The 70,620-nt window shown below is 49.0% G+C and overlaps 2 long non-coding RNA genes across 2 annotated transcripts; one reads left to right on the top strand and one right to left on the bottom strand.

The window, feature by feature from the left end:
- The first annotated feature begins 35,681 nt into the window (after positions 1-35,681).
- LOC148217695 (uncharacterized) lies at positions 35,682-42,769 on the top strand. The gene is made up of 2 exons (XR_015800844.1): positions 35,682-35,780; positions 36,564-42,769. It is a non-coding gene; the product is annotated as an uncharacterized LOC148217695 (long non-coding RNA).
- A 9,141-nt stretch (positions 42,770-51,910) lies between these two features.
- On the bottom strand, positions 51,911-68,302 carry LOC148217694 (uncharacterized). The gene is made up of 5 exons (XR_015800845.1): positions 68,208-68,302; positions 63,868-64,096; positions 61,419-61,537; positions 60,685-60,875; positions 51,911-52,195 (listed from the first exon to the last, which is right to left on the bottom strand). It is a non-coding gene; the product is annotated as an uncharacterized LOC148217694 (long non-coding RNA).
- Positions 68,303-70,620: the final 2,318 nt, after the last annotated feature.

The following is a 70,620-nucleotide window of genomic DNA, read 5'->3' as shown; positions in this document are numbered from 1 at the left end:
CCTTGACCTTTTCCTGTTTGGAGATGCCATCCAGGTAACCTTCAGGAATAGGTAAGGAGCTGTGGTGAGTTGGGGAGGTAGGGTGGAGTAGTGTGGGCGCACTCAAGTTTGAGCAATGTCGCATCACCTTGTCCCCCCCTCAGCCACGCATACCCTGTGATGACGGCGTCAGGCTCTGCGTGTGGCCGAAGCGTGTGGCCCGAGGGTGCGGGCATTGTCAGGAGATGGTGAGCATCAAAATTGTCGTGTTTAGGCCGATGGTGCTGCTGAGATCATGCATTGATTTCCTTTATTGCAACTGCCATCCATGACAGCAGCGCTTTGAGAGCGCAGAATTGCCAGAGGACGAGGCAGCCTACCTTCGCACCTGCTGTGGGTTCGCATCCCCACACGTCCGAGAGATAAGTGAAGGGCTTCCACGCACTGGGAGGATGGAAGTTGGATATGGGGTCAAGACCCTGCGGGAGGGATTTTTGAGTCATGTTTGGAGCCGAGGACGTCCAGGCTGTGTCCCCTTGGACCATTTCAGGTGTCGGTTTGAGGATGCCGAGGTGCACAGGGCAGAGCGGTCCTGGTGTTTGTTGTGTCACTTGTCTATCGTGCTCTGTGTATCTTTAGTGTGTCTCGTGTGGCATGTCTTTTCCCTTTGCCCTTCAAGGTTCTTTCTGGAAACTCTGGCGTCATTCTTGCCATCTCTGATTGCTTCCTTCCTCAGCCTGGCACCGGTACCCTCAAACCTTTGATTCAGGAGCTTGGACAGGCATCGTTATCTGATTGGATGCGTCTCAAGAGAGATGAGATGTCTTTTTTAAGGTCTTGTTCTCTGCGCTGCAGAGATCGATTTTCAGTGGAGTCGGACTTGCAGGAGTGTGAAGATAGGTAGAGGATTCTGAGCGTAGGGTTCTCGTGCATCCATCTTTGCGGTTCTTGGAATGAATCGTCCTGTTAGCGTCTTGTTCCTGCCGGCTTCTCTGAGCTTCATCAGGTCAGCGTCGCTCTCATCTCGACCGTGTCCTTCCTCGTTCTCTCCGTGCTTGCAGTCGCTCTTCTGAATGAGTTTTCTCTTGCTGTTGCGTCCCCTTGTTTGTCATCCCCTGTGTCAGAGGCGTTTGCGTGTCTGGCCTGGGATCGTTCTGCCCTGCTGCGCAGTGTGAGAGTGGGGGTAAAAGCATAAATGCTGGGGACTTGAAATTTGTAATGCAGAGTATATTTGGATTCTGGATGGTTTTCCTAGGTAGAAACAAGGCCTCTGGAGCTGTGCAGGGCTTTAACCTTTGTCATAACTTCCTTTCAGATGCAGATGGTTTAAATCAGAAGCAGAGCGCCCCATTGTGGGTGAGGGGGTTGCCCCAAGCAGGTCGGTGACTGTTTGTCCTCGCCGGGGAAGCATAAGTGGTGGCTGTGTTACAGCACTGTTCTTTCTCTTTATTTTTAGGAAGTGATGCTGGATATCAGCTGTCAGGTGGAAGTGGGCAAGGTGAGCAGTGACAGAAGCAGTTATTTGTGGTAAAGGTCTCAATTTCTGGTGCAAGTCTAAGCGTCCGTTACTGTTGGTGTGTTTTAGGCATTGCACTTTTATTAAGGTGAGACCCCTCCTCGCTAAGAAAAGTGGTTTTGCACTGTCCTGAGAACTCGGGAAGTATTCCAGGAGCCTGTGATGAAGCCTTGACCTTTTCCTGTTTGGAGATGCCATCCAGGTAACCTTCAGGAATAGGTAAGGAGCTGTGGTGAGTTGGGGAGGTAGGGTGGAGTAGTGTGGGCGCACTCAAGTTTGAGCAATGTCGCATCACCTTGTCCCCCCCTCAGCCACGCATACCCTGTGATGACGGCGTCAGGCTCTGCGTGTGGCCGAAGCGTGTGGCCCGAGGGTGCGGGCATTGTCAGGAGATGGTGAGCATCAAAATTGTCGTGTTTAGGCCGATGGTGCTGCTGAGATCATGCATTGATTTCCTTTATTGCAACTGCCATCCATGACAGCAGCGCTTTGAGAGCGCAGAATTGCCAGAGGACGAGGCAGCCTACCTTCGCACCTGCTGTGGGTTCGCATCCCCACACGTCCGAGAGATAAGTGAAGGGCTTCCACGCACTGGGAGGATGGAAGTTGGATATGGGGTCAAGACCCTGCGGGAGGGATTTTTGAGTCATGTTTGGAGCCGAGGACGTCCAGGCTGTGTCCCCTTGGACCATTTCAGGTGTCGGTTTGAGGATGCCGAGGTGCACAGGGCAGAGCGGTCCTGGTGTTTGTTGTGTCACTTGTCTATCGTGCTCTGTGTATCTTTAGTGTGTCTCGTGTGGCATGTCTTTTCCCTTTGCCCTTCAAGGTTCTTTCTGGAAACTCTGGCGTCATTCTTGCCATCTCTGATTGCTTCCTTCCTCAGCCTGGCACCGGTACCCTCAAACCTTTGATTCAGGAGCTTGGACAGGCATCGTTATCTGATTGGATGCGTCTCAAGAGAGATGAGATGTCTTTTTTAAGGTCTTGTTCTCTGCGCTGCAGAGATCGATTTTCAGTGGAGTCGGACTTGCAGGAGTGTGAAGATAGGTAGAGGATTCTGAGCGTAGGGTTCTCGTGCATCCATCTTTGCGGTTCTTGGAATGAATCGTCCTGTTAGCGTCTTGTTCCTGCCGGCTTCTCTGAGCCTCATCAGGTCAGCGTCGCTCTCATCTCGACCGTGTCCTTCCTCGTTCTCTCCGTGCTTGCAGTCGCTCTTCTGAATGAGTTTTCTCTTGCTGTTGCGTCCCCTTGTTTGTCATCCCCTGTGTCAGAGGCGTTTGCGTGTCTGGCCTGGGATCGTTCTGCCCTGCTGCGCAGTGTGAGAGTGGGGGTAAAAGCATAAATGCTGGGGACTTGAAATTTGTAATGCAGAGTATATTTGGATTCTGGATGGTTTTCCTAGGTAGAAACAAGGCCTCTGGAGCTGTGCAGGGCTTTAACCTTTGTCATAACTTCCTTTCAGATGCAGATGGTTTAAATCGGAAGCAGAGCGCCCCATTGTGGGTGAGGGGGTTGCCCCAAGCAGGTCGGTGACTGTTTGTCCTCGCCGGGGAAGCATAAGTGGTGGCTGTGTTACAGCACTGTTCTTTCTCTTTATTTTTAGGAAGTGATGCTGGATATCAGCTGTCAGGTGGAAGTGGGCAAGGTGAGCAGTGACAGAAGCAGTTATTTGTGGTAAAGGTCTCAATTGCTGGTGCAAGTCTAAGCGTCCGTTACTGTTGGTGTGTTTTAGGCATTGCACTTTTATTAAGGTGAGACCCCTCCTCGCTAAGAAAAGTGGTTTTGCACTGTCCTGAGAACTCGGGAAGTATTCCAGGAGCCTGTGATGAAGCCTTGACCTTTTCCTGTTTGGAGATGCCATCCAGGTAACCTTCAGGAATAGGTAAGGAGCTGTGGTGAGTTGGGGAGGTAGGGTGGAGTAGTGTGGGCGCACTCAAGTTTGAGCAATGTCGCATCACCTTGTCCCCCCCTCAGCCACGCATACCCTGTGATGACGGCGTCAGGCTCTGCGTGTGGCCGAAGCGTGCGGCCCTCCAGTGTTGTCAGGAGATGGTGAGCGGCAGAATTGTCATGTTTTGGCCGATGGTGCTGCTCAGATCATACACTGATGGTTGATTTCATTTATAGCGGCTGACATGAGTGACAGCAGCCTGGTGAGAACATGAAATTGCAGAGGATGAGGTGGCCTCCCTTTACAACTGCCGTGGGTTCGCCTCTTCGGCGTCGGAGAGATAAGTCAAGGGCTTCCGCCCACAGGGAGGATGAAAGCGGGATGTGGATTCGGGACTCTGCGGGAGGGATTTTTGAGCCAGCTTTGGAGATGGGGGTGTCCAAGATGTGTGCCCTTTGGCCATATAAAGGGTAAGTCCTGTAATGCTGACGTGCGCAGGGCAGAGCGGCCCTGGTGTCTGTCGTGTCATTTGTCTATCGTGCAGTGTGTGTCTTTAGTGTGTCTTGTGTGGCATGTCTTTTGCCTTTGTCCTTCGAGGGGCTTATTGGGACCTCTAGCATCATTCTTAGCATCTGTATTCCCACCTTTCCTGTCCCTGCGCCGGTGCCATCAAACCTTTGAGTCGGGAGCTAGGACAGGCATCAGAATCTCATCTCTCTTTAGAAGCATCCAATCAGAAGTGTTTTACTGTCTTATTCTGAGCTGCCATTGACAGCTGTGCACTGCTGAGATCCATTTTTAGTGGAGTAGGACTTGCAGGAGTGTGAAGATAGGTAGTGGATTCTGAGCGTAGGGTTCTCGTGCATCCATCTTTGCGGTTCTTGGAATGAATCGTCCTGTTAGCGTCTTGTTCCTGCCGGCTTCTCTGAGCCTCATCAGGTCAGCGTCGCTCTCATCTCGACCGTGTCCTTCCTCGTTCTCTCGGTTCTTGCAGTCGCTCTTCTGAATGAGTTTTCTCTTGCTGTTGCGTCCCCTTGTTTGTCATCCCCTGTGTCAGAGGCGTTTGCGTGTCTGGCCTGGGATCGTTCTGCCCTGCTGCGCAGTGTGAGAGTGGGGGTAAAAGCATAAATGCTGGGGACTTGAAATTTGTAACGCAGAGTATATTTGGATTCTGGATGGTTTTCCTAGGTAGAAACAAGGCCTCTGGAGCTGTGCAGGGCTTTAACCTTTGTCATAACTTCCTTTCAGATGCAGATGGTTTAAATCAGAAGCAGAGCGCCCCATTGTGGGTGAGGGGGTTGCCCCAAGCAGGTCGGTGACTGTTTGTCCTCGCCGGGGAAGCATAAGTGGTGGCTGTGTTACAGCACTGTTCTTTCTCTTTATTTTTAGGAAGTGATGCTGGATATCAGGTGTCAGGTGGAAGTGGGCAAGGTGAGCAGTGACAGAAGCAGTTATTTGTGGTAAAGGTCTCAATTTCTGGTGCAAGTCTAAGCGTCCGTTACTGTTGGTGTGTTTTAGGCATTGCACTTTTATTAAGGTGAGACCCCTCCTCGCTAAGAAAAGTGGTTTTGCACTGTCCTGAGAACTCGGGAAGTATTCCAGGAGCCTGTGATGAAGCCTTGACCTTTTCCTGTTTGGAGATGCCATCCAGGTAACCTTCAGGAATAGGTAAGGAGCTGTGGTGAGTTGGGGAGGTAGGGTGGAGTAGTGTGGGCGCACTCAAGTTTGAGCAATGTCGCATCACCTTGTCCCCCCCTCAGCCACGCATACCCTGTGATGACGGCGTCAGGCTCTGCGTGTGGCCGAAGCGTGTGGCCCGAGGGTGCGGGCATTGTCAGGAGATGGTGAGCATCAAAATTGTCGTGTTTAGGCCGATGGTGCTGCTGAGATCATGCATTGATTTCCTTTATTGCAACTGCCATCCATGACAGCAGCGCTTTGAGAGCGCAGAATTGCCAGAGGACGAGGCAGCCTACCTTCGCACCTGCTGTGGGTTCGCATCCCCACACGTCCGAGAGATAAGTGAAGGGCTTCCACGCACTGGGAGGATGGAAGTTGGATATGGGGTCAAGACCCTGCGGGAGGGATTTTTGAGTCATGTTTGGAGCCGAGGACGTCCAGGCTGTGTCCCCTTGGACCATTTCAGGTGTCGGTTTGAGGATGCCGAGGTGCACAGGGCAGAGCGGTCCTGGTGTTTGTTGTGTCACTTGTCTATCGTGCTCTGTGTATCTTTAGTGTGTCTCGTGTGGCATGTCTTTTCCCTTTGCCCTTCAAGGTTCTTTCTGGAAACTCTGGCGTCATTCTTGCCATCTCTGATTGCTTCCTTCCTCAGCCTGGCACCGGTACCCTCAAACCTTTGATTCAGGAGCTTGGACAGGCATCGTTATCTGATTGGATGCGTCTCAAGAGAGATGAGATGTCTTTTTTAAGGTCTTGTTCTCTGCGCTGCAGAGATCGATTTTCAGTGGAGTCGGACTTGCAGGAGTGTGAAGATAGGTAGAGGATTCTGAGCGTAGGGTTCTCGTGCATCCATCTTTGCGGTTCTTGGAATGAATCGTCCTGTTAGCGTCTTGTTCCTGCCGGCTTCTCTGAGCCTCATCAGGTCAGCGTCGCTCTCATCTCGACCGTGTCCTTCCTCGTTCTCTCCGTGCTTGCAGTCGCTCTTCTGAATGAGTTTTCTCTTGCTGTTGCGTCCCCTTGTTTGTCATCCCCTGTGTCAGAGGCGTTTGCGTGTCTGGCCTGGGATCGTTCTGCCCTGCTGCGCAGTGTGAGAGTGGGGGTAAAAGCATAAATGCTGGGGACTTGAAATTTGTAACGCAGAGTATATTTGGATTCTGGATGGTTTTCCTAGGTAGAAACAAGGCCTCTGGAGCTGTGCAGGGCTTTAACCTTTGTCATAACTTCCTTTCAGATGCAGATGGTTTAAATCGGAAGCAGAGCGCCCCATTGTGGGTGAGGGGGTTGCCCCAAGCAGGTCGGTGACTGTTTGTCCTCGCCGGGGAAGCATAAGTGGTGGCTGTGTTACAGCACTGTTCTTTCTCTTTATTTTTAGGAAGTGATGCTGGATATCAGCTGTCAGGTGGAAGTGGGCAAGGTGAGCAGTGACAGAAGCAGTTATTTGTGGTAAAGGTCTCAATTGCTGGTGCAAGTCTAAGCGTCCGTTACTGTTGGTGTGTTTTAGGCATTGCACTTTTATTAAGGTGAGACCCCTCCTCGCTAAGAAAAGTGGTTTTGCACTGTCCTGAGAACTCGGGAAGTATTCCAGGAGCCTGTGATGAAGCCTTGACCTTTTCCTGTTTGGAGATGCCATCCAGGTAACCTTCAGGAATAGGTAAGGAGCTGTGGTGAGTTGGGGAGGTAGGGTGGAGTAGTGTGGGCGCACTCAAGTTTGAGCAATGTCGCATCACCTTGTCCCCCCCTCAGCCACGCATACCCTGTGATGACGGCGTCAGGCTCTGCGTGTGGCCGAAGCGTGCGGCCCTCCAGTGTTGTCAGGAGATGGTGAGCGGCAGAATTGTCATGTTTTGGCCGATGGTGCTGCTCAGATCATACACTGATGGTTGATTTCATTTATAGCGGCTGACATGAGTGACAGCAGCCTGGTGAGAACATGAAATTGCAGAGGATGAGGTGGCCTCCCTTTACAACTGCCGTGGGTTCGCCTCTTCGGCGTCGGAGAGATAAGTCAAGGGCTTCCGCCCACAGGGAGGATGAAAGCGGGATGTGGATTCGGGACTCTGCGGGAGGGATTTTTGAGCCAGCTTTGGAGATGGGGGTGTCCAAGATGTGTGCCCTTTGGCCATATAAAGGGTAAGTCCTGTAATGCTGACGTGCGCAGGGCAGAGCGGCCCTGGTGTCTGTCGTGTCATTTGTCTATCGTGCAGTGTGTGTCTTTAGTGTGTCTTGTGTGGCATGTCTTTTGCCTTTGTCCTTCGAGGGGCTTATTGGGACCTCTAGCATCATTCTTAGCATCTGTATTCCCACCTTTCCTGTCCCTGCGCCGGTGCCATCAAACCTTTGAGTCGGGAGCTAGGACAGGCATCAGAATCTCATCTCTCTTTAGAAGCATCCAATCAGAAGTGTTTTACTGTCTTATTCTGAGCTGCCATTGACAGCTGTGCACTGCTGAGATCCATTTTTAGTGGAGTAGGACTTGCAGGAGTGTGAAGATAGGTAGTGGATTCTGAGCGTAGGGTTCTCGTGCATCCATCTTTGCGGTTCTTGGAATGAATCGTCCTGTTAGCGTCTTGTTCCTGCCGGCTTCTCTGAGCCTCATCAGGTCAGCGTCGCTCTCATCTCGACCGTGTCCTTCCTCGTTCTCTCGGTTCTTGCAGTCGCTCTTCTGAATGAGTTTTCTCTTGCTGTTGCGTCCCCTTGTTTGTCATCCCCTGTGTCAGAGGCGTTTGCGTGTCTGGCCTGGGATCGTTCTGCCCTGCTGCGCAGTGTGAGAGTGGGGGTAAAAGCATAAATGCTGGGGACTTGAAATTTGTAACGCAGAGTATATTTGGATTCTGGATGGTTTTCCTAGGTAGAAACAAGGCCTCTGGAGCTGTGCAGGGCTTTAACCTTTGTCATAACTTCCTTTCAGATGCAGATGGTTTAAATCAGAAGCAGAGCGCCCCATTGTGGGTGAGGGGGTTGCCCCAAGCAGGTCGGTGACTGTTTGTCCTCGCCGGGTGTAGAGAGCCTGGTGCAGGAATAGCTGGAAGAAAAAGGCCATAGTCAGATCAACTTAGTAAAGCTAGCAAAGTGGGCCTCAGTCTCACGGATACAGTGTCCTTGAGATAAGGAAGACACGCAGAATTGAGAAAAACATGAATGCCGAAGTGCTTAGCTAAGCCGCACAGCTAGACCAATGATGAGCTCAGATTTTGCACTATGCATGAGCTAATTAAGCACTGTATTTAATCGCCACTCTGCGTATCAATAAACGAGACTTTGCTGATGACCGAATTGGTGTCCGCGTCTCCCTTCTCCGACATTTGGTGAACCCCGACGTGCCTCCGTCGCTGAAAAGAAAACAGTTTCAGAAAACGGGGGAGAACGCGCCACGGTCGGTGAAGTAGAGTTGGGGCCTGCTGCAACCGGGTCGGTGTCAAACGACGTAGGGAAGACACCCCCAGGAGCCATAAAGGTGGTCCTGGGCCATACGTGCTGCCGAAGCCGGAGAGTTGCAACAGCGCTGACGACGAAAAATGGACAGGCAAGCAGCATATGATTTATTTATAATACATATACATATACTACATATATACATATATATATACTATATAGTACATATAGATAAGTTAGGGCTGAAAGAAATCAATCCCAGGAAGGACATACCGGGGTTGTTAGTCTGGGGTTATGCTAAAGGTTTATTCTCTAATCCTCACACCGTGCATGATTTAAATGAGTGGCGTAAGTTAGGGGATGCACTGTGGGAGGCGGTATTAGAGGATGATAAAACAGCAAAAAAGCTGGGAAAGATCTGGCAGGTAGTTCACAACGCACTGCTAAAGCAGCAGGCGGAGAGAAAGGCGGCTCGGGAGGCAGTAAAGGCATATAAAAGGAATGCTCAGTATGGTGATAATGAGCCCCGAGCACCCAGCACGACCAGAGTAGAAATACCTATCTCTGGGGAGGCGGCAGGAATGACAGACATGGCTAGCTGTGCTTGGCCCTCGGCACCCCCCTTAAAAGAGCTTGAGGAGGATTCCGCCGCGGCGGCGGAGACAATTACAGAAGGCGGAGTAACCCCGCCTTCCGAAGGCGAAGGGCCCCAGACCAGCGGTGAAAAATCCCCTTGCCAGTCTGAGCCTACCGCCCCTAAGCCCACCGTGGAGCCAGCTCCGGTCCCTAGGGCGGAAAGCGACCTGTGGGAGGAGATGGCAAGACGGCGGGGGGAGGCGTGGAGTATGCTAGCCAGACACGGCTTGGAGATTGGGGACGAAAGCGCTGTTGACGCAGCGAAAACCTGGGTTTTCCCCGTCACGTATACACAGGGAATAAACCAGCAAGGACAAGCCGTCCAAGTAGGAGCATACTCGCCTCCCGACTGGAAGCTGCTAGCCCAGCTAAGACAGACAGTGAGTCAGTTTGGTTTCCGGAGTGAGCCAGCTAAGCAAATGCTAGATTTCTTGTTCGATACATACCTGCTGTTGCCAAATGATATGAGAAGTATAGTGAAACTGATTTTCACGCAACATCAGCAGTTGCTATTTAACGCCCACTGGCAAGCCCTTGTTCAGGAGTCAGTTGCAACACAGAGGGGCCCGGGAGATCCGTTAGCTGGAATTACCATAGACAAACTAATGGGGTTAAGACAATACCGCAGGACAGAGGCTCAAATGATTTCGGGACCCGACAAGGTTAGGGAAGCCATGCGTCTAGTAAGGAGTGCCATCGGTCGGGTCAAAGATAGCTCAGGCATACCCATGTATATGGGGATAAAACAGGGAAGAAATAAATCCTTTAGGGACTTTGTAGATAAGGCTGCTGCTGCTATTGAAAAGGCAGGAGTCCCAGAGTATATGACAGGGGCACAGGTTTTCTTGGTTAATGCACTAAAAGAATTAGGCTTAGGGCTGCAGAAACAAGCCGAGTCCACACAGTCACAGGTGTTAGCCGCTCTTGCTCCGCTCCGTGCTCCTACGGCGGCCCCGGCCACATCGAACGACCACCGGCCTCCCTCGGCGCGCGGCTACAGATGCGGGTGGATGCGGCGCGGCCCGACGGGTGCCGCCGATCAGCCCCCGGCGGCCGCCACCATATTAGCCCCGGTCACAAGTAGCCGCCGTGACACCAGCGCCATCTCCTGTCTACAACCAGCCACAACAGGGAGCCTGAGACTCGACCTAACAGCCGCAGTAAAAACATCGTTAATGACAGCTCGCCCCGTCAAAGTCCCAACTGGAGTTTATGGCCCGATAAATATCAAAGGACAAGCTCTTAGAGGACTAATAGTGGGACGCTCGTCAAGCTCCATTGTAGGACTGTTTGTACTACCAAGTGTCATCGATGCAGACTACACGGGAGAAATACAAATAATGGTTTATACTCCTTTTCCTCCTCTGACAATTGAGGCAGGTCAGCGTATTGCTCAATTTATTCCACTTCCACAGTTGAGCCGGGGTGTTCAACCACAAAGACAAACCCCACGTGGAGACCAAGGATTCAGATCATCAGGTATTGCTATGCTCACAATGGATCTCCATACCAGACCCAAAAAGGAGGTGAAACTAACTTATGCAGGAGAGACAATAGAAATGATGGGACTCCTAGACACTGGGGCAGATACCAGCATTGTCTCACCAGAAAAATGGCCCCACAACTGGCCATCACTGCAAACTACGGATACCGTGACAGGCGTCGGAGGATTCACCCTTGCCAGAAAAACTCCTCCAATAAGGGTCACTATAGATGGGCAAGATTTGGTGACTGTGTTGTCCGTAGTTGCGTTACCACCATCGGTACATTGCTTGATTGGAAGGGACATTTTGGCTCAGATGGGGGTCGTTTTATCCAACGAGCACCCTTTGGGGTAATTGCCATTGCTTGGACTTTCCCAATCCCAATCACCTGGACTACCAATGAACCGGTAATGGTTAAGCAATGGCCTCTAAAAAGGGAAAGTCTAATACAAGCACATCAACTCGTAAAAGATCAATTCCAACAAGGACATTTAAAGCTCTCAACAAGCCCATGGAACACGCCAATTTTTGTGATCAAAAAGAAGTCAGGAAAATATCGTCTTCTACATGATTTAAGGGCAGTAAATAATCAGATGGAGGCAATGGGGGCATTACAGCCAGGCCTCCCCAACCCAGCAATGCTCCCACAGCATTGGCCTCTTCTAATCATTGATCTAAAAGACTGCTTCTTCACTATTGCCTTACACCCTCAAGATACTAAAAGATTTGCGTTCACCCTACCAGCAATAAACAGAGAAGAACCTGATAAACGGTATGAATGGACTGTTCTTCCACAAGGAATGAAAAACTCGCCTACCCTGTGCCAACTGTATGTTGATGCCGCATTACAACCATTGAGGATACAGTGGCCCAACACAATTATTTATCATTATATGGATGATATCCTCTTTGCTCAAGAATCAGCATTTACAGACACTCAGGTGCAGGAAATTCAAAGCACCCTAGCAAAGGCATCCCTCATAATAGCTCAAGAAAAAATACAGCGATCCACACCATGGAGGTACTTGGGGTGGTCTATCACAGACCAAATCGTACGGCCACAGAAGCTCCAGCTTGTAACAAAGATCACCACTCTAAATGAGGCACAGCGACTGCTAGGAGATCTACAATGGCTCAAGCCGATTGTTAGGATACCCAACTCCTTGCTAGACTCCCACAGGCCACTACTTAAAGGAACTAACCCAACCGCACCCGTAACCGTAACCCCGCAACAACAGGAAGCCCTCAAGGGTATTATACGCTACATCGATAAGAGGTTTGTCTCCCGCCGAAATATCTCCTCGCCCATCGATCTTACCATCTGGAGTACTGCCAACCACCTACTCGGTGCACTCACACAGCTACAAAAGAAAACACGGGAGACACGGGTACTAGAAAGAACAGCCTCTCAGCAGCCGTCCTTGTTGTGCGTGTGGGGGGTCATGGTGTGAAGCCTGGGTAGCCCTAAAGTGCGGGGGCTGTGGGGACTGCTCGTGGGTGGAACAGAGAACAGTGTTTAATTTGTGGTGCTGGAGGTGTCAAAGTGACGACCTAAGAAATTCAAATTGGGGTCGGGCCCTAGAAAAAGAAGCAGGAGTGCCATATGCCCAGGTACGAAACCTATACGAGACACCAGAACAGCTCCTGTTAGCTTGGGCCCGGTGGGAACTTACCAACTGGATTAAGAGGCAGCACATCTATGCAAATTCACACATTATCGCTGCAAGATGCAGACATAAAGTCCCACACCTGCCTTGGCCTCAGGTAGGACCAATTAGGCCCGGTACAGACCCAGAGGAGGTGTTAAATCAAAGTATAGAAGAGGTAAAACAACTGCAGATAACAGGGAGCAATACAGGGCGTAAAAAGAATAGGCCGCCAAAGAAATCAAAATGATGATCATTACACTGCTTATGCTTGCTAACTTTGCTCACACAAAATCTTTTCCAATGCAGCATGCGCCTCGGGAGAACGTATAGGTAACATTCACTAACATAACAAGACAAGAATCAATCTGCTTAAGTCTAGGGGGAGTACAAAATCCTTTTAAAACCTGCCTAGTAAGGTTGCCAGTATGGTTGCAAGAAGTTCAAGGGAATGTGCTGCATGAATTTATCTAACCACTCTGAGTCCATCCACAAAAAGATACAAAACACGCAGCAGAAATTACACAACCTAAAAGAAGAAGATGGTTGGGGCATTGACGAGTGGTTAAAAAGCCTAGGTCTTGGGGGATGGATTCGAACCGTTATTAAGTATGCTATTATGGTGTTAAATATATTCTTGTGCTTAGCTTTATTGCTACCTTGCTTGATAACATGCTTACAAAATTTTATTCAAAAGACTATTAGCAAAGCTTGGCATGCCACTCTTCTAGCTCAAAAAGAAAACGGGGGAAGTGTAGAGAGCCTGGTGCAGGAATAGCTGGAAGAAAAAGGCCATAGTCAGATCAACTTAGTAAAGCTAGCAAAGTGGGCCTCAGTCTCACGGATACAGTGTCCTTGAGATAAGGAAGACACGCAGAATTGAGAAAAACATGAATGCCGAAGTGCTTAGCTAAGCCGCACAGCTAGACCAATGATGAGCTCAGATTTTGCACTATGCATGAGCTAATTAAGCACTGTATTTAATCGCCACTCTGCGTATCAATAAACGAGACTTTGCTGATGACCGAATTGGTGTCCGCGTCTCCCTTCTCCGACAGCCGGGGAAGCATAAGTGGTGGCTGTGTTACAGCACTGTTCTTTCTCTTTATTTTTAGGAAGTGATGCTGGATATCAGGTGTCAGGTGGAAGTGGGCAAGGTGAGCAGTGACAGAAGCAGTTATTTGTGGTAAAGGTCTCAATTTCTGGTGCAAGTCTAAGCGTCCGTTACTGTTGGTGTGTTTTAGGCATTGCACTTTTATTAAGGTGAGACCCCTCCTCGCTAAGAAAAGTGGTTTTGCACTGTCCTGAGAACTCGGGAAGTATTCCAGGAGCCTGTGATGAAGCCTTGACCTTTTCCTGTTTGGAGATGCCATCCAGGTAACCTTCAGGAATAGGTAAGGAGCTGTGGTGAGTTGGGGAGGTAGGGTGGAGTAGTGTGGGCGCACTCAAGTTTGAGCAATGTCGCATCACCTTGTCCCCCCCTCAGCCACGCATACCCTGTGATGACGGCGTCAGGCTCTGCGTGTGGCCGAAGCGTGTGGCCCGAGGGTGCGGGCATTGTCAGGAGATGGTGAGCATCAAAATTGTCGTGTTTAGGCCGATGGTGCTGCTGAGATCATGCATTGATTTCCTTTATTGCAACTGCCATCCATGACAGCAGCGCTTTGAGAGCGCAGAATTGCCAGAGGACGAGGCAGCCTACCTTCGCACCTGCTGTGGGTTCGCATCCCCACACGTCCGAGAGATAAGTGAAGGGCTTCCACGCACTGGGAGGATGGAAGTTGGATATGGGGTCAAGACCCTGCGGGAGGGATTTTTGAGTCATGTTTGGAGCCGAGGACGTCCAGGCTGTGTCCCCTTGGACCATTTCAGGTGTCGGTTTGAGGATGCCGAGGTGCACAGGGCAGAGCGGTCCTGGTGTTTGTTGTGTCACTTGTCTATCGTGCTCTGTGTATCTTTAGTGTGTCTCGTGTGGCATGTCTTTTCCCTTTGCCCTTCAAGGTTCTTTCTGGAAACTCTGGCGTCATTCTTGCCATCTCTGATTGCTTCCTTCCTCAGCCTGGCACCGGTACCCTCAAACCTTTGATTCAGGAGCTTGGACAGGCATCGTTATCTGATTGGATGCGTCTCAAGAGAGATGAGATGTCTTTTTTAAGGTCTTGTTCTCTGCGCTGCAGAGATCGATTTTCAGTGGAGTCGGACTTGCAGGAGTGTGAAGATAGGTAGAGGATTCTGAGCGTAGGGTTCTCGTGCATCCATCTTTGCGGTTCTTGGAATGAATCGTCCTGTTAGCGTCTTGTTCCTGCCGGCTTCTCTGAGCTTCATCAGGTCAGCGTCGCTCTCATCTCGACCGTGTCCTTCCTCGTTCTCTCCGTGCTTGCAGTCGCTCTTCTGAATGAGTTTTCTCTTGCTGTTGCGTCCCCTTGTTTGTCATCCCCTGTGTCAGAGGCGTTTGCGTGTCTGGCCTGGGATCGTTCTGCCCTGCTGCGCAGTGTGAGAGTGGGGGTAAAAGCATAAATGCTGGGGACTTGAAATTTGTAATGCAGAGTATATTTGGATTCTGGATGGTTTTCCTAGGTAGAAACAAGGCCTCTGGAGCTGTGCAGGGCTTTAACCTTTGTCATAACTTCCTTTCAGATGCAGATGGTTTAAATCAGAAGCAGAGCGCCCCATTGTGGGTGAGGGGGTTGCCCCAAGCAGGTCGGTGACTGTTTGTCCTCGCCGGGGAAGCATAAGTGGTGGCTGTGTTACAGCACTGTTCTTTCTCTTTATTTTTAGGAAGTGATGCTGGATATCAGCTGTCAGGTGGAAGTGGGCAAGGTGAGCAGTGACAGAAGCAGTTATTTGTGGTAAAGGTCTCAATTTCTGGTGCAAGTCTAAGCGTCCGTTACTGTTGGTGTGTTTTAGGCATTGCACTTTTATTAAGGTGAGACCCCTCCTCGCTAAGAAAAGTGGTTTTGCACTGTCCTGAGAACTCGGGAAGTATTCCAGGAGCCTGTGATGAAGCCTTGACCTTTTCCTGTTTGGAGATGCCATCCAGGTAACCTTCAGGAATAGGTAAGGAGCTGTGGTGAGTTGGGGAGGTAGGGTGGAGTAGTGTGGGCGCACTCAAGTTTGAGCAATGTCGCATCACCTTGTCCCCCCCTCAGCCACGCATACCCTGTGATGACGGCGTCAGGCTCTGCGTGTGGCCGAAGCGTGCGGCCCTCCAGTGTTGTCAGGAGATGGTGAGCGGCAGAATTGTCATGTTTTGGCCGATGGTGCTGCTCAGATCATACACTGATGGTTGATTTCATTTATAGCGGCTGACATGAGTGACAGCAGCCTGGTGAGAACATGAAATTGCAGAGGATGAGGTGGCCTCCCTTTACAACTGCCGTGGGTTCGCCTCTTCGGCGTCGGAGAGATAAGTCAAGGGCTTCCGCCCACAGGGAGGATGAAAGCGGGATGTGGATTCGGGACTCTGCGGGAGGGATTTTTGAGCCAGCTTTGGAGATGGGGGTGTCCAAGATGTGTGCCCTTTGGCCATATAAAGGGTAAGTCCTGTAATGCTGACGTGCGCAGGGCAGAGCGGCCCTGGTGTCTGTCGTGTCATTTGTCTATCGTGCAGTGTGTGTCTTTAGTGTGTCTTGTGTGGCATGTCTTTTGCCTTTGTCCTTCGAGGGGCTTATTGGGACCTCTAGCATCATTCTTAGCATCTGTATTCCCACCTTTCCTGTCCCTGCGCCGGTGCCATCAAACCTTTGAGTCGGGAGCTAGGACAGGCATCAGAATCTCATCTCTCTTTAGAAGCATCCAATCAGAAGTGTTTTACTGTCTTATTCTGAGCTGCCATTGACAGCTGTGCACTGCTGAGATCCATTTTTAGTGGAGTAGGACTTGCAGGAGTGTGAAGATAGGTAGTGGATTCTGAGCGTAGGGTTCTCGTGCATCCATCTTTGCGGTTCTTGGAATGAATCGTCCTGTTAGCGTCTTGTTCCTGCCGGCTTCTCTGAGCCTCATCAGGTCAGCGTCGCTCTCATCTCGACCGTGTCCTTCCTCGTTCTCTCCGTGCTTGCAGTCGCTCTTCTGAATGAGTTTTCTCTTGCTGTTGCGTCCCCTTGTTTGTCATCCCCTGTGTCAGAGGCGTTTGCGTGTCTGGCCTGGGATCGTTCTGCCCTGCTGCGCAGTGTGAGAGTGGGGGTAAAAGCATAAATGCTGGGGACTTGAAATTTGTAATGCAGAGTATATTTGGATTCTGGATGGTTTTCCTAGGTAGAAACAAGGCCTCTGGAGCTGTGCAGGGCTTTAACCTTTGTCATAACTTCCTTTCAGATGCAGATGGTTTAAATCGGAAGCAGAGCGCCCCATTGTGGGTGAGGGGGTTGCCCCAAGCAGGTCGGTGACTGTTTGTCCTCGCCGGGGAAGCATAAGTGGTGGCTGTGTTACAGCACTGTTCTTTCTCTTTATTTTTAGGAAGTGATGCTGGATATCAGCTGCCAGGTGGAAGTGGGCAAGGTGAGCAGTGACAGAAGCAGTTATTTGTGGTAAAGGTCTCAATTTCTGGTGCAAGTCTAAGCGTCCGTTACTGTTGGTGTGTTTTAGGCATTGCACTTTTATTAAGGTGAGACCCCTCCTCGCTAAGAAAAGTGGTTTTGCACTGTCCTGAGAACTCGGGAAGTATTCCAGGAGCCTGTGATGAAGCCTTGACCTTTTCCTGTTTGGAGATGCCATCCAGGTAACCTTCAGGAATAGGTAAGGAGCTGTGGTGAGTTGGGGAGGTAGGGTGGAGTAGTGTGGGCGCACTCAAGTTTGAGCAATGTCGCATCACCTTGTCCCCCCCTCAGCCACGCATACCCTGTGATGACGGCGTCAGGCTCTGCGTGTGGCCGAAGCGTGTGGCCCGAGGGTGCGGGCATTGTCAGGAGATGGTGAGCATCAAAATTGTCGTGTTTAGGCCGATGGTGCTGCTGAGATCATGCATTGATTTCCTTTATTGCAACTGCCATCCATGACAGCAGCGCTTTGAGAGCGCAGAATTGCCAGAGGACGAGGCAGCCTACCTTCGCACCTGCTGTGGGTTCGCATCCCCACACGTCCGAGAGATAAGTGAAGGGCTTCCACGCACTGGGAGGATGGAAGTTGGATATGGGGTCAAGACCCTGCGGGAGGGATTTTTGAGTCATGTTTGGAGCCGAGGACGTCCAGGCTGTGTCCCCTTGGACCATTTCAGGTGTCGGTTTGAGGATGCCGAGGTGCACAGGGCAGAGCGGTCCTGGTGTTTGTTGTGTCACTTGTCTATCGTGCTCTGTGTATCTTTAGTGTGTCTCGTGTGGCATGTCTTTTCCCTTTGCCCTTCAAGGTTCTTTCTGGAAACTCTGGCGTCATTCTTGCCATCTCTGATTGCTTCCTTCCTCAGCCTGGCACCGGTACCCTCAAACCTTTGATTCAGGAGCTTGGACAGGCATCGTTATCTGATTGGATGCGTCTCAAGAGAGATGAGATGTCTTTTTTAAGGTCTTGTTCTCTGCGCTGCAGAGATCGATTTTCAGTGGAGTAGGACTTGCAGGAGTGTGAAGATAGGTAGAGGATTCTGAGCGTAGGGTTCTCGTGCATCCATCTTTGCGGTTCTTGGAATGAATCGTCCTGTTAGCGTCTTGTTCCTGCCGGCTTCTCTGAGCCTCATCAGGTCAGCGTCGCTCTCATCTCGACCGTGTCCTTCCTCGTTCTCTCCGTGCTTGCAGTCGCTCTTCTGAATGAGTTTTCTCTTGCTGTTGCGTCCCCTTGTTTGTCATCCCCTGTGTCAGAGGCGTTTGCGTGTCTGGCCTGGGATCGTTCTGCCCTGCTGCGCAGTGTGAGAGTGGGGGTAAAAGCATAAATGCTGGGGACTTGAAATTTGTAATGCAGAGTATATTTGGATTCTGGATGGTTTTCCTAGGTAGAAACAAGGCCTCTGGAGCTGTGCAGGGCTTTAACCTTTGTCATAACTTCCTTTCAGATGCAGATGGTTTAAATCGGAAGCAGAGCGCCCCATTGTGGGTGAGGGGGTTGCCCCAAGCAGGTCGGTGACTGTTTGTCCTCGCCGGGGAAGCATAAGTGGTGGCTGTGTTACAGCACTGTTCTTTCTCTTTATTTTTAGGAAGTGATGCTGGATATCAGCTGCCAGGTGGAAGTGGGCAAGGTGAGCAGTGACAGAAGCAGTTATTTGTGGTAAAGGTCTCAATTTCTGGTGCAAGTCTAAGCGTCCGTTACTGTTGGTGTGTTTTAGGCATTGCACTTTTATTAAGGTGAGACCCCTCCTCGCTAAGAAAAGTGGTTTTGCACTGTCCTGAGAACTCGGGAAGTATTCCAGGAGCCTGTGATGAAGCCTTGACCTTTTCCTGTTTGGAGATGCCATCCAGGTAACCTTCAGGAATAGGTAAGGAGCTGTGGTGAGTTGGGGAGGTAGGGTGGAGTAGTGTGGGCGCACTCAAGTTTGAGCAATGTCGCATCACCTTGTCCCCCCCTCAGCCACGCATACCCTGTGATGACGGCGTCAGGCTCTGCGTGTGGCCGAAGCGTGCGGCCCTCCAGTGTTGTCAGGAGATGGTGAGCGGCAGAATTGTCATGTTTTGGCCGATGGTGCTGCTCAGATCATACACTGATGGTTGATTTCATTTATAGCGGCTGACATGAGTGACAGCAGCCTGGTGAGAACATGAAATTGCAGAGGATGAGGTGGCCTCCCTTTACAACTGCCGTGGGTTCGCCTCTTCGGCGTCGGAGAGATAAGTCAAGGGCTTCCGCCCACAGGGAGGATGAAAGCGGGATGTGGATTCGGGACTCTGCGGGAGGGATTTTTGAGCCAGCTTTGGAGATGGGGGTGTCCAAGATGTGTGCCCTTTGGCCATATAAAGGGTAAGTCCTGTAATGCTGACGTGCGCAGGGCAGAGCGGCCCTGGTGTCTGTCGTGTCATTTGTCTATCGTGCAGTGTGTGTCTTTAGTGTGTCTTGTGTGGCATGTCTTTTGCCTTTGTCCTTCGAGGGGCTTATTGGGACCTCTAGCATCATTCTTAGCATCTGTATTCCCACCTTTCCTGTCCCTGCGCCGGTGCCATCAAACCTTTGAGTCGGGAGCTAGGACAGGCATCAGAATCTCATCTCTCTTTAGAAGCATCCAATCAGAAGTGTTTTACTGTCTTATTCTGAGCTGCCATTGACAGCTGTGCACTGCTGAGATCCATTTTTAGTGGAGTAGGACTTGCAGGAGTGTGAAGATAGGTAGTGGATTCTGAGCGTAGGGTTCTCGTGCATCCATCTTTGCGGTTCTTGGAATGAATCGTCCTGTTAGCGTCTTGTTCCTGCCGGCTTCTCTGAGCCTCATCAGGTCAGCGTCGCTCTCATCTCGACCGTGTCCTTCCTCGTTCTCTCGGTTCTTGCAGTCGCTCTTCTGAATGAGTTTTCTCTTGCTGTTGCGTCCCCTTGTTTGTCATCCCCTGTGTCAGAGGCGTTTGCGTGTCTGGCCTGGGATCGTTCTGCCCTGCTGCGCAGTGTGAGAGTGGGGGTAAAAGCATAAATGCTGGGGACTTGAAATTTGTAACGCAGAGTATATTTGGATTCTGGATGGTTTTCCTAGGTAGAAACAAGGCCTCTGGAGCTGTGCAGGGCTTTAACCTTTGTCATAACTTCCTTTCAGATGCAGATGGTTTAAATCAGAAGCAGAGCGCCCCATTGTGGGTGAGGGGGTTGCCCCAAGCAGGTCGGTGACTGTTTGTCCTCGCCGGGGAAGCATAAGTGGTGGCTGTGTTACAGCACTGTTCTTTCTCTTTATTTTTAGGAAGTGATGCTGGATATCAGGTGTCAGGTGGAAGTGGGCAAGGTGAGCAGTGACAGAAGCAGTTATTTGTGGTAAAGGTCTCAATTTCTGGTGCAAGTCTAAGCGTCCGTTACTGTTGGTGTGTTTTAGGCATTGCACTTTTATTAAGGTGAGACCCCTCCTCGCTAAGAAAAGTGGTTTTGCACTGTCCTGAGAACTCGGGAAGTATTCCAGGAGCCTGTGATGAAGCCTTGACCTTTTCCTGTTTGGAGATGCCATCCAGGTAACCTTCAGGAATAGGTAAGGAGCTGTGGTGAGTTGGGGAGGTAGGGTGGAGTAGTGTGGGCGCACTCAAGTTTGAGCAATGTCGCATCACCTTGTCCCCCCCTCAGCCACGCATACCCTGTGATGACGGCGTCAGGCTCTGCGTGTGGCCGAAGCGTGTGGCCCGAGGGTGCGGGCATTGTCAGGAGATGGTGAGCATCAAAATTGTCGTGTTTAGGCCGATGGTGCTGCTGAGATCATGCATTGATTTCCTTTATTGCAACTGCCATCCATGACAGCAGCGCTTTGAGAGCGCAGAATTGCCAGAGGACGAGGCAGCCTACCTTCGCACCTGCTGTGGGTTCGCATCCCCACACGTCCGAGAGATAAGTGAAGGGCTTCCACGCACTGGGAGGATGGAAGTTGGATATGGGGTCAAGACCCTGCGGGAGGGATTTTTGAGTCATGTTTGGAGCCGAGGACGTCCAGGCTGTGTCCCCTTGGACCATTTCAGGTGTCGGTTTGAGGATGCCGAGGTGCACAGGGCAGAGCGGTCCTGGTGTTTGTTGTGTCACTTGTCTATCGTGCTCTGTGTATCTTTAGTGTGTCTCGTGTGGCATGTCTTTTCCCTTTGCCCTTCAAGGTTCTTTCTGGAAACTCTGGCGTCATTCTTGCCATCTCTGATTGCTTCCTTCCTCAGCCTGGCACCGGTACCCTCAAACCTTTGATTCAGGAGCTTGGACAGGCATCGTTATCTGATTGGATGCGTCTCAAGAGAGATGAGATGTCTTTTTTAAGGTCTTGTTCTCTGCGCTGCAGAGATCGATTTTCAGTGGAGTAGGACTTGCAGGAGTGTGAAGATAGGTAGAGGATTCTGAGCGTAGGGTTCTCGTGCATCCATCTTTGCGGTTCTTGGAATGAATCGTCCTGTTAGCGTCTTGTTCCTGCCGGCTTCTCTGAGCCTCATCAGGTCAGCGTCGCTCTCATCTCGACCGTGTCCTTCCTCGTTCTCTCCGTGCTTGCAGTCGCTCTTCTGAATGAGTTTTCTCTTGCTGTTGCGTCCCCTTGTTTGTCATCCCCTGTGTCAGAGGCGTTTGCGTGTCTGGCCTGGGATCGTTCTGCCCTGCTGCGCAGTGTGAGAGTGGGGGTAAAAGCATAAATGCTGGGGACTTGAAATTTGTAATGCAGAGTATATTTGGATTCTGGATGGTTTTCCTAGGTAGAAACAAGGCCTCTGGAGCTGTGCAGGGCTTTAACCTTTGTCATAACTTCCTTTCAGATGCAGATGGTTTAAATCGGAAGCAGAGCGCCCCATTGTGGGTGAGGGGGTTGCCCCAAGCAGGTCGGTGACTGTTTGTCCTCGCCGGGGAAGCATAAGTGGTGGCTGTGTTACAGCACTGTTCTTTCTCTTTATTTTTAGGAAGTGATGCTGGATATCAGCTGTCAGGTGGAAGTGGGCAAGGTGAGCAGTGACAGAAGCAGTTATTTGTGGTAAAGGTCTCAATTTCTGGTGCAAGTCTAAGCGTCCGTTACTGTTGGTGTGTTTTAGGCATTGCACTTTTATTAAGGTGAGACCCCTCCTCGCTAAGAAAAGTGGTTTTGCACTGTCCTGAGAACTCGGGAAGTATTCCAGGAGCCTGTGATGAAGCCTTGACCTTTTCCTGTTTGGAGATGCCATCCAGGTAACCTTCAGGAATAGGTAAGGAGCTGTGGTGAGTTGGGGAGGTAGGGTGGAGTAGTGTGGGCGCACTCAAGTTTGAGCAATGTCGCATCACCTTGTCCCCCCCTCAGCCACGCATACCCTGTGATGACGGCGTCAGGCTCTGCGTGTGGCCGAAGCGTGCGGCCCTCCAGTGTTGTCAGGAGATGGTGAGCGGCAGAATTGTCATGTTTTGGCCGATGGTGCTGCTCAGATCATACACTGATGGTTGATTTCATTTATAGCGGCTGACATGAGTGACAGCAGCCTGGTGAGAACATGAAATTGCAGAGGATGAGGTGGCCTCCCTTTACAACTGCCGTGGGTTCGCCTCTTCGGCGTCGGAGAGATAAGTCAAGGGCTTCCGCCCACAGGGAGGATGAAAGCGGGATGTGGATTCGGGACTCTGCGGGAGGGATTTTTGAGCCAGCTTTGGAGATGGGGGTGTCCAAGATGTGTGCCCTTTGGCCATATAAAGGGTAAGTCCTGTAATGCTGACGTGCGCAGGGCAGAGCGGCCCTGGTGTCTGTCGTGTCATTTGTCTATCGTGCAGTGTGTGTCTTTAGTGTGTCTTGTGTGGCATGTCTTTTGCCTTTGTCCTTCGAGGGGCTTATTGGGACCTCTAGCATCATTCTTAGCATCTGTATTCCCACCTTTCCTGTCCCTGCGCCGGTGCCATCAAACCTTTGAGTCGGGAGCTAGGACAGGCATCAGAATCTCATCTCTCTTTAGAAGCATCCAATCAGAAGTGTTTTACTGTCTTATTCTGAGCTGCCATTGACAGCTGTGCACTGCTGAGATCCATTTTTAGTGGAGTAGGACTTGCAGGAGTGTGAAGATAGGTAGTGGATTCTGAGCGTAGGGTTCTCGTGCATCCATCTTTGCGGTTCTTGGAATGAATCGTCCTGTTAGCGTCTTGTTCCTGCCGGCTTCTCTGAGCCTCATCAGGTCAGCGTCGCTCTCATCTCGACCGTGTCCTTCCTCGTTCTCTCCGTGCTTGCAGTCGCTCTTCTGAATGAGTTTTCTCTTGCTGTTGCGTCCCCTTGTTTGTCATCCCCTGTGTCAGAGGCGTTTGCGTGTCTGGCCTGGGATCGTTCTGCCCTGCTGCGCAGTGTGAGAGTGGGGGTAAAAGCATAAATGCTGGGGACTTGAAATTTGTAATGCAGAGTATATTTGGATTCTGGATGGTTTTCCTAGGTAGAAACAAGGCCTCTGGAGCTGTGCAGGGCTTTAACCTTTGTCATAACTTCCTTTCAGATGCAGATGGTTTAAATCGGAAGCAGAGCGCCCCATTGTGGGTGAGGGGGTTGCCCCAAGCAGGTCGGTGACTGTTTGTCCTCGCCGGGGAAGCATAAGTGGTGGCTGTGTTACAGCACTGTTCTTTCTCTTTATTTTTAGGAAGTGATGCTGGATATCAGCTGCCAGGTGGAAGTGGGCAAGGTGAGCAGTGACAGAAGCAGTTATTTGTGGTAAAGGTCTCAATTTCTGGTGCAAGTCTAAGCGTCCGTTACTGTTGGTGTGTTTTAGGCATTGCACTTTTATTAAGGTGAGACCCCTCCTCGCTAAGAAAAGTGGTTTTGCACTGTCCTGAGAACTCGGGAAGTATTCCAGGAGCCTGTGATGAAGCCTTGACCTTTTCCTGTTTGGAGATGCCATCCAGGTAACCTTCAGGAATAGGTAAGGAGCTGTGGTGAGTTGGGGAGGTAGGGTGGAGTAGTGTGGGCGCACTCAAGTTTGAGCAATGTCGCATCACCTTGTCCCCCCCTCAGCCACGCATACCCTGTGATGACGGCGTCAGGCTCTGCGTGTGGCCGAAGCGTGTGGCCCGAGGGTGCGGGCATTGTCAGGAGATGGTGAGCATCAAAATTGTCGTGTTTAGGCCGATGGTGCTGCTGAGATCATGCATTGATTTCCTTTATTGCAACTGCCATCCATGACAGCAGCGCTTTGAGAGCGCAGAATTGCCAGAGGACGAGGCAGCCTACCTTCGCACCTGCTGTGGGTTCGCATCCCCACACGTCCGAGAGATAAGTGAAGGGCTTCCACGCACTGGGAGGATGGAAGTTGGATATGGGGTCAAGACCCTGCGGGAGGGATTTTTGAGTCATGTTTGGAGCCGAGGACGTCCAGGCTGTGTCCCCTTGGACCATTTCAGGTGTCGGTTTGAGGATGCCGAGGTGCACAGGGCAGAGCGGTCCTGGTGTTTGTTGTGTCACTTGTCTATCGTGCTCTGTGTATCTTTAGTGTGTCTCGTGTGGCATGTCTTTTCCCTTTGCCCTTCAAGGTTCTTTCTGGAAACTCTGGCGTCATTCTTGCCATCTCTGATTGCTTCCTTCCTCAGCCTGGCACCGGTACCCTCAAACCTTTGATTCAGGAGCTTGGACAGGCATCGTTATCTGATTGGATGCGTCTCAAGAGAGATGAGATGTCTTTTTTAAGGTCTTGTTCTCTGCGCTGCAGAGATCGATTTTCAGTGGAGTAGGACTTGCAGGAGTGTGAAGATAGGTAGAGGATTCTGAGCGTAGGGTTCTCGTGCATCCATCTTTGCGGTTCTTGGAATGAATCGTCCTGTTAGCGTCTTGTTCCTGCCGGCTTCTCTGAGCCTCATCAGGTCAGCGTCGCTCTCATCTCGACCGTGTCCTTCCTCGTTCTCTCCGTGCTTGCAGTCGCTCTTCTGAATGAGTTTTCTCTTGCTGTTGCGTCCCCTTGTTTGTCATCCCCTGTGTCAGAGGCGTTTGCGTGTCTGGCCTGGGATCGTTCTGCCCTGCTGCGCAGTGTGAGAGTGGGGGTAAAAGCATAAATGCTGGGGACTTGAAATTTGTAATGCAGAGTATATTTGGATTCTGGATGGTTTTCCTAGGTAGAAACAAGGCCTCTGGAGCTGTGCAGGGCTTTAACCTTTGTCATAACTTCCTTTCAGATGCAGATGGTTTAAATCGGAAGCAGAGCGCCCCATTGTGGGTGAGGGGGTTGCCCCAAGCAGGTCGGTGACTGTTTGTCCTCGCCGGGGAAGCATAAGTGGTGGCTGTGTTACAGCACTGTTCTTTCTCTTTATTTTTAGGAAGTGATGCTGGATATCAGCTGTCAGGTGGAAGTGGGCAAGGTGAGCAGTGACAGAAGCAGTTATTTGTGGTAAAGGTCTCAATTTCTGGTGCAAGTCTAAGCGTCCGTTACTGTTGGTGTGTTTTAGGCATTGCACTTTTATTAAGGTGAGACCCCTCCTCGCTAAGAAAAGTGGTTTTGCACTGTCCTGAGAACTCGGGAAGTATTCCAGGAGCCTGTGATGAAGCCTTGACCTTTTCCTGTTTGGAGATGCCATCCAGGTAACCTTCAGGAATAGGTAAGGAGCTGTGGTGAGTTGGGGAGGTAGGGTGGAGTAGTGTGGGCGCACTCAAGTTTGAGCAATGTCGCATCACCTTGTCCCCCCCTCAGCCACGCATACCCTGTGATGACGGCGTCAGGCTCTGCGTGTGGCCGAAGCGTGCGGCCCTCCAGTGTTGTCAGGAGATGGTGAGCGGCAGAATTGTCATGTTTTGGCCGATGGTGCTGCTCAGATCATACACTGATGGTTGATTTCATTTATAGCGGCTGACATGAGTGACAGCAGCCTGGTGAGAACATGAAATTGCAGAGGATGAGGTGGCCTCCCTTTACAACTGCCGTGGGTTCGCCTCTTCGGCGTCGGAGAGATAAGTCAAGGGCTTCCGCCCACAGGGAGGATGAAAGCGGGATGTGGATTCGGGACTCTGCGGGAGGGATTTTTGAGCCAGCTTTGGAGATGGGGGTGTCCAAGATGTGTGCCCTTTGGCCATATAAAGGGTAAGTCCTGTAATGCTGACGTGCGCAGGGCAGAGCGGCCCTGGTGTCTGTCGTGTCATTTGTCTATCGTGCAGTGTGTGTCTTTAGTGTGTCTTGTGTGGCATGTCTTTTGCCTTTGTCCTTCGAGGGGCTTATTGGGACCTCTAGCATCATTCTTAGCATCTGTATTCCCACCTTTCCTGTCCCTGCGCCGGTGCCATCAAACCTTTGAGTCGGGAGCTAGGACAGGCATCAGAATCTCATCTCTCTTTAGAAGCATCCAATCAGAAGTGTTTTACTGTCTTATTCTGAGCTGCCATTGACAGCTGTGCACTGCTGAGATCCATTTTTAGTGGAGTAGGACTTGCAGGAGTGTGAAGATAGGTAGTGGATTCTGAGCGTAGGGTTCTCGTGCATCCATCTTTGCGGTTCTTGGAATGAATCGTCCTGTTAGCGTCTTGTTCCTGCCGGCTTCTCTGAGCCTCATCAGGTCAGCGTCGCTCTCATCTCGACCGTGTCCTTCCTCGTTCTCTCCGTGCTTGCAGTCGCTCTTCTGAATGAGTTTTCTCTTGCTGTTGCGTCCCCTTGTTTGTCATCCCCTGTGTCAGAGGCGTTTGCGTGTCTGGCCTGGGATCGTTCTGCCCTGCTGCGCAGTGTGAGAGTGGGGGTAAAAGCATAAATGCTGGGGACTTGAAATTTGTAATGCAGAGTATATTTGGATTCTGGATGGTTTTCCTAGGTAGAAACAAGGCCTCTGGAGCTGTGCAGGGCTTTAACCTTTGTCATAACTTCCTTTCAGATGCAGATGGTTTAAATCGGAAGCAGAGCGCCCCATTGTGGGTGAGGGGGTTGCCCCAAGCAGGTCGGTGACTGTTTGTCCTCGCCGGGGAAGCATAAGTGGTGGCTGTGTTACAGCACTGTTCTTTCTCTTTATTTTTAGGAAGTGATGCTGGATATCAGCTGCCAGGTGGAAGTGGGCAAGGTGAGCAGTGACAGAAGCAGTTATTTGTGGTAAAGGTCTCAATTTCTGGTGCAAGTCTAAGCGTCCGTTACTGTTGGTGTGTTTTAGGCATTGCACTTTTATTAAGGTGAGACCCCTCCTCGCTAAGAAAAGTGGTTTTGCACTGTCCTGAGAACTCGGGAAGTATTCCAGGAGCCTGTGATGAAGCCTTGACCTTTTCCTGTTTGGAGATGCCATCCAGGTAACCTTCAGGAATAGGTAAGGAGCTGTGGTGAGTTGGGGAGGTAGGGTGGAGTAGTGTGGGCGCACTCAAGTTTGAGCAATGTCGCATCACCTTGTCCCCCCCTCAGCCACGCATACCCTGTGATGACGGCGTCAGGCTCTGCGTGTGGCCGAAGCGTGTGGCCCGAGGGTGCGGGCATTGTCAGGAGATGGTGAGCATCAAAATTGTCGTGTTTAGGCCGATGGTGCTGCTGAGATCATGCATTGATTTCCTTTATTGCAACTGCCATCCATGACAGCAGCGCTTTGAGAGCGCAGAATTGCCAGAGGACGAGGCAGCCTACCTTCGCACCTGCTGTGGGTTCGCATCCCCACACGTCCGAGAGATAAGTGAAGGGCTTCCACGCACTGGGAGGATGGAAGTTGGATATGGGGTCAAGACCCTGCGGGAGGGATTTTTGAGTCATGTTTGGAGCCGAGGACGTCCAGGCTGTGTCCCCTTGGACCATTTCAGGTGTCGGTTTGAGGATGCCGAGGTGCACAGGGCAGAGCGGTCCTGGTGTTTGTTGTGTCACTTGTCTATCGTGCTCTGTGTATCTTTAGTGTGTCTCGTGTGGCATGTCTTTTCCCTTTGCCCTTCAAGGTTCTTTCTGGAAACTCTGGCGTCATTCTTGCCATCTCTGATTGCTTCCTTCCTCAGCCTGGCACCGGTACCCTCAAACCTTTGATTCAGGAGCTTGGACAGGCATCGTTATCTGATTGGATGCGTCTCAAGAGAGATGAGATGTCTTTTTTAAGGTCTTGTTCTCTGCGCTGCAGAGATCGATTTTCAGTGGAGTAGGACTTGCAGGAGTGTGAAGATAGGTAGAGGATTCTGAGCGTAGGGTTCTCGTGCATCCATCTTTGCGGTTCTTGGAATGAATCGTCCTGTTAGCGTCTTGTTCCTGCCGGCTTCTCTGAGCCTCATCAGGTCAGCGTCGCTCTCATCTCGACCGTGTCCTTCCTCGTTCTCTCCGTGCTTGCAGTCGCTCTTCTGAATGAGTTTTCTCTTGCTGTTGCGTCCCCTTGTTTGTCATCCCCTGTGTCAGAGGCGTTTGCGTGTCTGGCCTGGGATCGTTCTGCCCTGCTGCGCAGTGTGAGAGTGGGGGTAAAAGCATAAATGCTGGGGACTTGAAATTTGTAATGCAGAGTATATTTGGATTCTGGATGGTTTTCCTAGGTAGAAACAAGGCCTCTGGAGCTGTGCAGGGCTTTAACCTTTGTCATAACTTCCTTTCAGATGCAGATGGTTTAAATCGGAAGCAGAGCGCCCCATTGTGGGTGAGGGGGTTGCCCCAAGCAGGTCGGTGACTGTTTGTCCTCGCCGGGGAAGCATAAGTGGTGGCTGTGTTACAGCACTGTTCTTTCTCTTTATTTTTAGGAAGTGATGCTGGATATCAGCTGTCAGGTGGAAGTGGGCAAGGTGAGCAGTGACAGAAGCAGTTATTTGTGGTAAAGGTCTCAATTGCTGGTGCAAGTCTAAGCGTCCGTTACTGTTGGTGTGTTTTAGGCATTGCACTTTTATTAAGGTGAGACCCCTCCTCGCTAAGAAAAGTGGTTTTGCACTGTCCTGAGAACTCGGGAAGTATTCCAGGAGCCTGTGATGAAGCCTTGACCTTTTCCTGTTTGGAGATGCCATCCAGGTAACCTTCAGGAATAGGTAAGGAGCTGTGGTGAGTTGGGGAGGTAGGGTGGAGTAGTGTGGGCGCACTCAAGTTTGAGCAATGTCGCATCACCTTGTCCCCCCCTCAGCCACGCATACCCTGTGATGACGGCGTCAGGCTCTGCGTGTGGCCGAAGCGTGCGGCCCTCCAGTGTTGTCAGGAGATGGTGAGCGGCAGAATTGTCATGTTTTGGCCGATGGTGCTGCTCAGATCATACACTGATGGTTGATTTCATTTATAGCGGCTGACATGAGTGACAGCAGCCTGGTGAGAACATGAAATTGCAGAGGATGAGGTGGCCTCCCTTTACAACTGCCGTGGGTTCGCCTCTTCGGCGTCGGAGAGATAAGTCAAGGGCTTCCGCCCACAGGGAGGATGAAAGCGGGATGTGGATTCGGGACTCTGCGGGAGGGATTTTTGAGCCAGCTTTGGAGATGGGGGTGTCCAAGATGTGTGCCCTTTGGCCATATAAAGGGTAAGTCCTGTAATGCTGACGTGCGCAGGGCAGAGCGGCCCTGGTGTCTGTCGTGTCATTTGTCTATCGTGCAGTGTGTGTCTTTAGTGTGTCTTGTGTGGCATGTCTTTTGCCTTTGTCCTTCGAGGGGCTTATTGGGACCTCTAGCATCATTCTTAGCATCTGTATTCCCACCTTTCCTGTCCCTGCGCCGGTGCCATCAAACCTTTGAGTCGGGAGCTAGGACAGGCATCAGAATCTCATCTCTCTTTAGAAGCATCCAATCAGAAGTGTTTTACTGTCTTATTCTGAGCTGCCATTGACAGCTGTGCACTGCTGAGATCCATTTTTAGTGGAGTAGGACTTGCAGGAGTGTGAAGATAGGTAGTGGATTCTGAGCGTAGGGTTCTCGTGCATCCATCTTTGCGGTTCTTGGAATGAATCGTCCTGTTAGCGTCTTGTTCCTGCCGGCTTCTCTGAGCCTCATCAGGTCAGCGTCGCTCTCATCTCGACCGTGTCCTTCCTCGTTCTCTCGGTTCTTGCAGTCGCTCTTCTGAATGAGTTTTCTCTTGCTGTTGCGTCCCCTTGTTTGTCATCCCCTGTGTCAGAGGCGTTTGCGTGTCTGGCCTGGGATCGTTCTGCCCTGCTGCGCAGTGTGAGAGTGGGGGTAAAAGCATAAATGCTGGGGACTTGAAATTTGTAACGCAGAGTATATTTGGATTCTGGATGGTTTTCCTAGGTAGAAACAAGGCCTCTGGAGCTGTGCAGGGCTTTAACCTTTGTCATAACTTCCTTTCAGATGCAGATGGTTTAAATCGGAAGCAGAGCGCCCCATTGTGGGTGAGGGGGTTGCCCCAAGCAGGTCGGTGACTGTTTGTCCTCGCCGGGGAAGCATAAGTGGTGGCTGTGTTACAGCACTGTTCTTTCTCTTTATTTTTAGGAAGTGATGCTGGATATCAGCTGCCAGGTGGAAGTGGGCAAGGTGAGCAGTGACAGAAGCAGTTATTTGTGGTAAAGGTCTCAATTTCTGGTGCAAGTCTAAGCGTCCGTTACTGTTGGTGTGTTTTAGGCATTGCACTTTTATTAAGGTGAGACCCCTCCTCGCTAAGAAAAGTGGTTTTGCACTGTCCTGAGAACTCGGGAAGTATTCCAGGAGCCTGTGATGAAGCCTTGACCTTTTCCTGTTTGGAGATGCCATCCAGGTAACCTTCAGGAATAGGTAAGGAGCTGTGGTGAGTTGGGGAGGTAGGGTGGAGTAGTGTGGGCGCACTCAAGTTTGAGCAATGTCGCATCACCTTGTCCCCCCCTCAGCCACGCATACCCTGTGATGACGGCGTCAGGCTCTGCGTGTGGCCGAAGCGTGTGGCCCGAGGGTGCGGGCATTGTCAGGAGATGGTGAGCATCAAAATTGTCGTGTTTAGGCCGATGGTGCTGCTGAGATCATGCATTGATTTCCTTTATTGCAACTGCCATCCATGACAGCAGCGCTTTGAGAGCGCAGAATTGCCAGAGGACGAGGCAGCCTACCTTCGCACCTGCTGTGGGTTCGCATCCCCACACGTCCGAGAGATAAGTGAAGGGCTTCCACGCACTGGGAGGATGGAAGTTGGATATGGGGTCAAGACCCTGCGGGAGGGATTTTTGAGTCATGTTTGGAGCCGAGGACGTCCAGGCTGTGTCCCCTTGGACCATTTCAGGTGTCGGTTTGAGGATGCCGAGGTGCACAGGGCAGAGCGGTCCTGGTGTTTGTTGTGTCACTTGTCTATCGTGCTCTGTGTATCTTTAGTGTGTCTCGTGTGGCATGTCTTTTCCCTTTGCCCTTCAAGGTTCTTTCTGGAAACTCTGGCGTCATTCTTGCCATCTCTGATTGCTTCCTTCCTCAGCCTGGCACCGGTACCCTCAAACCTTTGATTCAGGAGCTTGGACAGGCATCGTTATCTGATTGGATGCGTCTCAAGAGAGATGAGATGTCTTTTTTAAGGTCTTGTTCTCTGCGCTGCAGAGATCGATTTTCAGTGGAGTAGGACTTGCAGGAGTGTGAAGATAGGTAGAGGATTCTGAGCGTAGGGTTCTCGTGCATCCATCTTTGCGGTTCTTGGAATGAATCGTCCTGTTAGCGTCTTGTTCCTGCCGGCTTCTCTGAGCCTCATCAGGTCAGCGTCGCTCTCATCTCGACCGTGTCCTTCCTCGTTCTCTCCGTGCTTGCAGTCGCTCTTCTGAATGAGTTTTCTCTTGCTGTTGCGTCCCCTTGTTTGTCATCCCCTGTGTCAGAGGCGTTTGCGTGTCTGGCCTGGGATCGTTCTGCCCTGCTGCGCAGTGTGAGAGTGGGGGTAAAAGCATAAATGCTGGGGACTTGAAATTTGTAATGCAGAGTATATTTGGATTCTGGATGGTTTTCCTAGGTAGAAACAAGGCCTCTGGAGCTGTGCAGGGCTTTAACCTTTGTCATAACTTCCTTTCAGATGCAGATGGTTTAAATCGGAAGCAGAGCGCCCCATTGTGGGTGAGGGGGTTGCCCCAAGCAGGTCGGTGACTGTTTGTCCTCGCCGGGGAAGCATAAGTGGTGGCTGTGTTACAGCACTGTTCTTTCTCTTTATTTTTAGGAAGTGATGCTGGATATCAGCTGTCAGGTGGAAGTGGGCAAGGTGAGCAGTGACAGAAGCAGTTATTTGTGGTAAAGGTCTCAATTTCTGGTGCAAGTCTAAGCGTCCGTTACTGTTGGTGTGTTTTAGGCATTGCACTTTTATTAAGGTGAGACCCCTCCTCGCTAAGAAAAGTGGTTTTGCACTGTCCTGAGAACTCGGGAAGTATTCCAGGAGCCTGTGATGAAGCCTTGACCTTTTCCTGTTTGGAGATGCCATCCAGGTAACCTTCAGGAATAGGTAAGGAGCTGTGGTGAGTTGGGGAGGTAGGGTGGAGTAGTGTGGGCGCACTCAAGTTTGAGCAATGTCGCATCACCTTGTCCCCCCCTCAGCCACGCATACCCTGTGATGACGGCGTCAGGCTCTGCGTGTGGCCGAAGCGTGCGGCCCTCCAGTGTTGTCAGGAGATGGTGAGCGGCAGAATTGTCATGTTTTGGCCGATGGTGCTGCTCAGATCATACACTGATGGTTGATTTCATTTATAGCGGCTGACATGAGTGACAGCAGCCTGGTGAGAACATGAAATTGCAGAGGATGAGGTGGCCTCCCTTTACAACTGCCGTGGGTTCGCCTCTTCGGCGTCGGAGAGATAAGTCAAGGGCTTCCGCCCACAGGGAGGATGAAAGCGGGATGTGGATTCGGGACTCTGCGGGAGGGATTTTTGAGCCAGCTTTGGAGATGGGGGTGTCCAAGATGTGTGCCCTTTGGCCATATAAAGGGTAAGTCCTGTAATGCTGACGTGCGCAGGGCAGAGCGGCCCTGGTGTCTGTCGTGTCATTTGTCTATCGTGCAGTGTGTGTCTTTAGTGTGTCTTGTGTGGCATGTCTTTTGCCTTTGTCCTTCGAGGGGCTTATTGGGACCTCTAGCATCATTCTTAGCATCTGTATTCCCACCTTTCCTGTCCCTGCGCCGGTGCCATCAAACCTTTGAGTCGGGAGCTAGGACAGGCATCAGAATCTCATCTCTCTTTAGAAGCATCCAATCAGAAGTGTTTTACTGTCTTATTCTGAGCTGCCATTGACAGCTGTGCACTGCTGAGATCCATTTTTAGTGGAGTAGGACTTGCAGGAGTGTGAAGATAGGTAGTGGATTCTGAGCGTAGGGTTCTCGTGCATCCATCTTTGCGGTTCTTGGAATGAATCGTCCTGTTAGCGTCTTGTTCCTGCCGGCTTCTCTGAGCCTCATCAGGTCAGCGTCGCTCTCATCTCGACCGTGTCCTTCCTCGTTCTCTCCGTGCTTGCAGTCGCTCTTCTGAATGAGTTTTCTCTTGCTGTTGCGTCCCCTTGTTTGTCATCCCCTGTGTCAGAGGCGTTTGCGTGTCTGGCCTGGGATCGTTCTGCCCTGCTGCGCAGTGTGAGAGTGGGGGTAAAAGCATAAATGCTGGGGACTTGAAATTTGTAATGCAGAGTATATTTGGATTCTGGATGGTTTTCCTAGGTAGAAACAAGGCCTCTGGAGCTGTGCAGGGCTTTAACCTTTGTCATAACTTCCTTTCAGATGCAGATGGTTTAAATCGGAAGCAGAGCGCCCCATTGTGGGTGAGGGGGTTGCCCCAAGCAGGTCGGTGACTGTTTGTCCTCGCCGGGGAAGCATAAGTGGTGGCTGTGTTACAGCACTGTTCTTTCTCTTTATTTTTAGGAAGTGATGCTGGATATCAGCTGCCAGGTGGAAGTGGGCAAGGTGAGCAGTGACAGAAGCAGTTATTTGTGGTAAAGGTCTCAATTTCTGGTGCAAGTCTAAGCGTCCGTTACTGTTGGTGTGTTTTAGGCATTGCACTTTTATTAAGGTGAGACCCCTCCTCGCTAAGAAAAGTGGTTTTGCACTGTCCTGAGAACTCGGGAAGTATTCCAGGAGCCTGTGATGAAGCCTTGACCTTTTCCTGTTTGGAGATGCCATCCAGGTAACCTTCAGGAATAGGTAAGGAGCTGTGGTGAGTTGGGGAGGTAGGGTGGAGTAGTGTGGGCGCACTCAAGTTTGAGCAATGTCGCATCACCTTGTCCCCCCCTCAGCCACGCATACCCTGTGATGACGGCGTCAGGCTCTGCGTGTGGCCGAAGCGTGTGGCCCGAGGGTGCGGGCATTGTCAGGAGATGGTGAGCATCAAAATTGTCGTGTTTAGGCCGATGGTGCTGCTGAGATCATGCATTGATTTCCTTTATTGCAACTGCCATCCATGACAGCAGCGCTTTGAGAGCGCAGAATTGCCAGAGGACGAGGCAGCCTACCTTCGCACCTGCTGTGGGTTCGCATCCCCACACGTCCGAGAGATAAGTGAAGGGCTTCCACGCACTGGGAGGATGGAAGTTGGATATGGGGTCAAGACCCTGCGGGAGGGATTTTTGAGTCATGTTTGGAGCCGAGGACGTCCAGGCTGTGTCCCCTTGGACCATTTCAGGTGTCGGTTTGAGGATGCCGAGGTGCACAGGGCAGAGCGGTCCTGGTGTTTGTTGTGTCACTTGTCTATCGTGCTCTGTGTATCTTTAGTGTGTCTCGTGTGGCATGTCTTTTCCCTTTGCCCTTCAAGGTTCTTTCTGGAAACTCTGGCGTCATTCTTGCCATCTCTGATTGCTTCCTTCCTCAGCCTGGCACCGGTACCCTCAAACCTTTGATTCAGGAGCTTGGACAGGCATCGTTATCTGATTGGATGCGTCTCAAGAGAGATGAGATGTCTTTTTTAAGGTCTTGTTCTCTGCGCTGCAGAGATCGATTTTCAGTGGAGTAGGACTTGCAGGAGTGTGAAGATAGGTAGAGGATTCTGAGCGTAGGGTTCTCGTGCATCCATCTTTGCGGTTCTTGGAATGAATCGTCCTGTTAGCGTCTTGTTCCTGCCGGCTTCTCTGAGCCTCATCAGGTCAGCGTCGCTCTCATCTCGACCGTGTCCTTCCTCGTTCTCTCCGTGCTTGCAGTCGCTCTTCTGAATGAGTTTTCTCTTGCTGTTGCGTCCCCTTGTTTGTCATCCCCTGTGTCAGAGGCGTTTGCGTGTCTGGCCTGGGATCGTTCTGCCCTGCTGCGCAGTGTGAGAGTGGGGGTAAAAGCATAAATGCTGGGGACTTGAAATTTGTAATGCAGAGTATATTTGGATTCTGGATGGTTTTCCTAGGTAGAAACAAGGCCTCTGGAGCTGTGCAGGGCTTTAACCTTTGTCATAACTTCCTTTCAGATGCAGATGGTTTAAATCGGAAGCAGAGCGCCCCATTGTGGGTGAGGGGGTTGCCCCAAGCAGGTCGGTGACTGTTTGTCCTCGCCGGGGAAGCATAAGTGGTGGCTGTGTTACAGCACTGTTCTTTCTCTTTATTTTTAGGAAGTGATGCTGGATATCAGCTGTCAGGTGGAAGTGGGCAAGGTGAGCAGTGACAGAAGCAGTTATTTGTGGTAAAGGTCTCAATTGCTGGTGCAAGTCTAAGCGTCCGTTACTGTTGGTGTGTTTTAGGCATTGCACTTTTATTAAGGTGAGACCCCTCCTCGCTAAGAAAAGTGGTTTTGCACTGTCCTGAGAACTCGGGAAGTATTCCAGGAGCCTGTGATGAAGCCTTGACCTTTTCCTGTTTGGAGATGCCATCCAGGTAACCTTCAGGAATAGGTAAGGAGCTGTGGTGAGTTGGGGAGGTAGGGTGGAGTAGTGTGGGCGCACTCAAGTTTGAGCAATGTCGCATCACCTTGTCCCCCCCTCAGCCACGCATACCCTGTGATGACGGCGTCAGGCTCTGCGTGTGGCCGAAGCGTGCGGCCCTCCAGTGTTGTCAGGAGATGGTGAGCGGCAGAATTGTCATGTTTTGGCCGATGGTGCTGCTCAGATCATACACTGATGGTTGATTTCATTTATAGCGGCTGACATGAGTGACAGCAGCCTGGTGAGAACATGAAATTGCAGAGGATGAGGTGGCCTCCCTTTACAACTGCCGTGGGTTCGCCTCTTCGGCGTCGGAGAGATAAGTCAAGGGCTTCCGCCCACAGGGAGGATGAAAGCGGGATGTGGATTCGGGACTCTGCGGGAGGGATTTTTGAGCCAGCTTTGGAGATGGGGGTGTCCAAGATGTGTGCCCTTTGGCCATATAAAGGGTAAGTCCTGTAATGCTGACGTGCGCAGGGCAGAGCGGCCCTGGTGTCTGTCGTGTCATTTGTCTATCGTGCAGTGTGTGTCTTTAGTGTGTCTTGTGTGGCATGTCTTTTGCCTTTGTCCTTCGAGGGGCTTATTGGGACCTCTAGCATCATTCTTAGCATCTGTATTCCCACCTTTCCTGTCCCTGCGCCGGTGCCATCAAACCTTTGAGTCGGGAGCTAGGACAGGCATCAGAATCTCATCTCTCTTTAGAAGCATCCAATCAGAAGTGTTTTACTGTCTTATTCTGAGCTGCCATTGACAGCTGTGCACTGCTGAGATCCATTTTTAGTGGAGTAGGACTTGCAGGAGTGTGAAGATAGGTAGTGGATTCTGAGCGTAGGGTTCTCGTGCATCCATCTTTGCGGTTCTTGGAATGAATCGTCTTGTTAGCGTCTTGTTCCTGCCGGCTTCTCTGAGCCTCATCAGGTCAGCGTCGCTCTCATCTCGACCGTGTCCTTCCTCGTTCTCTCCGTGCTTGCAGTCGCTCTTCTGAATGAGTTTTCTCTTGCTGTTGCGTCCCCTTGTTTGTCATCCCCTGTGTCAGAGGCGTTTGCGTGTCTGGCCTGGGGCCGCTCTTCCCTGCTGCGCAGTGTGCGTGTAAAACGCTAAGTCCCGGGGACTTTAAAGTTATAATGCAGTCTGTAGTAGGATTCTGGATGGTTTTCCTAGGTTCACGTAAGTTTTCTGGTGGTGCTATGTTGGCCTGCAGTGCTTTGACTTTTGTCCTGACTTCCTTTCAGATGCAGATGGTTAAATCCCGACGCGGAAGGTGAGTAAAATATGAGAAGAGTGAGGACGGACGAGATCTGAGGCGAGGCCAAGGTCCAAGAGGCATCAGCACCAAAGTCATCGGCATCCTTTAGGAGGCTCATTACCTTCCCGTCATCCCAATGCAGACCATTAGAATGGATATAGAATTTGCAGCGGCTAAAAGGTTACTCCTCAGCATACTCACTAAGAGAGGAGAGGAGATGAAAAAGGCTTGGGAAAGCTCATTATCTGGTCAAGAGAAAATTGATTTTTTAAATACTCCACTCTGTTGTTTATGGAAGATGAGTGGAGTGAGCTAGGGGACCGTTTGTGGGATTAAACAATTATTGGCAAGGGCACGGAGACTCTTTGTTTTGGGAGTACATGGGGAACGATTATAAACACTTGGAGAGATGAAAGCTGAATCCCAGTTTCCAGCTGCTCCTGTGCAAGCTATGTCATAACAATACACAGGGTTATCATCTCCTGTGCTGTCTCGGTCAGGCTGCCTCAGTGCATTTTTTGGGATAGGGAGCGTACAGCCAGTAAATGGAATAAGGGGAAAACAATGGAGCTCTGTTGCAGAACTGTTAAAAACCCAAGCAAGCGTAATCTTTAAGTCTAATGCAGTAACGGAGCAAAAAGCAGAGTTATCTGCTCCGATAGCCAATGTGGAAATAAAACGGGATAAGAAAGAAGTTGCAGCCGGACTGTCAGAAGTAGGGTCTCAGAAAGAACACGGAGAGTCAGGTAGCCTGCCGAAGTCCCAGGTAAGTAAAGAACAGGGAGAGACACCTTGCCAGCCGAAGTTATATCCTGCTATCCCTCTGTCTGCTCCTCTGTGTGGTCCAGAATTAATACCCCTTCCTGGAAGAGGATGTTGATAGGGAAAAAGAAGAGGAGCAACTTACACCTGAAGAAAGAAAATTGGTTAAATCCTTTACTCCTCCAATGGAAAAGTTATAACGTCAAGTTGAACAATTAACACATCAAATGGAAAGTTGCAACACAGGGCACAAACAAAACATAACTGCCTGCCCAGAACAGCGCAGTCCTCCTACACAGTCAGTTCAGCAATTACTGCAGATGCTACGACCAGAGCCGTCAGCACCTTCAATGCAAATCCTTCCACCTCCGTATCTAGGCCCAATCCCAGGCCCAGCAGGTGCCGAAGAACATTCTGCAAAAATATCATCAGGAAACGACGGTCAGGAATAGTTTGCAATGCAATCATTGAAGGAGAGCGGCAACCAGCTGAAGCTTTAGCTTGCGCAATTCTGTATGATCAACAAGCTCCTAGGTACGAACAACATCATTGGAAAATTTTGCAACAAACCAAACAAACTATGACAGAACATGGAATTAGATCTGAGGCTGCCAGAACTACACAGGACCGCATTTTCACCGCCAATGTAAATTCACCTCACGATTGTCGGCAAATAGCACGATTACTATTGACACCATCTCAACACGTCATACAGGTAAAGGAGCGGACCAGATCGGCAGTCACCGAAGCTCGTAGACCTAGGGATCCAAATGACATCCAAAATGCACTAAATCCAGATATGCTCACCGGATCAGGGGTATTTAGTAACTGACGTTCAACTTAATTGAACGCATTGGGAACACATCATTTGTCTGCACGTTTAGCCAGACAGGCTTTTAATGTCGTTCCAGATTCTCAACCACGTACTCTTTATTCAGCTGTTCAACAAGGAATAACAGAACCTTTATACCAATTTTATTCATCGCTTATGGGCAGCTTGAAGCAATCAGAATGATTTAACCGACAAGGCGTGACAAAAAACATTCAAGTTAGTGGCATTTGAAAAGGCTATTTCCAAAACAAAACCTTTGTTGATTACTTTGGGTAAAGATGCTGATGTAACAGAAACTATCTACTGTAGCAGATACGGCTACTAGAGCATCTCAGTCCCAACAAGGACAAGTTGTCGCCAATGCCGTAGCAGAGGCCATAAAACCAGCCACAAATTTACTTGCTGCTGCAGTAAGCAAAATAGGCCAAACACCAAAGTCAGGACCTTCAAAGACACGAGGCGCATGTTAGCGATGTGGGGCAAAGGGACATTTCAAAAAGACACGCCAAGCGTCAGTACGGTGCGATAGATGTCAAAAAGGCAACCGTTCCGCAGCCGCCCGTCGGTCCGCAAAAAACGGATTACAAAGCACAAAGAGCCGCCGTGCGGTGACACAAGCAGTCGGCCCAACGCTGTCCAACAACTTGACCCACCAGCGACCACAGCGAGCTTGGCAATCGATTCGGCAGCAGCAGTAGCCGTTACTCTTATCAATCAAACTGCGTGTCAAATTCCAACAGGTGTCACCAGAGCAATATACGCCTCAGACAGCGCACTTGCGGCATTATTAACTGGAAAATCTTCTGCTGGACTTGCAGGACTCATCGTCCTCCCAGGTGTAATCGATGCTGACTACACCGGAGAGATTCAAGTGCGTGCCTACACTTTATCACCACCACTTCCTATTTCCAAGGCAACCAGAATTGCACAATTGATTCTATATTTAACAATTCCTACATAAGGGACATCTTCTGAACTCCACCACAGAGAGGAATTAAAGGCTTCGGATCCACTGGAGACACAGTAGTAAATTTAGTACAGCAAATGAAACAGAGACCAATGGTGAAAGCAACCTTACGATCTGGCACGGTTCAAAAAGAAGTCACCGTTATGCTAGATACAGGAGCTGATGTTAGCATCATTTACAAAGAACGCTGGCCCAAAGATTGGTTTCTTCAACAAACTGTGCATGCAGTACAAGGCGTAATAGGGAATCCTATACCATAGGGAAGTGTCCATGCCATAGAAGTGAGATTTCCCGAAGGGTAAACAGCCACACAACGCCCATATGTCACGTCTTTACTTGGAAATTTAGGAGGCCTAATCGGTCGAGATGCATTAAATCAGCTAGGAGCAACTCTCACGTCGCCCGCAGCCTCTCAGTCGCCTTTTTAGTTGCAGCCGCTGCCGTTCTGCCGCCAACCCCAAAAATACAATGGAAAAACCATAGACCAGTATGGGTTGAGCAGCGGACCTTGTCCAAAGAGCGGCCGAAAATAGCCCACGAATTAGCAAAAGAACAGTTATAAGCCAAACATAGACAACATTCCATTAGTCTGCGGAACGCTCCCATTTTTTATTCCTAACAAATCAGGCAAATGGCGACGGTTACACGATCTCCAAAAAGCGAACGACCAGCCGTGTCCCATGGGAGCATTACAACCAGGAATGCTTACTCCAACTATGTTGCTTCAGAATTGGCATCTCTTGATTATTCACCTCAAAGACCATTTTTCACTATACGCTTGCGAAAGGATGATACAGTGTGATTTGCATTCACTTTATCAGCAATAAATAAAGCAAGTCATTCACAAGGATATGAACGTGTACTACTTCCACCTGGTATGAAAAGTCTTCCTACTATGTGTCAAACGTTTGTTCATTGGACATTAGAGCCTATCCGTCATAAATTTGCACAATTATTTATCGTTACATGGATGATATCCTGCTATGTCAATAAGAACCCTTTACTAATGATACTTTACAGTACATTATCACTCAGCTGTCGTCAAAAGGTTTATTAATTGCACCAGAAAAGATACAACCTACATGGTGCTACGTAGGTTGGGCGTTAACCTCAGCTGCTGTCAGTCCAGAAAAACTGCACCTTACAACTACTATTGCAACACTTCACCATGCTCAGAAATTAATTGGAGATTCGCAGCGGTTTAGAATTGTCACAGGGATCCTCAACGATGAGATATCACGTCTTACAAGTCTGCTTAAAGTGCGGACCCAAATATTCCAATCTCTCTTTCTCCTGAATGACGCGATTGCCTTAACAAGCTGAGTCAGCGTCCAGTGTCATCTGTCGCAGGTCATCCATTGTCAGATGTGCCATTAGGTGTTCCTATTTTCAACCATGCCGATGCTCTATTTGCTATCTCATACCAGCGGCCTGCTTGATATTAAGAAAAAGGGGAGACCATCCTACGGGAGATTGTGCCAAGCAAACGCAATCACGGGAACGACCACGCGGCCGGCAAAATCAACAGAAAGGCAAGGAGCAACAAAATCAGATAACGATTCTGGAACTGGCCTTTCCACCACATACGCTGCCCGTGAGCATTTGGCAAAGAACAGAGGTAATAGAACATCTCATTAGGAAAGCATGGGAACGGGGGCTCGACATCACCTGTACAGAGGCGGAACATATCAGTCTACCATTAAAAACTGAACTGTTTGAGTTCATGTTGAGATGCTCAGAGACCCTATAAATAGCTCTCCTAGACTACGCTGGCCACGTGCATAACAGACAACCATCCGATGCGCGATTACAAGTAATAGCAAGACAGCAATTGTTACAGCAACCAAAGGTAAAGACACAACCTGTCAAAGGTATTACGGTATACACAGATGCAGGAAGAAGAACAAAAAAGGCAGCACTTACCTGGAAAGAAAAATCGGGATGGAAAGTACATGTCCTGAACGATTTTATGGGAAAATTGTACAGCAGTTAAATTTAGCCAACAATCCCGATTTTGGATTCTACAGTACGAAACACGGCCATGAGGTGCCATAACTGTATACAGGTTCGATGAGGGACTCAGCAATTAATTTACAGGTTATTGTGACATCATCACCTTGCATTACCAGGAAAGAAGGAAGAACATTGTGTTTCTCAACCAACACCAGGGGAGCGCTTACACCACGGTGTGCAATTACTGCGGTCAATGTTGGTTTTTCACAGCGTTTATTTTGAACCTATAGGTTAGACCTTTCAAGCCGGACCCATCTGCTGTGTCATTCTGACAGCATGTTACATAGGTTGGTCTAGTTAAAGTCAAGTTATACCAACAGTCAGAAAGTTTGTCCACACAAAGCTTTCTAATTTCCACATTGTTGGTGATGGGTTCCAAGGCATAATTATCAACCTGTTCCTGGTGACAATACAGTATAAGAGAGACTTGTTTTTCACATGACCGTACTGTTGTGGGGCAAGGACTCGCTGTAACGTTGGGCTGCAAACTACCGGTTATAACCGATTTTAAAAATTGCCGGCGATCGCAATGGTAGTAGCTTTCTCGTGAAGGGATTTCTCCATTTTTCTGCATCCTACCTTAATTTTGTCACCAGTCGTTCCCGTTAGTACCCTAGCCCAAATCCTTTTTGTCCCAACCCCGGTCACTCGAACGGTATACCTCAGAATCGTGCAATACTACCGTCTCTGGGTTTGGGCGACGATCTCTGGGGTACGGTCCTAGAGCACCGGTATACCTGATGGAAGCTTCAGACCATGGCCACTCAGCCGAGTTTTGGCCACGGCGTTGCGGTAGGATACAGAGAAGTATCAAAAAGATTATCACTGTTTAACCGTTCTCATGTCATTCAGTGTTCTTCCGTGAAAAGCAAAGACAACAGAGTCTGCCACCAAGAGGCAGGAGGTCAAAACGATGGAACTATCCAACGGGTACTAATCCGACGCTCCTTCCCCAAAGCATCGGTGGTTACTCATGCCTATTTATTCAAAGGGGTTTTTAACGCTAACGGTACTTCTACTGTACGGAGGTTTACTAAAACAGGTTGCTCAGGTGTTGGGGGTTGAATTGTTCCCTTTTCTTTCTGTGGAATTTTCCCCATTGTTACGCTAAGTATTTGTGGCTGCACCTTAGTAGTAACAGTTTTCTTTCTCAGGAGGGTGGGGACAGGGGGAATATCGGAAAAGCAAAGGTGGGATGGGGGGGCCAGGGTGCTCTCTCACTCGCTAATGGAGTGAGAGGAAGACGGCCGGGGCATCCTAGCATCCTCCCCGCGGTCCCAACGCCGGGAGCCACGTTCCCTGCCGTCGGACATCGCACCGCCGCCTTCCCCCTTCGTCCTACTTCCTCCGGAAACTCTGCCGAGCACCACGACCGACACCGTGAGGGAGGAGTCGCTCCTCCATTCCTCTCACACCCGGGCCATCAGCCAGCCCCCTTCAGCTGCACGGGATCTGCCCTGTCCCCACGACCGGTACCTGAGCACAGGGAGAGGGAGCCTGGGGCCAAAAAAGGACTGGAACTGAGTTATAGTGTTCTGTTTTGCTGTCAATTTTTATAGCTGTTGTTTTTTCTTTTGTTTGCCACGTTAGATATATTAGTAAAGAACTGTTATTCCTATCTTCCATATCTTCTGCCTGATTTCAAACTATAATAATTGGAAGGGAGGGGGCTGCACTCTCCATCTCAGAGAAGGGTTTCTTGCATTCCCTTAGCAAATACCTGTCTTTCAAACCAAGACACCAGGCTGGATTTTTTAGGATCATTAGGTCTCCATAGTGCAGGAATGATGCCTGGGGCTTTTGGAGAAAAAGCAGTTATTTCGGGACACCTGTTTATCCCCCATCTGTCATTTACACCTTTTACAGCTTGCCATAATCGAAGATGCCAACTTCACTCGTGGTTTTAGGAGTCGCTTTAGGAGACCATTAGTCCTTTCTACAATTCCGTTGGCTTGTGGGTAATAGGGGGTGTGAAAAGTCCGCTTTATTCGTTCCTGCCTTGTCCCACCCTGTACTACTTTAGCAGTAAAGCGAGACCCATTATCAGATTGAATTTCCTGCGGCTTTGGGAAAGTTCCAAACAATTTTTGCAATGCCTTAACAGTGTTATCTCCTGTAGCTCTATTAAAAGTTTCAGCTCCACCTAACCCCGATATTATTTGCATTCCTACCATCACGAAATGTTTGCCACCTGAATTTTTAAAGGGACCGACATAATCTATCTGCCACGTGTTCCATAAGCCTTTACCCTTCCTTAAGCGCAACGGGTCACCTTCCAAAGGATGTCTTTCAAATCGTCCACGGCATCGCTCACTAGCTGATACGCACGTTTTGCGCATTTCCCTGGTGACAGGCCAGCCACGAGCAAGGGCTTCCTTGTACAAATCTTTCGCACCTGTGTGTCGTCTTTTATAGGCAGCCATTCTAGCAGGTGCTCCCAGTCCTCTGTAATTTGTTCATTTTTCTGGGGATTCACTCTCGCTAACTCATCAGCTGCATTGTTCTACTCGCCGGCTGGATTTCCATCTGTCTGATGAGAAGCCAGCCAACCTACGTCAAAATTCCCTTGACCTGCTATATTTAGAATTTTTTGCTATACTGGGATTCTGTTGACTTCCTAATCATTTTGCTGCCAGAAAGGAAGCCACTCTGTACATCCTTTAAACGCAGCATAGGAGTCAGTGTAAATACAAACAAGAGAGGTATTATGTGCCTCACACTGGAAAACACTCCAAACAGCAATCAGCTCACCCACCTGAGCACTGCCTTCTCTCTCACTAATAATTCGCTTACCAGATGAAGTATGGAGAGCTACTGCCCTGTATTTCCACACCTTTCCCTCTCGTTTAGCAGATGCATCAGCTAACCAAGAATTTGCCAGTTTTTTGGGAGAAAAAGGAGGGGCCACTTTAATTAACGAGGCAGGTTTGTCATGGCCGCTAGCCAAGCTTTCAGTTTCTTGTATTGCCAGATTTTTTGCAGCTCCTTCTGTTACTAAGAAGATGTTACAGTAATGCTCGATCTGCGCATACCACTTCCTGACTGAGGTTCTTTGGGCTACCCCTCAGGGGGAGGGGTCCTGCTGGTAACCACTTGAATAATTTTGAAAGGGCCTCTCAATACAAGTGATTGTTGACCTGTAATTTTCTTCACTTCTGTGAGAGCTAAGCTACCAACAAAAAGTCCCTTTTCCCAAGTAGCGTACCTTTTATCGGCATGTTTAAAACCACAGGAATAGAAACCCACTGGCCTTGTAGGGCCCTCCGGGCCCCCTTGCCATATGCGCACCGACAACCCTGAGGTGGGAAATCTCCATTCTACCTGGAAAGGATCTGTGGGATGAATAGGGCCTAGAGCTTGATGCGCAGTCGCTTGAAAAATCAGCAATTGCAGCGCTTCCTCCTGAGAAGTTCAATCCCATTTCACCCCTTTCCTCAGCAAGTCATAAAGAGGCCTGGCAATTATTGAAAAATCTGGAATGTGTTTTCTCCAGAACACTAATAGTCCTGGAGCTTGTTGAAGCTCTTTCCTGGATCCAGGCATTTTAATTTGATCTAAGGAAGTTCAACTGTCAGGTGGAATACATGTCATATCTCCTTTCCACCCAATTCCCAAGAACTTCATCTCCTGAGAAGGTTTTTTAATTTTCTCCGGTGGAATTTGTAACTCAAGGCTATTCAGATGTGTTGGGAACGATAAGGATTGGACAGGAAGTTCTCACAGATACGTACGTGTCACAGAAAGATCTTTGAATGTAGAATCTGAAGAAGGAATAGAAATGACAGCAAGTTTTGATATAGAAGAGAAGAACTGCTGAGCCAGCCTTACTGGGTGACTAGAAGGCAAAGAGCAAGTGAGTTGGAAGGGGATTTTTTGGCTTAGAGCAAAGGAAAAACCCTCCTCAAACAAAAGATGTTTTACCAAACAAAAGGATTTTCACAGACAAACAAGGAAGCCGATGTTGCAAGTAGAGAAGAGATCTCAGAATTTTCCACTGCAAGAAAACTGAACAACGCCTTCTAGCGTAAACTGTAACATCCTAACCTTTTGCGACTGGAAATAGCAACACGAATACTGTAATGTTAGTAGTTAGGATAGGTCATAGGTAATAGTAAAAGTATTGCTTGGTTGTCGTGCGTTAAGACGCTCTGTAATGAAAAGCGTATAACGCATCGTCACCAGAGCCGGAGGGGGCTTCGGACAAACCTACAGCTGAAAAGGCTGTGGGCTGGGCTCTTGTCACCCACGACCCGTGAATGGCTGTATCATTTGGATATAATAAACGGCGTTTTCAAGAGCTGCCCGGAGCCCCGCGTCGCTCGATTTCGGCTCTTACAATTGGCGCCCAGATTTTAAAGGGCAGAATCGGAATATTCTTCAGTAAGAGGCCTCCCGGTGAACTTGAAAGGGAAGAGGATTAGGCACGTTGAAGGAAAAGCGACCGGTGCCTGGACATCGTTGCTGCTGGACGGTACGCGGACCGGAGCTCGACGGCTTCTGCTGCAGAGGAAGACAGCAGGTGCGCACTGGGTAATCACGGGGCAGAATATATCTGCAAATCAGAGGGATGTGTATCAGCATTTTTAATCTTTAATTGAATCAAGTCTTGCCTAAGCAAGAGCTCAAACAGATTGTAACATGGACTATAACTCATGTCCCAAATGCTAACTCTGAAGAGATCTGTACTAGAGACTTCTGGGACTCTGTAGCGGTTAAATTATATAACATTTCTCACCGCAACAAAATAGCAACAGATTTACTCCCGGCTTGCCGTTTGCTTGTGGAGATCTTTGTCCCGAAACCGCTCCCCGTCCCGCATTCCACCTGAAGTCTCACCGCCGATCCCCTCCGAGCAGTCCCTGCCAGCTTCTCCAGACGCGAGAAAGGCGGGGGAAGATAACGCCGATTGCCACTGCGGTACGAGAAACTGACGAATGTAACAATACCCTGGAGGGAAAAGGGGACTTTAAAACAACACCAGGAACCCCTGGAAAGCAACCGGATTTGTTTCGCCAATGACCACTGCTGACTTGCGAATTGTCAGAGTGTGGAACTCAAGTTGATATCACAGGCGCTGATATCAAAGGAGCTGATGTTACTGTAATATTTCATTCTGTTTGGCCAAGAAATTGGAACTTTGTAAGTCCTTCAGGTGCCCTCGCAGACATCGGAGCGTCACGATCCGCTATTAATGCGGAGCGGGGGTCGTGATGGTTCTTTTGATCAGAAGGGTGCAAACAGGCAAAATGCAGGGGACAAAATCAGTTTATTCAACGGCAGCAATGCATTTCATCAAATGCCGACAATTCAGTTACGGTAAAGGGGAGAGGTATAGGAAACAAAGTATAGGGAAAGGGGAAGGAAAGGAAGGGATGGGAAAATAGCTACCAACAGACGAGACGGGCGTCCTCGCGGGTCATCCGATAGACGAGTCTTCGTCCGTGGGGAGATCTCAGGGGTCTTCTCCAGGGGGTAGACGTGTCTTCCTCGGTGGAGAGATCTCAAAAGGTCTTTTCCAGAGGGTCGCTCTTTATAGTCCTTATCCAAAGCGAGCGGCCTCTGGCCAAGAGGTGGGAAGATTTATGGACCATTGTGTGGTGCTGCAGGAGACAGGTACGGTCAAGCAGTCCTCAGTTGGTACAACGCGACCTCTGGTTGGTGCCACGACAGCACAGTCCAGTGAACACAATACACCAGCACGCAGTCACGAGCATCCACCTTGGCCCGGCCGGCAAACCATTGTCGGGAGTCAGCCTGGGTGGGGGTCCTCGAGGTCTCCTTGCGACGGTCGGGAGGCAAAATCGAGGGGAACTTCGGACCGACCCTTACACCACCCCGTGACTCACGATCGTCGTCAAGAGCGCCCCTTTGTAGAGTTGTAGTGAAGTCTTCAGTTGTGGCGTCTTCAGGACTCGTCCAAGTTGGTAGCATATCCCGGAAAACAGAGACCGGAAAGTAGGAAAAAGATAAGGGACAGGATAAGGAAAAGGAGAAAAGGGAAAACAAAACAGATTAATTATATTCAATTTTTTGATTGCTAACAATTTCAAACAATTTGTTCAATTCTTTAATTTTTTTCAATTTTGTTTAGAAATAAATCAATCAATTTTTTTAAAGCAAGTTTTTGATTAAACAATTCTAATTGCAATTAGAAGATAATCAATTCTAGTTAAAATATTTTATCCTATTTAAAACCTTGTGTCAATAACCCTAGGGATGTCAACAGTAACCGATCTGGATACATCTGTCACAGATGCCAATTGTGCTAACCGTTTCATTATTCTCCAAGTCACAATGTATAGAATTGCTGATAAAACAAAACCAAAATGAAAAGAACAATGGTGGGATGACACAATTTGTTCAGGACACCTCTAGCAGTAGGTGACCACCCAAAGAGAGTATCCCACCACCTGTGTTCAGCATCTGTCTTTACCCTTTCCAAAACACGATGTATTTTTTCCACATTGTGATGAACAGCTATTAGAGTTTTCTGTCCATTTTTCTTGATCTTCTCCAAAATTTCGATCAGATCTTGGTGGAGCAACAATTGCTTCACCAGAGAGAGGTTCATTCCAATTGGAGTGGGCAATAGATGGTGGATCAGTCAATTTGACTGCAAAAGATGGTGAGAAGTAACTGGGGCTACATAGGAAAAATCACATCATGAAATCCTAGTAAAGTTACAGACACAAAAGTTTGAATGATTTTTAGTATTCACTACTAAATTTTCTATGGAAACACTATCGCAAGCACTTCTAAAGCATGCACATCCACATATACCAGTACTATTTCAGGAATCTCGTTTGGATGAATTTCAAAATTGCAAACATTCTGTTCTGTATCCAAGCAAATATCTTGAGCTCTGATTGCATTACTTTCACAGATAAACCCTTGTTGTTCCCGGACAATGCAAGTTCCCAAATTGACGGTTTGCCACCTCCCACCGATTTGACGGGCCCATTCCCTATGCTCGAAAGGATAGAGAATAGCTCCATCATGGTTCAACCCTAATGCAATGATAGGGAATATCGAATGCACTGAAGCATTACGAATTGTCAGTACAAAGGCTGTGGCTGTGTTTGCGCTGGGATCGTAGGTAAAATTTACTAAGTTCCACCAGGACTGGAATTCTTTTTCAAAATCAGTGGCACTTTCCCAGAGTATTTTTCAAATTTCAGTGGGAAAAGTGCCTTCCTCACCTTCTCTTATAATTAAAGCAGCAACCGACTGCATCCACAACTGGGCCCGGATACAACTGAGAGCCAAAGAGATGTTACTTTGTGTAGTACCAAGTGCATCGATTATCAATTTGTGGTCATTTACGTCCCAACTTGGTAATATGTTTGATAACAACCACTGTTGGGTCCCCAAAGCTGTTAAGGCTGTTTGCAGGGGCCGTTGTAATTTGGTTACATCTCCAGCTGTGGTAGCCAATTTATTCATTAGTACTTCTGAATCGATGGTATTCAAAATTCCTAATCCTGTTCCCACAACACCGGTTATGTCTCTTGCCATTCATTTTTTTAGAAGGATTCCGTTTCCACAGCCAGGTTGTCCGTCCCTCAAAAGAAGTCTGTAGAAAGGGTGAACAAGCTGGCTGAACTTCTGAGACATTATTTTGCATCAGCAATTTGATTTGTTTGAGAAACCATGCCGGATTAAACGATATTTGTTGTTGGCCAGTTTTTCTAATTACATATGGTCCAAATTGAAAAATCGTAGGGCTCAACACAACCGGTGGTTGGGTAGTAGGCGTTACAACATTAAAATCAAGTTCCCCCCAGTATTTTGTATCATTTTTTCCACACGTGGTTTTATAGGAAAATTGTATAGCAGTTAGATTTAGCCAACAGTCTTGAGTTTGGGTTCTACAATATAAAGTCCGGCCGTGGGGTCCTATGCCGTAACCGTATGCAGGTTTGATGAGGGATCCGGCCATTAATTTACGAGTTATTGTGACATCATCACCTTGTGTCACCGTGAAGGAGGAAAAACCTTGCTTTTGCCATCCAACACTAAGGGGGTGCTTCTTCATGTCCCTCGGTGTTCTTCTGTGAAAAGTAAACACAGCAGAGTCTGCCTCCAGGAGGCAGGAGATTAAAATGATGGAACTATCCAGTGCGTAGCGTGGACTGGAATTCTGTTAACTTCCCAATCATTTTGCTGCTGAAAAGGGGGCCACTCTGTACCTCCTTTAAACACAGCATAGGAGTCAGTGTAGATGTAAACAAGAGAGATATTCTGTACCTCAAGCTGGAAAACACTCCAAACAACTGTCAGCTCACCGGCCTGAGAGCTGCCTTCTCCCTCAGTAATAATTTGTTCACCAGCAGAAGTGGGGAGGCCTACTGGCCTGTATCTCCCCACCTTTCCCTCTCGTTTGGCAGAGGCATCAGCGAACCAAGAATTTGCTGATTGTTCAGGGGAGAAAGGAGTGGCTACTTTACTTACCAAGGCAGGTTTGTCATGGCTATTAGCCAAGCTCTCAGTTTCTTGTATTGCCAGATTTTTTAGAGCTCTTTCTGTTACTGAGAAGATGTTACAGTAATGTTCTATCTGGGCATACCACTTCCCAACTGAGGATCTCTGGGCCACCCCGTCAGGGGGAGGGGTCTCAATAGTGACTGAGATGTGTTTTCTCCAGAACGCTAATAATTCTAGAGCCTGTTGGATCTCTTTCCTGGATTCAGGCAATTTAATTTGATCCAGGGAGGTTAGAGTATCAGGTGGAATACATGTCATACTTCCTTTCCACCAAATTCCCAAAAACTTTACCTCCTGAGAAGGTTTTTGAATTTTCTCTGAGGAAATTTGCAAATCAGGGTTTTCCAAATGAGAGATTATTTTTTTGTTGGGTATCCCCCACTACTTTTATTTCATCCCCTCCCACCAGAATATCATCAATGTATTGATAGACAGCTGTATTGTCAGGTTTGGGTATCTTTTCTAATTCCTGGGCTAAAGTGTGGTGGGCCGAAGTGGGGGAATGTTCAGACCCTTGGGAAAGCCCAGTGCAGGTGTACTGCTTTGGCTCAACTCCCAGAGCCTGTGGAGGAGATTGATTTGGTACATTGTTCAGAACTTGTGGAGAAGTTTGCTCGAGGGGTGCATCACTGATATAATCATATTCTATTTTAATCACAGGTTTCAAGTTGGGGCAGCAGTGTTGCCCACAATTTTTCATCAAAATTAGGTCTTTTTGAGAGTGTATTGGATTAATGTGAATAGCTTCCTTCTCCTGTGTTTCTTTTGGTGTTACACCCTAAGTTGAATTTTTGTCCCATTCTTCTTTTAAGGCAGCTTTTAACAAATTATTTTCATCTAGCAACAAATGGTTCTCATTCCTTTCTTGATATAATTCTTTTTGCAAAATTTGAACAAGATTTTGTAGAGAGTCTATAATTGTTCTTTCCTCATTTCTGCTCTCAGAGCGAGTTTCTATAGCTGCCGTAAGACAAGCTCCTAAAACCGAGCAGAGCATGGTTTTATTTTTGCCCAGTTTGAACTTTGACTCATGTTGCAAAGAATATATTCTATCAATCACATTCTCCAGATTAAACCAATTTTTGTTCGCCCATTCCTCCCCACCTTGGGACGGTCTGCCCCTATATTTAGCTAATAGAGCACAAAATGCAGCTTTATCTGTTACAGTGGAATTCTCAGTCATTTTGTGAAGGGAAAAGTAAAAACCACAACGGGGAGGTCTATCTCTTAAGTTACCACACACAACGAAACAGCTTCCCCTGTGTGCCCCCCTTCGCTTCCCTGTGCGGGTGAAGAGACCAAACTACTTGGAAGGCAGTCCTTAGTTACAAAACACCGGGTTGTCTCTTAGCTACACCAAGCAGTCAAACATCATAAAAAACAACAACAACAGCGTCCCGCCTTTTGCACCAGTAGATCTTTTGTGAAATTCTGACGACAGAGCCCTCGAGCGAGTGTGGGGATGCTTTACACCAAGGTGTCTGCAGTCTGCGGGAAATCAGAATTACCCCCCTTGCTTTCTAGACAGGCTCACCCATTCAAGGTGGCCAGCTAGGTGCGGCTGGAGTAAGACTTCCTTCCCCTGCTACAGACTACAGACAACCTCGCATCCCTTCTGTCTGCCAGAAAATCCTGTCCGTGAGGCCAATTTAATGTCACGATCCTCTATTAATGCGGAGCGGGGCTCGTGATGGTTCTTTTGATCAGAAGGGTGCAAACAGGCAAAATGCAGGGGACAAAATCAGTTTATTCAACAACAGCAATGCATTTCATCAAATGCCGACAATTCAGTTACGGTAAAGGGGAGAGGTATAGGAAACAAAGTATAGGGAAAGGGGAAGGAAAGGAAGGGATGGGAAAATAGCTACCAACAGACGAGACGGGCGTCCTCGCGGGTCATCCGATAGACGAGTCTTCGTCCGTGGGGAGATCTCAGGGGTCTTCTCCAGGGGGTAGACGTGTCTTCCTCGGTGGAGAGATCTCAAAAGGTCTTTTCCAGAGGGTCGCTCTTTATAGTCCTTATCCAAAGCGAGCGGCCTCTGGCCAAGAGGTGGGAAGATTTATGGACCATTGTGTGGTGCTGCAGGAGACAGGTACGGTCAAGCAGTCCTCAGTTGGTACAACACGACCTCTGGTTGGTGCCACGACAGCACAGTCCAGTGAACACAATACACCAGCACGCAGTCACGAGCATCCACCTTGGCCCGGCCGGCAAACCATTGTCGGGAGTCAGCCTGGGTGGGGGTCCTCGAGGTCTCCTCGCGACGGTCGGGAGGCAAAATCGAGGGGAACTTCGGACCGACCCTTACACGGAGGTGGCACTCCTTGCTTGCAAAGTAAATCTATGATTACTGTTATAGGACCAGAAGGAAAGAAAGCATTGATTCGCCCCTATCTGGTGCAGAAACCCATCACCGTGTGGGGAAGAGATTTGCTGTGTGCCTTGTTCGATTTTCCAGCTCTTTGCTCCATTCATTATCCAGCTAGTGACCCTGTGAGTGGAAGCCAGGAGACAGGCACCTGAACACGAAACTGCGCAGAATCACCGGGAGAAAACTGACTGCCAGGAACGGATCAAGAAAAAAGATGGAGTTGTATTATTATTTGTGCAGGTGTATGGTGTTTTTAACCTTTTGTTTTTATTTTTACAAGGAAGCTTTACTCATGTAGTTGGAGTGCCTTTCCCAGAAGGTTTTGATAATGTTACTTTTGATAAATATTGGCCATATAATAATCATCACATTTTCCCCACCCCTAGCTCGAGACAACGAACTTAGATTGATAATTCTAGAGTTGATAAATCTGACCTTCAAAGAATTAGAAATTTTAGGCTCATTCACTATGGACAATTATAATTTGTTTCACTGTATAGGAAAAAATGGCTCTCATCTAAGCGTTGATCCTTATCACCCAGTTTATAGTAATATGACTTCTCGGTGTCATCAATCTAAGCTTCTTACATACGATGAACGTCACACAGATCCTTTTAACAAACTTCCTATTTGATTTCCTAAAGGAATTTGGCTCGTCTGTGGAGATAAATTTGATTAATATGAACAATTTCCTTCTCCTCTCTTTCTGTGGGTGTTTCAATCTGCCTTGATTTTTTGGCACATTCTTCTCTTAGGGCAGCTCATAACAAACGATTTTCATTCCTTTCTTCATCTAATTGTTTTTACAAAATTTCAACTAAGTTTTGTAAAGAATCTACGATTGTGTTTTCCTCGCTTCCTCGCTTAGGGCGAGTTTCTACGGCAGCTACAAGAGTGTCCTAGGGTGATGTTATGGTGTTTGTATCTCCAATCGTGTGTCCTGATTATGTTTGGTATTATGTCCTGTGCTTCCAGGACTGACTCTGAGAGTGAAGCTTTGTTTTGTCTTGTTATCAGCCGGCTCACCTCCCCCATGGTCTATGTTTAGGAGAGGTTTTAGCTCGGTTTGTCTGCTTGCTTGCCTGCTTGCTTGCCTGCTTGCTCGCTTCTGCCTCTTTTTCTTTCCTTCGCTTTGCCCTTGCTTTTTCCTTATTAGTTAGTTCAGCTAGGCAGTCCAACTTTTTCCCTGGACTGTTTTCTCTTCCACCCCGTCCCCTCCCTCTCCTGGATACCATCTGAACCTGTTCCGGACGGGGACCTGGGAAACCCCAAGAAACACCGGGAGTCTACACTCTGTCACCGGCAGCAGTCATCCCCAGCGCCAGAGACTGATAACTGAGCGACCACTCGCCAGAGAGACTGAGTTTGTCATCCCTTCAGAACGGTGAAAGAGTTTTTTTTGTCAGCTGGTGTTGTCTTTTTTCCCTGTGCTGGGGAGTGTCTTGCTTGTTAAATAAACAGGTTTTTTCTCCCACTCTTCTCCGAGGAAATTCTTCCCGAACCCGGTGGGGTGGGGGGGAGGAGTCGTGGGGTTTGCTGTCTGGGGGCTCCTTCTGGAGGTTTTCCCCCCAGATTTGCCCAAAACCAGGACAAATAAATTGGCGCCCAACTCGAGGCTCGAGAAAGTGGGAAAAAACCCTGTTCTAATAATAATTTGGTTCAAATTCTTTTGTGTTGGTATAGAGCAGTTATTGGCTATGTTGTTGGAATTCATGTCTTTTGGGGTGGAGGCCTGCATGGGTTTTTGGTCCCTAGGGTTTTTTGAAGTCTTAATACCTTTGTGGTCCCTGGGTTTATTTGCTTATCCAGAAATAGCTCCGGTATTGTCCCTAATGCGTAGTTTCTGTAGCAGAGGGGCATTGACCAAAATATCCATCGGGCTGGGCTTGGTTTTAATGGCCTGCAGGAGATTTATAAAGGTGCTGGAATCTGTTCCAGGAATGTATGGTTCTTGGTTGTGGTTGTGCACTCAGTTTGTTAGAGGAGAAGCAGGGGATGAGGCTTTTCAGCCTTTGTTCTCCTTCTTCTCCTCTGAATTTGTTACATCCTTATTAGAGAATGTTCAGTTCCCCCTGAGTGTTAAAGAGACCATCTTTCTGGTGTTTAATATAGTAAGCTTTCTCTATACAGTCTGCAGTTTCTCTAGAATGAGAGCTGAGATTTCTAGAGGGGCTGAGACCCCTGACCCCAGAGTAGAGCCAGGCGTGAGGAATCCTGAATGGTGTGGGAAATGGGAGGATATGGGCCAAATCTTAAAGGAATTTTCTGACCCTACATCCTGGGATTTTCCATGTGAACAAATTCAGAACCCAGCTGAGGTGGCAAAGTACCTGAAGGAGAAGTGCCATGGTAATTCTAAGGAGAAGATCATTGCAATGAGCTGGGCCCTGGCATATGCTTACCGTACCCTGCTAGATACTGTAGGGCAGCAGACAGAGGAAGGGGGACAGGCAGATAAATCAGCCACTATCCCAGTCACTCAGGCTGCAGCCAACACCCCAGGCTCGAGGCCAACAACTACACCAGACAGTGAGCCTAAGCCAGCAGCTAAACCTGTCAGTAAGCCTCAACCAATGGCTGTTGCTACCAGCACGAGAAGTGGAAAGTGCACAGACAAGACTGATCGACCAGTGGATGATGATGATGATGATGATGCAGGAGAAGGACCCTCGACGCCTCCTGACATAAAACCAGGAGTCAAAGCAACTGGTAAAAGATCAGAGGCCAATATTGAGTCTTTTTCCCTAAAGGACCTCCGTGGCCTAAGAAAGGATTACACCCGACGACCTGATGAGTCTATAATTAGTTGGTTGGTCCGTCTTTGGGATGCTGCAGGCGAGGCTACAATTCTGGATGGCACTGAAGCCAGGCATTTGGGATCCCTGTCACATGATCCTGTCATCGACCAAGGAATGATGAGAGGGCCTAACCCTCACAGCCTCTGGGCACGGGTCCTGGACAGTGTAGCACAAAGATACCTGTGTGCAGATGATCTTTATATGCAGCAGACCCACTGGAAGACGATAGAACAAGGGATCCAACGCCTGAGAGAAATGGCAGTGGCAGAGATTATCTTCTCAGATGACATAACAACTAGGAATCCGGACTTGGTACCGTGTACATCTGTGATGTGGCGAAAACTTGTACGACTTGGGCCCCATGAATACGCTTCTGCTTTAGCAATAATGAAGCGGGACGAGAGGGATGAGACCGTGCTTGATATGGCAAAGAAGCTCCGAGCATATGCAGATGCTGTGCATGGCCCAACACATGCCAGAATTGCAGCTGTGGAAACACGTCTGCAGAAATTAGAAGACAAGATAGAGGAGAATCATAAAAGACTCAGGGAGGAGATTAAAGAGGACCTTCTCCAAATCTCAGCAGTACAAATTAGAGGCCCTGGTATCCAACGCAGACGTTCCCCTGATGGGGAGAGGAGGTACACCCCACGAGCTGAGCTGTGGTTCTTCCTACGTGATTGCGGAGAAAACATGAGGAGATGGGATGGAAAATCTACTGCTGCTCTGGCACAACGGGTGCGTGAATTGAAGGAAGGCAAGACCCAAAGAGGAAGTTCCACCAAAAGGAGAGCAGCTCCAGTTGCCCGTAGCCAAGCTGCCAGGTATGATGATGATGATATATCTGATCTCCTTGAAGGAACCTCTAAGACATATGCCCAAGGAAAGAAGGATAAACAGGCTTAGAGGGGCCCTGCCTCTAGCCAGGGAGAGGCGAGGGAAAATCGTGTCTTCTGGACTGTGTGGATTCGTTGGCCTGGCACATCGGAACCACAAAAGTATAAAGCTTTGGTTGATACTGGTGCCCAATGCACATTAGTCCCATCAAGATATGTGGGGGCAGAATCTGTTTCTATTGCTGGTGTGACAGGTGGATCACAGGACTTTACCTTGGTGGAAGCTGATGTGAGCTTGACTGGACATGAATGGAAAAAACATCCTATTGTGACTGGCCCAGAGGCCCCATGCATTTTGGGCATAGATTACCTCCGAAGGGGGTATTTTAAAGATCCAAAAGGATTCAGGTGGGCATTTGGGATAGCAGCTGTGGTGACAGAGGGCATCCAGCAATTGAACACCTTGTCTGGACTGTCTGAGAATCCAAGTACTGTAGGACTTCTGAAAGGAGAAGAGCAAAAGGTACCAATTGCCACTTCCATAGTGCATCGCCGACAATACAGAACAACTCGAGATGCTGTGGTTCCCATCCATAAAATGATCCGTGAGCTGGAGAGCCAAGGGGTGGTCAGCAAAACCCACTCACCCTTCAACAGCCCCATCTGGCCTGTGCGTAAATCTGAAGGAGAATGGAGATTGACCGTAGACTATCGTGCATTGAATGAGGTGACTCCACCACTGAGCGCTGCCGTGCCGGACATGCTGGAACTGCAGTACGAGCTGGAGTCCAAGGCAGCAAAGTGGTACGCCACTATCGATATCGCCAATGCATTTTTCTCCATTCCTCTGGCAGCAGAGTGCAGGCCTCAGTTCGCTTTCACATGGAGGGGAGTGCAGTACACCTGGAATCGACTGCCCCAGGGGTGGAAGCACAGTCCTACTATCTGCCATGGACTGATCCAGACTACACTAGAAAAAGGTGAGGCTCCAGAACATTTACAATATATTGATGATATCATTGCGTGGGGGAACACAGCAGCAGAAGTGTTCAAGAAAGGAGAGAGAATCATCCAAATCCTCCTGGAAGCCGGCTTCGCCATCAAGAAGAGTAAAGTTAAGGGACCTGCTCGAGAGATCCAGTTCCTGGGAGTGAAGTGGCAAGATGGACGACGTCAGATTCCTACTGATGTCATCAACAAAATCACAGCTATGTCCCCACCAACCAACAAGAAGGAGACACAAGCTTTCTTAGGCACCATAGGTTTTTGGAGGATGCACATTCCTGAGTACAGTCAGATCGTGAGCCCTCTTTACCTGGTCACCCGCAAGAAGAACGATTTCCATTGGGGCCCTGAGCAGCAACAAGCTTTTGCCCAGATAAAGCAGGAAATTGCTCATGCAGTAGCCCTTGGCCCAGTCAGGATGGGACCAGATGTGAAGAACGTGCTCTACTCTGCAGCCGGGAACCATGGTCTGTCCTGGAGCCTGTGGCAGAAGGTGCCTGGTGAGACTCGAGGCCGACCATTAGGATTTTGGAGTCGGAGCTACAGAGGGTCTGAAGCTAACTACACCCCAACAGAGAAGGAGATCTTGGCCGCCTACGAAGGGGTCCAAGCAGCCTCAGAGGTGGTTGGCACAGAAGCACAACTCCTTCTGGCACCCCGACTACCAGTGCTGGGGTGGATGTTCAGAGGAAAGGTTCCCTCAACCCACCATGCCACCAGTGCTACATGGAGCAAGTGGATTGCCCTCATTACACAGCGCACCCGGATTGGAAAACTGAATCGCCCTGGGATTTTGGAAGTAATTACAAATTGGCCTGAAGGTGAAAGTTTTGGTGTCACAGATGAGGAACAAGAACCAGTGACACGGGCTGAAGAAGCCCCACCATATAACCAACTGCCAGCAGAGGAAACACGCTATGCTCTATTCACCGACGGTTCCTGTCGCATTGTGGGGATGAATCGGAGGTGGAAAGCAGCCGTATGGAGCCCCACGCGACGGGTAGCAGAGGCCACTGAAGGAGAGGGTGGATCCAGTCAACTTGCTGAACTCAAAGCGGTTCAACTGGCCTTAGACATTGCAGGAAGAGAGAAGTGGCCAAAGCTTTACCTTTATACCGATTCATGGATGGTAGCCAATGCTCTGTGGGGATGGTTGGAGAGATGGAAAGAGGCTAACTGGCAGCGTAGAGGAAAACCAATTTGGGCTGCTGAAGAGTGGAAAGATATCGCTACCCGGTTAGAGAAATTACCTGTGAAGGTTCGCCATGTAGATGCCCATGTTCCCAGAAGTAGGGCTAATGAAGAGCAGAAAAACAATCAGCAGGTAGATCAGGCTGCAAAGATAGGGGTGTCGAAGATAGACCTTGATTGGGAACACAAGGGAGAGTTGTTCCTGGCTCGATGGGCCCATGATGCCTCAGGTCATCAGGGCAGAGATGCCACATATAAGTGGGCACGAGACCGAGGGGTGGATCTAACCATGGACAGTATTTCTCAAGTTATCCATGACTGTGAGACATGCGCTGCCATCAAGCAAGCCAAGCGGATGAAGCCCCTCTGGTATGGGGGGCGGTGGTCCAAGTACAAATATGGAGAGGCCTGGCAGATTGACTACATCACACTGCCCCAGACACGCCAAGGCAAGCGCTATGTACTGACCATGGTGGAAGCCACCACTGGATGGTTGGAGACCTACCCTGTGTCTCACGTTACAGCCCGTAACACCATCCTGGGCCTTGAAAAGCAGGTCCTTTGGAGGCATGGCACCCCTGAGAGGATTGAGTCAGACAATGGGACTCATTTCAAGAATAGCCTTATCAACACTTGGGCTAGGGAACATGGCATTGAGTGGGTGTACCATATCCCCTACCATGCACCAGCTGCAGGGAAAGTGGAAAGGTACAATGGACTGTTAAAAACCACCTTGAGAGCATTGGGTGGGGGATCATTCAAAAACTGGGAGCAGCATTTAGCAAAGGCCACTTGGTTAGTTAACACCCGGGGTTCCACCAACCGAGCGGGCCCTGCCCAGTCTGAGTCCCTGAATATGGTAGATGGAGACAAAGTCCCAGTGGCACATATCAGAGGTTTGTTAGGGAAGGCAGTTTGGATCAATTCTGCCCCGAGTACAGACAAACCCATTCGTGGGATTGTCTTTGCTCAAGGACCAGGTTGTACATGGTGGGTAATGCAGAGAGATGGAACAACACGATGTGTGCCTCAGGGAGATCTGATTGTGGGGTGAGGCAGCATGAGACAGAAGGAAATATGTAAGTGTCAAAGGTCTGAGCAAGTGAGATAGAAGGAAATGTGTAAGTGTCGAAGGTTTGAGCAAGTGAGATGGAAGAAAATGTGTCCGAGTAAGTGAAAGATGGAAATTTCTACTTGCTGAAGTTTTTACATGCTGTTTAGTATGTTCACGATATGGAGATAAGGGGTGGAATGTCCTAGGGTGATGTTATGGTGTTTGTATCTCCAATCGTGTGTCCTGATTATGTTTGGTATTATGTCCTGTGCTTCCAGGACTGAGTCTGAGAGTGAAGCTTTGTTTTGTCTTGTTATCAGCCGGCTCACCTCCCCCATGGTCTATGTTTAGGAGAGGTTTTAGCTCGGTTTGTCTGCTTGCTTGCCTGCTTGCTTGCCTGCTTGCTTGCCTGCTTGCTCGCTTCTGCCTCTTTTTCTTTCCTTCGCTTTGCCCTTGCTTTTTCCTTATTAGTTAGTTCAGCTAGGCAGTCCAACTTTTTCCCTGGACTGTTTTCTCTTCCACCCCGTCCCCTCCCTCTCCTGGATACCATCTGAACCTGTTCCGGACGGGGACCTGGGAAACCCCAAGAAACACCAGGAGTCTACACTGTCACCGGCAGCAGTCATCCCCAGCGCCAGAGACTGATAACTGAGCGACCACTCGCCAGAGAGACTGAGTTTGTCATCCCTTCAGAACGGTGAAAGAGTTTTTTTTGTCAGCTGGTGTTGTCTTTTTTCCCTGTGCTGGGGAGTGTCTTGCTTGTTAAATAAACAGGTTTTTTCTCCCACTCTTCTCCGAGGAAATTCTTCCCGAACCCGGTGGGGTGGGGGGGAGGAGTCGTGGGGTTTGCTGTCTGGGGGCTCCTTCTGGAGGTTTTCCCCCCAAATTTGCCCAAAACCAGGACAAAGAGAAGCTCCCAAAACCGAACAGAGTACGGTTATCTTGTTGCCCCGTCTGAACTTTGATTCATGTTGCAAAAGAACATATTCTATCAATGGTATTTTCTAGATTAAACCAATTTTTGTTGGCCCATTTTTACCCACCTTGGGACGGTCTGCCCCTATATTTAGCTAATAGAGCACAAATTGCATCTTTATCTGTTACAGTGGAATTCTCAGTCATTTTGTGAAGGGAAAAGTAAAAACCACAACGGGGAGGTCTATCTCTTAAGTTACCACACACAACGAAACAGCTTCCCCTGTGTGCCCCCCTTCGCTTCCCTGTGCGGGTGAAGAGACCAAACTACTTGGAAGGCAGTCCTTAGTTACAAAACACCGGGTTGTCTCTTAGCTACACCAAGCAAACATCATAAAAAACAACAACAACAGCGTCCCGCCTTTTGCACCAGTAGATCTTTTGTGAAATTCTGACGACAGAGCCCTCGAGCGAGTGTGGGGATGCTTTACACCAAGGTGTCTGCAGTCTGCGGGAAATCAGAATTACCCCCCTTGCTTTCTAGACAGGCTCACCCTTTCAAGGTGGCCAGCTAGGTGCGGCTGGAGTAAGACTTCCTTCCCCTGCTACAGACTACAGACAACCTCGCATCCCTTCTGTCTGCCAGAAAATCCTGTCCGTGACACCAATTTACCCTCACGATCCTCTTGATACGGGGCGGGGCTCGTGATGGTTCTTTTGATCTCAAAGGTGCAAACAGGCAAATGGCAGGGGACAAAATGAGTTTTTTCACAGCAATGCATTTTTTTTAGATGGCAACAACTCAGTTGCGATCGAGTAGAGAGATATAAGAAACAAAGTACAGAGAGAAAAAGAGAGAGGGAAGGGAAAATAGCTACCAGCAGAGGAGACGGACGTCCTCGTGGTCCTCGGCCAATAGACGGGTCTTCATCCGTGGGGAGTGTAACGAGTTTCTGGAAACCTCCGGGTGCCTTTAAGGGCTCCTACGCTGTTGGGCTTGTTCTCCTTTTTAAAAAAGCGAAGCAGCTAACGGTTGCTGTAAAGTTATTTCTTGTAGAACTGCATCAGTCTCAAAGGCAAAAACAGAGCAAAGCAAAGGCATTAAAGCAATGGCATAAAGCCACGGCATGAAGCCCCGGCTCTCCCCGAGGCGTGTTCTTTTATAGAAACTTCCAAGCAAGCTAAGACACAAACTCGGACCGCTACTCCTTAACCTATTAGAATTGTAGTTTTTTAGCACGCTAGGCTACGTATAAACTACGCACGTGGCCTATCTTGTTTTAACTGAAAAATGTAAGCAATATTCTTGACTATTGTATCTGAAGCTAGGTTCTTGGAGCCCTTAAGGAAACACTAGCATGTTTTTTAACCTTCACTAGAGCATGTGCTACTTCTCAGGCATCTAAGATCTTTTACTCTCTAAAAGCACTTAAAACTTATTTTATTTACTTACTTATTTACTCGCTCCATCTATTCATTTACTCATCCCATTTACTCACTTTACTCATTCCAATGAGCCTTTTGTCCCTTTTATTGTATCCTGGCTTACCTTTCATAGAAATTTGCCCATCTAGAATTAAAGATGCCTCAATTGTTTTAATAATTACCTTACCTTTAGCTGTTTCTTTTGCCTTTCTGTCCATGTCTTGAGTTTGAGTTGCTAATTTGAATAAACTTATTTTTCTTGTTGTGAGACAGAACCAGGAGTAAGAGAGCAAGGCAGGCCTAAAACTTGAGAGAGTATAAAAGAAAATTTATTAACTACACAAACAAAAAGAGAGGAAAAAAAAATTTTTTTCAGAATAAGAGTTTTTAGATCACTCCTTCCCTCCCTCTCCCAATCTTCATAACAACAAAACAAACATATAACAAATACTTCGGTCAGTGCCCAATTTAGTCTTTCTCAGTTCACTTCTGGAGAAAGAAGCTTCTTCTTGTGGAAGTTGTAGGGATTTTTCCCACAAGAAGGAAAAAAACAGTTCTCTTGTGGTTTTATCTTTCACGATTTGCATCCGCCCGGGAACCTGCAACCGTGACGCTCCTCCCAACTCTACAACCGTCCCAAAGTTGTAGATGTGGGCCATGTCTGTCTCATGGGGTATTACTTTTAAGAATGAAATGTTTGACAGCAAAGATTCTCTTTGTCTCCTTTTTCTCTGCTCAGGCTTCATCTTCAGAAAACCAAAATCCCCTTCTTTTCTCAGGACAGAAATTCTCAACACAGGTGCTTTTTAGTCAAATCATCTATTAAATGGAACATTTCCATCCCCCCATGTCTCTTTCCGTGGTTTATAGGAATATTCAGTACATCAGTTCATTCCTACAATTTCACAAAAAGATTTTCAGCCATTTCAGCATCTTCTCATTCTCTTTCCATCTTAAAAACTTAGCTCTTACATCACTGACTTCAGAAATCTTCTTATTCCCTTTCATATTCAAAGGAAAGGCTGGAGGCTTTGCAAATCTTATCTGAGCACTAAAGAGTTAAAGTTTAACACAACTACAAGAGTTGGGCCAGGCTCAGGCCGAGCTGGGAGGCAGCTGAGGTGTTAATCAGCCTTTCTGGGGCTGGGCTACAGCCCCACACTGCTCATGGCCACCCGGGCAGGCCCGGCCCGTCCGGCGGCAGCAAGAGTCAGCCTCCCCCCACGCCAGAGCCGCAGGCCCGTGGAGGAGGAAGCTGTGAAGGTCTTATCACACAACTTTTTCTCCCCCTGGCCATCGGGTCCCCCTCGTTGGCAAACGGGGCCCAAGCGGCCTCCCGAGCCTCCCCCCCGCCCCCGCATGGGGGAGAGGGAAGCTCGGGTTGATGTTACCTGCTCAGCTGCCGGAAGACAAAGAGGGTCAGTTCCGGATTACCTTCCCCAAAATGTGTGTTCACGGAGCGGACTAACTTTCTCTAATTGGCTGTTGCAGGTATCCCAACCCCCACAGAGGAAATTCCCTTAGGAAGAATGTCTTCTGAGTTTCTTCTTCCTAAGTCAACCTATCACAGTCCACCAGCTCATTTCCTTTTTCCAATTCAGAGCTCACTTTTTGGTGTATACATGTTGTTTTTTTCCTTCAGCTAGCTCTAAGGCCCGGGTTAAGGTGATTATTTCAGCCTTCTGTGCAGAGGTATTTGTTGGCAATGGTCCGGACTCTATCACCTCTCTATTGTGGTAACTGCATACCTAGCATGTCTTTTTCCACTGATGCTGTAGCTGCTCCCATCAGTGAACCAGGTCTCGGCGTCCCCGAGAGGGGTGTCCTTCAGATCCGGGCGACTGGAGTAAGCGGCTTCAGTGGTCTCCAGGCAGTCATGGATCACTGGTTCTCCCATACTGCTGCTGAGGAAAGAAGCTGCATTGACGGTGTTAGTTACCACAATTTCAACATCATCTTATTCTGTTAGTATGGCCTGGTACTTTAGAAATTTTTGTGGGGAAAGCCAACGTCTTCCTTTCACCTCTGGGACTGCAGACGCCGTGTGGGATACTGCCACGGTCATCTTCTGGCCTAGGGTGAATTTGCGTGCCTCTCGGATGTTCAGTGCTACCGCTGCAACAGCTCTCAGGCACCCTGGCCACCCCTTGGCTGCCGCGTCCAGCTGTTTGGAGAGGTAGGCGACTGCCCTCCGGTACGGGCCCGGGTCTTGCGCTGGTATTCCCAGAGCAATCCCCTGCTATTCGTGAGAAAACAGAAAGAGCTGTTTACTCACATCTCGAAGTCCCAGGGCCGGAGCTGACATGAGAGCCCTCTTTAGTTGGTTAAAGGCTCGTGTTGCTTCTTTCATCCACTGGAGATCTCTGCTTCCTTTTGTAATCAAGGTATATAGGAGTTTGACTAACAGCCCATAATTGTAAATCCACAGTCTGCACCACCCTGTCATGCCCAAGAAGGTTCTCAGTTCTTTCACCGCTTGGGGTGTTGCGGTCTGGCGTATTGTTTCCTTGCGATCCCGTCCCAAGGTTCTTTGTCCAGCACTAATCTCATAGCTCAAATAGACAACTGTTCATGTCACCATCTGGGCTTTCTTCTGGGATACCCCTGTAGACCCCCAAAAAATTTAGGAGGCTTACCGTCCACTCCATACATGCTTCTTGAGTTTCAGTAGCTATCAGGAGGTCGTCCACATACTGTAGCAGCTGTCCCTCTTCTGATGGAGCTTCCCAGGATTCTAGATCTTTTACCAGCTGTTCTCCAAATATGGTAGGGGAGTTCTTGAGCCCCTGGGGTAGTACGCACCACGTGAGCCGAGTTTTACGTCCAGTTTTGGGATTTTCCCATTCAAATGCAAAAATTTTCTGGCTGGTTTCATGGAGAGAAAGGTAAAAGAAAGCATCCTTTAAATCTAAAAAAGTAAACCGGGTTAGTTTGGATGTTAAACGAGTTAACAAGGTGTAGGGGTTGGCTACCGCCGGTAACAGCTCGCAAATCTTGTACTAACCTGTACGATCCATCGGGCTTTTTTACAGACAAAATAGGAGTATTAAAATCAGATTGACATTTTTTAGTAGTCCTATTTGCAAAAAGTTCTTAATTACTGGACCAATCCCTTCCCTACTTTCCTTTTTTAAGGGGTATTGTCTAATTTTAACCGGTTGTTTTCCTTCTTTAAGCCAGATTTGTACAGGCAGAGCATTCTTTGCTCTCGCCGGTATATTGGAGGCCCACACCCCAGGGAGCAGCTGATCTATTATTTTCTTAATAATTTCTTCTTTGTTTTCAGCCGCAATATCTTTGGTTATTAGCATTAAATTTAACAGTCCCACGTATTGCTGATCATTTACCTCCAAACTAATTTCCCCAGTTTTGAATATTATTTTTGCTTTTAATAGTTCCAATAGATTCTTACCCAAAAGCGCTAATGGAGCATAGGGCGTACGTAAAAACCTGTGAATTCCCCATTGTTTCCCAAACTTATATTTCAATGGGCTACAAAAATAAGCCCTTTCAGATTGGCCAGTTGCCCCCTTTACCGTGACATAATCATCTGTTATTGGTATTAAGGCTTTATTTAGCATTGAATATGTTGCTCCCGTGTTTAACAAAAGTTTTTTTTTCTTTGTTCCCTACTTTTATTGCATCCGGAGGGTCTCCTAGGGTAAGATCCTCTGCTCCGTTCCTCTTTTCAGTCTCCTCTTCTTTGATCATCACCTTTTCTTCCTTCTGGATACCGAAGTTGAAATAGAAATTGCTTTGACTAGAGCAGGGGATGGAACATATGCCGGAGTCGGGATAGAAGAAGAAATCTCAGGAGGTGGAGTGGGACCGGAGCAAGGGATGGGACATAGAAATTTCAGGAGGTGGAATGAGGGAATAGGAGCTGAAGCAACTCTAGCTGGCTTTTTTTTTTTTTTCAGAAGTAGAAGGTAAAGCAGGAGTTGAGGTTAATAACCGTCTTAAATTTGCTTCCCCTCTCACCCCCCTTTGCCTTTTAGCGGGTGGTTCAAACAAATTCCCCGGTTCTTATTCCAGAGGGTTAGCTGGATACACCTTATCAGGGTGTGCGCAGCGTCGGTTTACGGAGCACGTACTGCAACATTATTTTAATTTAGTCTCGTTGTCTTTTTCTAAGACCGATACCAAGGGGTCAGAGGGGGCTCTGGGTCCACAATCTTTCTGTCACTCAGGGTGATTCAGGAGAGAAAAAACCAAAAAAACCCCCAAACGCTCAGCGTAAGTCGCCTCCTCCCATTTCCGTGTCTCAAAAATAACATAAGCCGTAACAAAGTTTCATTATGTAAATGTCCAGCTGAGGGCCACCTGGCTCCCCCCTCAAGTTATAAAGCGGCCACCATTGTGTACAAAACTTTTCAAGGGTCTTTTGGTTCTCTGAGCCTCCGTGCCCCGCTAGCTCCTTCCCATGTGCCAAAACGCACCCCAAAGGACTGGTTTTAGGGATCTCTTTACTCTGGTTAGTTCCCGTCATCCCTCCTTAACAAAACCGGTACCTCTGCTTTAGTTCTTATTATCTTGTCCTTTGCTTCTTGTCCTGCTTTTCACTCAGCAAGACAAGATCCTTGCAATCCTTTCCTAGACTTTTTCTTACAGCCCACAGCTCGGGTACTAAATGTAACTTTCCACTTACCAGCTCCATCAAGGAGCTGTTGTTTACATTTACTGTGCTGGTTAGCAGAAGAACGATAGTAATAGCACCCAGGCACGAGGCCAACCTCTAGATGCACCAAAAACTGCAGGAAAATTCTTACAAATACAAGCTATTTCATTCACTCTTTCTTAACTCTCTAAATTTTCCACAGCTCCCAATCCAAAGCCACAAGTCCTCCAGCAGATGTCCGATATAAACTTTTAAAATATGTTCTCTTATTCCTCCTGTCTGTCCACTAGTTCACTGAATTCACAAACTCCCGTGGGTCAAGCCCAAACCACTGAGGTAAAGGAATTGCTTCTATTCATCCGGTTAGATTGGATCCTTACACTGACGCTGCTCTTATTCTGATTTCAACAATCTGCAAACACAGCCTCTGTACTTAAAATCATATTCATGCCTCATTTCCTAATAAACTCTTTCACTCGGGCTGTGCTTCCCTTATAACTTTTTGCACAAGTCAAAAGGCAGTATTGCCTCAGAAATACAGTTAGAGTGAATATACTGTCTTTGGTAACCACAACGCACGCACCACGGTAACAGCAGGGAGGGAGTTTTTAAGGGTTTCACGCACCCCACTCGCCTCGTTTTTCCCCGGCCGTTTCAGTCGCCCGAGAACTGAACCGCGGGTCCAAACTCCCACTCGCTTCCTGCTAAAAGCACATCTCAAACGAGCTCTCTTTCCCACTCGCTCTCACGATCAGGACACACTCACACGGTTCAAGAACCGTACGCCAGGATTTTGCCTTTACGAGCGCTAGCCCCGCAACGCTAGGGAACAAAGCCCTCTACGGCACAACGAATGGCAAAATCTACTGCCGGACAGAATCGGAGATAGATAAGGATTTGACCGATGTGTCCCAAACCGAGCTGCAGGAGCTATTGGTCAGAGAGCTGAGCAACCTGAACTTTCAAGCAATCGCAAGCGCTTGCCTGTGAACATTTATAACGGTATTTAAGGCGCAGTCAGAACAAGAAAGTGCTTTTTATCACTCGGATCATAGAGTCCCGCGTCTCGGTCTCGGGCACGGCCTCCGTCAAGATGACGGGAGGGATTTTTGTTTCACGGGGAAAAGGGCTACCATTTGGGCCCGGCGCTCCGCGCACAAGACCGAGATTCCGCCCGCCAAAATGCCGAACGGATCGGGATTTCTGCCGGACACAAGCTGCGGCCACTTAGAACCCCGGCTCCCTTTGGAGCCACCAAAGCCTTCTCAAAACCGATACCGGGAGACTGGGGAAGCGAGGATTTTTTCACAGGGAAAAGGACCGCCATTCGTCTCCAGCTCTCCGTGCCCAGGACCGAGATGTTTCACGCTACAATGCCGATCGGACCGGCATTTCTCCGACGCAAAGTGCCACCGCTTAAAACCCCGGCTATTCCTCGAGTGCCGAAAGCCTCCTCTAAATAGGCGTTACGAAACCGGTGAAGCGAGGTTTATTTCACAGACAAATAGGCCACCGTTCGCGTCCGGGGCCCTGCCCCCCGAGACCGAGCTAAAACACCGCACGGATCGGGATTTGTGCCGGACCCGAGCTGCCGCCGATTAGAAACTCGGCCGTCTTTGGTGTGACGAACACCTCCTCCAAACTCGCATCGGGAAACTGGGAACGTGAGTTTTGTTTCAGAGAGAAAAGCGCCGATGTTCTCGTCCAGGGCCCGTGCCCGAGACCGGGCTTCCGCCCGCTAAAATTTCAAACCGATCGGGATTTCTCTCTGACTCGTTTAGCCACCGTTTAGAACCCTCGATGACTTTGGAGCGACAAACGACTCCCCCAAACTCATATTAGCAAACCGGGAGGATGAGTTTAGTTTCACGGGGAAAAGGCCCACAGTCGCCATTTACGGCTTTGCTTCCGCTTGCTAAAATTCTGAAGGAATCGGCATTTCTCTCACGCCCGAGCCGCCGTCACTTACGAGCCTTGCTGCCTTTGGAACGTGAAACAACTGTTCCCAACTGAAGACTGGGGAACTGGGGGTGAGTTTTGCTTCACAGAGAATTTTCATTTTTACTGTTTCTATTTATAATATAGATAACCCTAAATGGAGGTGTCTGTGAGACTTAGGCCATTCATCTCATTCCTTTCTAGTCCCAACTGCTTAGTCACATTTGCTGCACTGCTTAGCAATTGCTAAGGGGCAATTATGCAGCTTAATAAATTACCTGAGTTATTTAGCTATGCTGATGAAACACAAAGTTTTATTTCTGACCTGATTTCTGCCCTTTTTCTCAAAGCAGTTGTTGCCCAAAGGAAAGTGCTTTCATTTCCCTGAAAACTTTTCTTTTATATTGAGAAAAGACTCACCTTTTTCTCCTTGAATTTCCTCCTCTTGAATTCAAGTCAGGAGAGCCAAACAGCTGCAGCTCTTCTGAGGCCTTTTATCCCTGGTGGGATTTGCTCCTCCTCTTCCTGGGTGTGCCAGGCAGGGCCCAATCAGGGGTATATTAACCCCAGGTTTTGCTGAGGGCCTTCATTCCCTCTCAGGGATCAGCTAGGATAAGGGCTCTCCTGCCACTTCTGTGAAGAGGCTGTTTTTCCTTATCTCAGCTTGTTTTCAGGAAATGCTTTTAGGTATCTAAAGCAGCAAAGGCTTTGAAGATTTAGTGAAGAAAACAGCATCAAAATCAGTGAGTATTTGCATCAATGATTTTGGGTTGTGTGTTCAGAGGTGGTAAGGAGCTTTCGGTTTTGTTTTTTTAGGAGGAACACAACTTCCGGAAATTCCAGGTAGCGTCCGGTACTGCACTTGAGATTTTTCGACTCACTTGAAGCTGACACCTCCTCGGGAACCGGCTGCCAGACCTGGTTCAGTGCTCTGAAGACCCCTCTAAAAGCATTACAGGAGTCTGTGATGAAGCCTTCACCTTCTCCTTTTTGAGGGTGCCATCCAGCGTGCCTTCCACAAAGGCAGAGGACTTGCGGTGAGACCGGGATGTCGGGAGGAGGAGGGTGGGTCAACTCCATTTTCAGCCACGCCTCATCACTTTCTCTCTTCTTAAGCCAGGCATACCCTCTGATGGTGGCTTCAGCCTCTGAGAGCTGTCGAAGCTTATGTCCCGAAGACCCGGGCTTTCTCGGGACACGGTGAGTAAGGGAATTGTCAGGTTTTGGCCAATGAGTTTCTTAGCACAAGCAGTGATGTTTCCTTTTCTTTATTCTAGCTGACTCGGAAACATCAGCCCGGTGACTGCAGGAACCTCCCAGAGGGCGGGGCCTCCTTCCTTCCCAGCAGACCCGGATTCTCATCCCCGGACTTCGGAGAGATAAGTGGAGGGCTGCCAACACATAGGGGGTGGGAGCGAGGTGGTGGGTGTGGACATTTTAGGGGGGATCTCGGAGGCAGATTTGCAGATGGGGACGTCCAGGAAGCGGCCCCTTAGGCCCCCTAAAGATGATCTGTTTGATCGCAGCGCCGAGGCACGCAGGGCAGAGCACTCTCCGTGGGTGTTGCGTCACTTGTCCCTCGTGCTTTTCGTGTCTTTTGTCTGTCTTATGTCGCACCTGTTTTTCTCTAGCCCTTTGAGGGGCATCCCGGAATCCCCGGGGTCCCTCTTAACATCTCCGATCTCTGTATTCATCGGCCAGGTGCCAGCGCCTTTTAATTTTCGGCCGGGGAGCTCAGATATCAGAATCTTATCTCTCAATAGTAGCATCCGGTCTGTCTTTTCAGGTCTTGTTCTGAGCTGTATTCACAGCCCTAGCCCTCACAGGTCCATTACAAGGAATTAGGACTTTGAAAACATAGGGGGAGCATCGTGACCCCAGGATTCTCAGGCATCCATCTTTGCTCTCGTTGCGATAAATCATCGTGCTAGCATCTTCTTCCAGGCTCATCGGCTGGCTCTCGGTCTCCTCTCGGTCATCTTCTTTTGCATCCTCTCGGTCCTCGGGGTCATTCTTCCCCCCGAGTGTCTTTTCCTCCCCGTGTCGTCCCCTCGTTCGTCCAGTCCCGTGTCACGGGTGCCTGCACATATTCGGCCCGGAGCTGCTCTGCCCTGCCGCCTTGTTCGGGCATAGATCCCGGAGGACGAGTCCCGGGGACTCGCAATCTGAGAAGGGGGGTGTAGTTGTGCTCTAGGTGTTATCTGTAGAGTGAGCCAGGATGTGTAGTGGTCTTAATGTCTCCTGCAGGGCTCTGACTTTTGTCCTTACTTCCATTCAGATGCAGATGGATTAAATCGGAGTCAGAGGGCCCATCCTCTGGGAGGGGGCTCCCCCTGGAGGTCAGTCACTGTATTTGCAGTGGAAGCATAAAAGGTGTCTGTGTTACAGTATTGTTCTTAGTGCTTTCTTCAGCAGTTCAAGATGGATATCAGCAGACAAGTTCATGTGGACGAGGTGAGCTGTGACCTGTGGGCAGAGTAGTTTCTTTTAGTCAGGTCTCAATTTCAGGTGCAGCTCTCACTATCCCTTACTTTATTTGTGTTTTTTAGCAGTGCACTCACTTGAAGCTGACACCTCCTCGGGAGCTGGCTGCCAGACCTGGTTCAGTGCTCTGAAGACCCCTCTAAAAGCATTACAGGAGTCTGTGATGAAGCCTTCACCTTCTCCTTTTTGAGGGTGCCATCCAGCGTGCCTTCCACAAAGGCAGAGGACTTGCGGTGAGACCGGGATGTCGGGAGGAGGAGGGTGGGTCAACTCCATTTTCAGCCACGCCTCATCACTTTCTCTCTTCTTAAGCCAGGCATACCCTCTGATGGTGGCTTCAGCCTCTGAG

This window comes from Sturnus vulgaris, unplaced genomic scaffold (assembly GCF_052056855.1).
Source record: "Sturnus vulgaris isolate bStuVul1 unplaced genomic scaffold, bStuVul1.hap1 Scaffold_455, whole genome shotgun sequence".
NCBI lineage: Eukaryota > Metazoa > Chordata > Aves > Passeriformes > Sturnidae > Sturnus > Sturnus vulgaris.
This window is presented reverse-complemented; position numbering and strand designations above follow the sequence as displayed.